At 41.4% G+C, this 72,089-nt stretch overlaps 1 protein-coding gene across 2 annotated transcripts; it reads right to left on the minus strand.

The window, feature by feature from the left end:
• Positions 1 to 8,693: 8,693 nt before the first annotated feature.
• LOC137299116 (uncharacterized) lies at positions 8,694 to 39,498 on the minus strand. Of its 2 annotated transcripts, none has more exons than XM_067831619.1 (2): positions 39,443 to 39,498; positions 8,694 to 10,955 (listed from the first exon to the last, which is right to left on the minus strand). In XM_067831619.1, the coding sequence occupies exon 2, from the start codon at positions 10,913 to 10,915 to the stop codon at positions 9,887 to 9,889; it is 1,029 nt and encodes a 342-aa protein (XP_067687720.1). In that variant the 5' UTR covers positions 10,916 to 10,955; positions 39,443 to 39,498; the 3' UTR covers positions 8,694 to 9,886. The 2 variants fall into 2 exon arrangements, with proteins under 2 accessions (XP_067687720.1, XP_067687719.1); XM_067831618.1 differs by lacking the exon at positions 8,694 to 10,955 and adding an exon at positions 18,419 to 19,899 and having other exon boundaries at positions 39,443 to 39,487.
• Between the last annotated feature and the right edge of the window lie 32,591 nt (positions 39,499 to 72,089).

Raw genomic sequence — 72,089 nt, forward strand, 5'->3', positions numbered from 1 at the left:
TTTACAAACTAAATACAAATATACACTAAAAAGGAAAATAAAAACAAAAACGTAGATGACGTTATCCCCTCACCTTCCCTAACCAGTGATTGGCAGGAAATTATCAGCGATCAAGAATACCAAAAATTCGTATCCAATATATGAGGGAATGAAGGGAGACAATGCGGGACGAACTGTGATACAGAAAGATTCTAAATCTTTTCATATGATTACATCGCGTGTACTGTTCAAAAGGAATGCTATAGGTGAGGTGATCCTAAGGTCTGTTTAAATATGCATACTAATGTGTTCATAATAGAGTTACACCCACATAGCAACTAGACAACAATGTCATGTAAAGGATGGTTTATGATACAAAGCAAATGGGTTACTCCCGCGACAACGTAGAGAGAGCACTTGCTAACAGTCTCAAAAGCCAAAACTTTCGGCTTTGGAGTTGCGCAGTGAGAAGGAACAATAAATGGTACAGCCCATGTTATTGTTTTATAAACATCTATACATATATTATTAAAGAGATCAGAGGCATATACTCAGTATTGTCGGAGGTAGAGATGCCCTGTGTGTACTCATAACACAATTACTGATAGCCCAATAGCTATTGAAGCCAGAGTAGACTACAGTTGGCTTAAGTAAAACATAAAGTGAAAAAATAGAAACAAGTCTTTTGGCTGAAAAATGTTGCACACATAGTTTCAACCACTTACATTGAGAGATTCGTTACTGACATTAGGTTTGTTGGTTGCCATCAACATTATGATTATCTATTCAGAGACTAAGCATTAGACTAGATCTGACACCTCACAGCAAGAGTCAACAAATGGACTTTCCATATCGACATTGTGAATAAAATATGAAACAGAAAGTATCGGACGTTAAATAACTAAATGTGTTCCTTTTTCATACCGTTTAGAAGGTTTGTAGAAAACAGTTGTATTTGTTTGAAGAAAAAACGAAGATTTTACATCTTTTAAGAATTATTGTTACAAATAACGTGGCCCTTCACTGATAACGCTTGCAGACTTAAGGGTGAATTTAGCCTTCCTTCAACACCGATACTGTGGCGGTTGGGTAGCCTGTTAGTTAAAGCGTCCGCTCTTCACGCCGAACACCCGGGTTCGATTTCCCATATGGGTAAAAGGTATGAGTGTCCCTTGACAGAACATTGCTGGAATATCGCTAAGGGCGGCGAAAAACTAAATTCACAATACCAGTATTGTTAATGCAAGACCACAAATCTGAAACTCGCATCAACAGAGATTATTATTATAGTCTTCAGAAATTACAGTTTATATGAGGCTGGGGCAGAGATACAAACTTGACAGATGAGTTGCGTTGAGGGTTGCAGTTGTGACGTTGATGAGGTTCAGAAAACTACAACAAAAATAGCTATCAATAAAATCCCGAGAATGTACAAATTGCACGGCACATAACATTCAATACTTCATTCGAATGATATGTGAATGCATTAGTCAAGAGCACAATGTTCAAAATTAACAACAAATTTGCAAAGAATTGTGGGAAATATAGTAACAAATTTTTGCACTAACCAATTAACATTTTGTCATATAAATAATTACATTGCCATTTAGACATAGTATACTCTAGCAATGAAAAGATAAAGTACTCAGATGTCTTTCTGTACATAGTTCAGTTTACAGTCAGCTGTGTGACAACCAGGCAGCATGGACGTCCAATACACACTGACAAGCATGTGCTCCCAATTGCATGAGCTTTGGAGAGGTCAAGTTGTGACCTTTGACTGATGTGACCTGTGAGCTTTGACATTAGACATGAAGAATAAGGCCACTGAGCAATGCAAATTTACTGGCCAAATGTAAACATTTACACTTTTGAATGATAACTTGAATGGAAATATACTTTAAATATTGACAAAGTATTTCAGTTATTGGATCACCATGGATAAATTGATTAAAATCAACTGTAACAATTTAGAAAACAACTTCATTTTAAACAGTTTGTACATTGACATTTATGTACAGAAATCTTGTATTTACAGGTATTGATGATACTAATGACGTGTAATTCCATTACTATATTTGGAACTTGAAATATCCCTGAATTAGTATTATGAAAATTATTCAGAGAATATCAAACTGGTACAAAAAGTACGAATTGTTCTCTTTCCACGTCTCACAAGATACACGGACTGATTGTATGTACTCCACGTTGTGGAAACCATCCCCGTCTTCATGTTTATCTGTGTGGTGACGTATTTCCGTCAAATGATATCAATGATCAATTTTCACACTTTGGCGAAACATCCATGTGTCTCTGGGGACTACCTTAAAGTACTATGGGTAGAGATTTTGTGTTTTTGCAGATGGGTAATGTCTTTTTTACCCTAAAGTTGGCTTGATATACAATGTCGTGCGTGTAAGCTTGATAAATATGGATTATTGTCTTTGTTTTTATCACGTGTATTGTCTCTATTTTCCAATCTCCGTGTTTCTGCTTACAGTGATTCACAACTTCATCATCCATAGAAGGGCAACATCCACACCTAATCCCCTCATTCATGTTGCTGAGGTTTAAACTGATCGAAAATATACTTTGTTACATCAAAACACCTACTTATTTCATATTCATTTTCGATAAACTTGAAGAATAAGTGTACAGAAATTTCGGACCATTGCATATTCCGATCACTGAATTATGTACTCCCGCGATCGCTTCACTGAATATGTTTTTTATATTGTACAAAAACGTCTTCAGTTTTAACCAGAATGACTTCCTCTTTTCACAGAGGGTACTACGGGTGATACCTATAAACAATGTATGTCATTCACAGGAAACATGGAAATATACCTGAAATAAACTCCGTATTGTATTTGTCTACGTGAAAAGATAATCGACTATTGCTTTCATCATGTTTAACTTAGCAACTTGAAACTCTATATATGTCACCAACAGAACCTGTACATTCGTGAAATGTTAACATCTAAACCATACCGTTCGTGTTTCGCAAATGAAGGTTAGTTTTTTAACATCGATCTTACATTCGCCACCAAAATATGCATGCGATCACTGGAAATGCTGGCTTACATGCAGTCTCCATATCACTGCACTTCTGCAGGACAGTGGTTGCAGGGGGTGATTTAAGATGTAAATGTATACCGTCAAAAATATTCACGAGGGCGTTCTGGTTTCCATGGAAACATATATAGTGTCCTTGATGAGATTGCAAAACTTACATCACAGGTGTTCGTAAAAACACTTATTTGTTTACGCCCAAACATTTCTCTACGTTTTAACAGATTGTAAATTTTACGTAATGGTTCGCAATATATGTTCTCCGATGACGTTTGATGAAAGGTCAGTGACAAATGTTACGAAACTGATCGCATATGTCGCTGAGGGTACATATTCTTTCTTGTTGTGTGCCACCTACCCAATTCTATAGGTAACTGGTCCCTTGAAGCTGTAAACAGGAGGCACTTTAGGACCATGGAGAAAGGGAAACGTATGAAACAGTTTTCAAGGACAAGTTCTGATTTGAATGAGAGAAGTAGTACCTTTACAAGGATAAAAAAATCGAAATCCCTGCACGCAATGCTTGGGCTGTTATATCGATCATGTAGTGAGTGAGTGCGTTTAGTTTTACGCCGCATTCAGCAATGTTCCAGTTATATGGTGGCGGTCTGTAAATAATCGAGTCTGGACCAGACAATCCAGTGTTCAACATGAGCATCGATCTGCGCAATTGGGAACCGATGACATGTGTCAACCAAGTCAGCGAGCCTGACCACCCGATCGCGTTAGTCGCCTCTTACGACAAGCACAGTTGCCTTTTATGTCGATCATGTAACCTTTAATTTGGGGGCAATAGATTTAGCGACATAGGGACTGACACAGCTATAGCCAGTTTCCTTAATAAAACTGAATGTATTGATGGCATATTACCGTTTTGTGGTCTTCCATCCTGCAATAAAACACCCCAAGAAGAATAAAAAGGTTTTACTTTGCAACTTTGTTTTCTAGGGCAGTGGGGTAGCCTAGTTGTTAATGCGTTCGCTCGCCACGGCCGAAGACCGGCTTCGATTCCCCACATGATCACAATTCGTGAAGCCCAAATCTGGTGATTTTGCTGGAATAGTGTGAAAAGCGGCGTCAAACCCAGCTCACTCACTCCCTCCCTCACTCACTCACTATTATTGCTTGATATCCAGGGCGCAGTAAGAGCATTAACACCAACAGATTCTTTATAGCTTAGTTTCTTGGTTTTCTTAAAGAAAATTGAATTGCAAATCCAGTGGGAGATTTTCAACTCCTGGTCTGCTTGGTTTTAACAGATCTAAAATTACAAGTCCAATGGCTCAAGGACTGTGATACAGACAACTGAGTGAGTGAGTTTAGTTTTACGCCGCACTCAGCAATATACCAGATATATGGCGGCGGTCTGTAAATAATCGAGTCTGGACCAGACAATCCAGTGATCAACAACATGATCATCGATCTGCGCAACTGGGAGTCAGCGAGCCTGACCACCCGATCGCGTTAGTCGCCTCTCACGACAAGCACAGTCGCCTTTTATGGCAAGCATGGGTTGCTGAAGGCCTATTCGGCTCAACAGACAACTGGTTTTGCTGTGTAACAAAAGATCGCTTCTGGGTCAAGGTGAAGGGGTCCTACCACCGTAAGCTGATCCGTAGGGAAAATAACAAGGCTATCGTTGTAAAGTGCCGAAGTGCTAGAATCTGTACTTTACGAGACTGTGTAATTCCTGATGTTACATATAATCACTTTTTGAAAGACTGAATGTTTGTATTCATTCTGACACAAATGGACCAGGTCTATTTACAGCTTCCCATTTGCTTTCATTCTCAATGTATGTGGTTGCCAGGTTACACCATATCTAGTCGTTTCTGCGAGTGTCTGATCAATGAGGTTTTATAACGAATCTTTGTTGCATAGCGACAGTCTCAGCAGTAAACATTTTGGCCTTAACCTTGCCATTGACTGCCCGTTATCTAGACCTAGGCGACCGTAACGACATACAACTGGTGGGCAGTGTGATAGGACATAACCTCTACCCGACATCAGGGGAGGGGTATAACCTGTGACCGGCGTGTCGAGTCCAGGGTTGGGAGACGCTAGCCTGGGCATTGTGAAGTGAGCTTAGTACTCGATATTTGCAGGTCTCCTTGGACACCTCTATGCATTTTATGTACTTATCAGGAAGGAGTTTGTGATTCAGAGACAACTGTGGTCGTGGAATTAAAACAGGAGATTAGGCTGTCCGAATGTACTTCGGCTCAGAGTCTACCTAACCCTAGTAGAAGGTCACATCAGCTAACACTTGAGCGGCCTATGACCTCATTCAAATGCCAGAAGACGGATCTAATAAATCACACAAAGGTTACACAACTCTGGAAATAATGGGCGATATTTTCGTCATCAAATTTGCTAAAATGAAGATGTTATCTATATTCACTCATTGTGGTCTTTCAGATCCATATGTTATGTACGATTTCGTTGTTACAGCGAGCTGACACGAAATATCTAAGCACACTTTGGTGATGAAAATATGGGTGTCTCATTGTTCACATACCGCCTATATAGCGATGATTTTCATGTCTCAAAACTGCTTAAATAACATTTTACAACACCGAAAGCAACGATGGCCGTTGTTCTGGTAACGTATACTTTTCCACAGTATCGATGAAAATGCTATGAAAAACGTCTAACCGCCCGTTCTCGGATTGTTGTATACATAGTAAATGTATGGCGCATCTCCCTGCAGTGAAGGCCGTCATTCCGTAGTGGTTGCCTGGGTCAGTGTCGGACCTTCAGCTCAGGCACAACAGACCCAGGGAACCAGGCTGCTCTTTACGTTCATTTCCCTGACGTCACAGGAATGGCGAGCTAAATGTTGCACACCGTGCAACAGTTTGGACGTAGCTCAGTGGTTTAGCAGTCGGACTGACGATCCGCAGGTCGTGGGTTCTTGTCCGACGGGTTCTCACAAAGTGGTTACCTGTCTCAGTAACATGTGACTTACGACTGAGAAAGTCTTCACGAGAAATTGTGCCGCTGAAGGTGCTCCTTGTGTTCATTCATCACTGTATTCATACACAATTCGCCATGACTTAATATGCTCTTTTTCAGAATTTTGCATCAAACTGGCATACATTGTTGCAATTTTATGCAATGGGCTCTTGTATTATTATATGTCAACTTCTAACTATTATTCTTCAATTGCGCCATAATATTACCGTTAAAATTACAGTCTACCGTTATTTATACATAAACCATGCATTGGGTTTGTTACCTAGGCTCCCATGTACGGGTGCGTTATCGTCAATAAACCACACATACGGTATTGCCCGGTTAATTTAGTGTATTGTGAGACATGATCCGGGCATTTTAGTAGTATCGGCGCCATTTTCCGAAAAACTCCTGACAGATTTAAGTGATGTTTTGAGCCGAATAAGGCACTGTCGTTCTTAAAGAGTGTGTACTTTGTAAGACGGTAAGGTAGTTTGTTGTTAAAAGGGTCTAAATTCATGCTGATGTACAATTACCTCTTTACATATGGTATATTTGTTGCTATCCCACCTGCACGTGTGCGGACTATGGCTGTTTTGATCAGTTGGCTGCGTATTGTTTTGATCTCTGCAGTTTCAGTTGTGGTAATCCTTTGAGACATGTATCTCAATACAAATTCCATCGCAATATCCCAAATGTGTTATTTCGCTATTGTCTTCAAACTTGCCAAAAATTGCTTGTCAAATATTCAGTTTTTAAGTCACGTTTCCCAAGCTGAGTTCCTCATTTAAAAAGGAATATCACAAATAATGAAAATGTTCAGTGTCCATTTGAATCATGTCAGAGGAAGCCACCATTTTTCTTCACCTTTCCAGAAAACATTTACATGATGTTTGGACACAGTTATAAGAAGAAATTAACCTGTCTCTTAATTATTAAAATGAAAGCACATACAATAATGGTTTTGGAGAACCAGACCACGCTGCAGATGTTAACCCAGGTGAGCATGGAGATACTGCTTTGCAAATGGGTGAAAGTAATCAAGACCAATTGAACGAATCTTTTGATACAGAAACTATTGGTGAATTTCAAGTAAATGGGAAAACTAATTATGATTTTCTTTACAAAATCTTGCTATGTTCTACCTCAAAGTGCAAGGAGAATATTTATTGCCACAATCAGAAATTCACTGAATTTCAAGAAATGCCTGAGATACGTCTTTCTATTCTGTTACAGAAGTTACAAGAACAAATCTAATCAGTGGGGTTATCAGCAGACATTATCAGCGAAGTTAAGTCAGAAATCATAAAGTCTGACTTGATGGCAACCTGCAACAGCGGACCACTGCAAAGTGCATAAAAAAGAAAAACGTTTTATAAGAATCACTTTGCATATATTTGGTCAACAGAAGTATTTCATGTTTATGACAGACAAAAACCTATCACAATGTGCCTATCTGTGAAACATTAGCCAAGCTTTTCAAAAACTTCAAATCGCATTTTAAATTCGGCACCTTTACAGGAAATGCATATGGCACACTATCAGATATTTGTGATGGAAAAGCATTTAAAAGCTTTTTTTTGCCAAGGAAGATAAACGTTTCCAGTTGATTCTATGTTAGGATGTGTTTGAAGTGGTCAATCCTCATGTGGTGTATATCTTACACTTGGCAACGTAGAGTCCTATGAAAGACCTAGTATTGATCATAGCAGTTTGTAGTGTTATGTAGAGATATGGACCTAAACGGATTGGAGAAAAACAGTTATTAGCAGACTTAAAGATACTTGAAACACAGGAATAACTGTGAATTCTGACTCGGGAAAAAGCTATGACGAGGAATCTGTTATTTGTATTGTTGGTGACAATCTGTGTTCTCATATGATAGGGGTTTTCAACAGATCTTTTCAGCTGAATACTTTTGTAGGTATAATCACATGACACAAGTTGATTTTAAGAGCCATGAACAGGCTGGGCAAAAAGGATGACCAAAACAGTCTTATAATAAATGTGTTCCACGCACAATTGATAATTCTGGAAAGTCATATCATGGTGTAGAACAGGTTTCAGTATTCAATTCTCTGAAAACTTTTCATGTGCAGCATACAGTACCAAGCTGGTGCAGCATACAGTACCAAGCTGGTGCAGCATACAGTACAAGCTGGTGCAGCATACAGTACCAAGCTGGTGCAGCATACAGTACAAGCTGGTGCAGCATACAGTACAAGCTGGTGCAGCATACAGTACCAAGCTGGTGCAGCAGCTGCTCTGGAGTTCTGGAGGTTTGTTCACTGTTATTGGTTCCAAGTATGGTGATCTACTTTCTGTTGTTGGCAATCAATAGCCGATTTTTATATTGTATGGTCGTCTTTAAATACACTGTTTTAGTTACACTGTGCTAGTTCTAAGTTCATGTCTGTGATAATCCAGTACTTCTACTGTCCTTCAAAGGCAGGATTTTACGTTCTCAATTTGTTAATTGTAATACTGATATAAATTAAAATGTTCTCGTCGCGATATGGCTGCAATATTGCCGATCTGACGCTAAATATTAACTCACTCACTTGTTCACTGTTATTAACAATGTAGACAAATTACTTAATAAATAAAAAAGGTTAAAATGATGTCACAACAATTATGCTACGAAAAAAATTTTATTTAGCTTTAATACATCAAATATACAATGGGGTGTTGTCATTACCAAGGAAATGCCTTGGACTTGCATTTCATGTTTTATTACCCAAGCAGATTAAATAGTTAGAACCTGACGCTGGCATTTTGCTATCTTCTCTGTATTGAGGGTGTTTCCTCGGAATCAACTAACAAAGGCTGTAAAGCAGACAGGAAAAGGAAGACAACTGGTGTTAATCCCAGGGTTGTTTGCATAATCAACAGTATTCCTGAATTTGAATGGACGCCCATTAACGAGTCTTGATCTATCATTGTACAATGTGAATTTGAATGACTGTGTTTTTAGTAAGAGTGCATTTCATAATATATCTTTCAGTAAACATGGTGATTTGTTATATCTTGCTTTATTTTTAATTTTCCGGGCAGTGAAAATGTAACTGTTCAGCTTGTTTTCAGGTTTGTGGAAGAGCAAGGTTAATTTTGAAAAGATTGTTTGTTGTCACCTTTGTCATTTGTGCATTTTGCTGAGAGCCATAAAAATTATATGTTTTAATCTGAAGGAAATGTGACTCTTTTTTCATTCAATAATATCAGGAATAGCAGCCAACATGGTTAGGCTGCACAGTACCTTGACTGCTAGATTTGTCTCTTATTTTGGGGGTATGCATGTATATGTGTATGTATATATGTACATGCAAGTCAGTTTTAAAGGTCACATGCTGTTTTCAGTGTGGTTTACCTGCTTTAACTTACTAACCAACAAAAGTGGTGCTGTGTGTTCTGAAAATGATAGAAGTGCCTATCTTAAGACAAATTACTCCTTTGCTAATGTTGAAAGTGGATTTTAGAAGGTATGTTAAGGCCTACAGTGGACTATGTTGCGTGTTATAATACAAGAGTCAAACGTGACTTAATCCTTGCTAACAGAAAGCCTTATGTTCGACAACACCTCTGTTTTCGACCCATCTTGTTCCTGCATGCATTACGAATGGTGCAAATTATCAACCCAAAAGATCAGAATATGTCATGTAGATTTTGTTCATATACACACATTCACTTCAATGGCAATCCAAACAATTATGTTGACCACATTCACCTAATTCTAACACACTTTTTGCACGTATGAGATTAAGCAATATCACAATTGCTTGAATATGGTGACAAAGTTAAGAAAATGATTCTATCCAGATGCCAGTGGGCATAACAATAAGCCATCTCCCGTATCTCCAGCAAACTATTACACCATCTAGTTTTATTTCTTCCATATTACATCATATGGCCAGGTTTTGTACTGACTTGGGTCCAGTTTGGCGCCGCCAATACTTGGAGCATATGCTGAGTACTTCATTCCCACTAACAGGTTTACAAGTTTTTCACCATTAACGTCTGTTTTCATAAGTACCCATTCCATCAGAATTGCAGGAACCTCTATCTCATGGAAAAACCTCTTTGCACCACTCAGAACATAATACTCAAACTCTTGGATGTCCATTTTCAAAACAGCTTTCTTGAAGGGCAAAAAGGGTAATGTATCGTCAAGGGTTATAGTATACGAGTCAGCGGATTCTTCGCAAGGGGATTTAGTTGAAGACCCAGAAGACGCCACAACGCTTGTCCCTCCAACATTGCCAAATTCGCGCTTGAAATTTACGAAGGAGTGATTTGACCCTAGTGGATTGAATAGTATAGTCATCCTGTCCGTGAAACCGCCTTTCTGAATGGACTTACACAATCTCTGGACATTCTCTATGAGCGGATCCACAGATACCACCTTCCTCCCAAACTTGGCCACAGACAGAGAGAAGGCGCCAACGTGAGACCCTAAATCCATGAAGCCAAGTTCAGGATCCTTTTTTAATTCTGTCAGAATGAGATTGACGTTTACAGGCTCCCACGACCCCGTCTGTTTTATGGTTTTAGAAACATACTTGTCAATCACGACGTCGTGTATATGGATTGGGGTCTCTCCAGATGTTGTCTTCAGCGGAACACAGTCAACGTGCACTGTCCATGTGCAGAACTCGTGAAGCTGCTGCATCTCCTTTCCGTTGAATCTGTACACCAACGTTTTACCAGGGTTGGGGGCTGATCTGAGCGACTTAGTGCCACTGTTATCGTTTACACTGCCTGCTGGAGTTCCCTGGGACATTGAAGCGACAGAGTCGCTGTTATCAACCACCTTGTATGAGAAGTAAGGCAGGACTATGTGTTCAAATGAGAGCATAGTGAACGCGCCAGCAACCACCAGCAGAAACACATACGAATGACGGATTGATGTCATGATGCTCCGTGATTACCTGTTGAATCTCTGCTGGTGAAAACTGAAATGTGACGAAAATGAATTAGTCACAAGCGTACATGTAATAGATGTAAAAGTATGTAAATTTTATAACTTCAAAACCCATCACATATCCACAGGAAACCTCGACTACATCATGAACTTGTGTTTAGGAATCACTATCGAATATCGAGGATAATGTGAGTGCGAAAACGTGAGCATGTCCTGCGTCACCAGTCACCGCTCTCTTAAACAAATGCCAATCAGTTACTGTCCTGATATGATGTGATGCACACACATGTAACAGGAAAAAAACAGAGCATTCCATCGATATAAATAAGGAAAATCTGAAATGGAATCACGTGTCTCCGACATTCAGTTTCTTGATAGGTAAATCGAGGGAAGGGGATTGGCGTTTTGGTAGTTATTGAACGATATATGAAAATAATGTAGCTTGAACATGAGTGAAACTTCTGAGCAAAATAGGATTGTACAAACAAGAGCTAAAATTCCGATTCACATGCCTAGAGGAATAGGGGAGGGGAGCATACCCGGTGCTAATGGGGATGCCTATTTCTTGTCTAAATTATGACAGGTACTAACATAAACGTTAAGAGGGTCTAGGCAAACACACAAATGTTATAAATATTACATTTAGAACATATAAGAAGCTGATTAGTTTCGTCCCTTTTCTGACAAAGGTATACCTTGAAGTTCAGTCTGAAATTATTTAGATAAAGTCTTCAAAGCCAGCTGTGTATGTGTGTATGTTATGTTCTATCAGACAGTTCTATCAGTGCACACATTGCTTTTGCAACACTTCGGTCGATTGTGGAACCCTATATCTTCACGAATGATTATCGGCATCCAACCATTGATTTCAAATCTCATGACAGTCAAATTCTACAACTTGGGACCTGCGGCAAGGATCACCTGATCCACAAAGAGTGTGTGTGGTCACGAGCAGCTGGGCGGAGAAAGATAAACTGTGGTGTGAAATGTTAAAGGTCACATGCTACCAAAAAATCAAACATAATTAAAAGTTAACACAATTATCACCTATTCATGACATATTATATGCATTGCTGTCCATGAAAAAGCAAATAAACCAAATTATAAGCTGTACAATTGATTTCAAATTGCAAGTGGTCAATGATTGAAGTTGTGCATGGCATATTGTCATTAGCAGACAAGCAGGCAGACATTTGGGTGTCAATAAATCAGGTATTGAAATTTGACAGAGTATTGAGAGAGGCTGCTTATCACAATCAACATACTTTTTTAGGTAACGAGTAGAATGATTATTCACTTGCTTCTGTACACAGCCCCGATTAGACTACTGCTCACGACCACATACTCCGGGCATACTCCGGGCAAGCACCATCGACCTATTCACTGCGTATGCGCAGCACAGATGTTGAAGCCATTTTCCCCCAGCGCCGGGGGAAACTTCGTGAATCGTTTGCACGCCCATTCAACGCGAATTTCGTCGAGGTATATTTTCGCGGTGACGTAACATTTGTAGCCAATAAAGCGGCAGCGTCGGATGTATGATTGAGCCCGGTTTATTTTTAACAGCTGATTAACTTCGCTTAGTGCTCTGACAACTGAAAACCTGTATGTTGAAGATAAGGTGACTATTTTGTCACTTCAGTTTAAGTCAAATATTTGTTATAAGTGTCAGTATTAGGACAGTGGATTTGTAGTAAAGTTTCAAGTCGGTATGTTATAGCTCACTGGCTTCCATTCTCGATTCACCGCGAACATAGATTAAGCATAACATACTCAATGATCTAAAACATTCTTTTACAGAATTTTTGTCCTAAAATAAGTTGTGTGACAAACTATCATTAAAATATTGACACAGTTCACTGTTCATTACGAGGGAGGAGTACAGAGAAAGGCACAGCCAGGTGTTCGAGAAGCACGTACACAAATGCTGAGAAAGCTATCTATAGCCTGTTGGCGATCTATAGCCTGTTGACGATCTATAGCCTGTTTTTATGTTGTACTGTATTAATAGTGAGGACGTTTTCGGTTTACAAACTAATTTTATATCCGTATCTGTGATCCAGTATGTTTTACTGTCCTTTGATGACAGGATTCTATAATCCAACTCTGTGGAGTGTTTAGAATTTGGTTTAGTCACGTTATGGTTGAGACATTGCCGATGTGACCGTTAGATCATACCGAGTGTTTCCAGAGACAGTTTGAGGGATTAATTCGCATAGATAGTCCGGTAATTGGTTTTTGTACATTTTAAAGAAAAAAGTTAGTTTCTTATAATGTCTTCTATCTTTCAGAGAGTGAAATTCAGTTTCATTATAAATCTTATGGTGACTTGTACCACGCACAGCACTACAGATCGTTCTGAAGGCTTCAAGATGTAAGCTTTCTAATATCTGTGATTGTTGAGATGTACAATTATCCCAGATATGCGAGCAGTAGTCAAATATGGGTAGAATGTAAGATTTGTACATAGTATGTAATGTCTTTCGGGATAAGCGATATTTAAAACTCCGCCAACAACTGATCATAGGACGAGTTTTACGAACAATATCTTTAATGTGATTATTCCATGAACCGTCGCTTTGGAGTGTTATTCCTAAATGTTTGTGGCTTCTTTCATACTCGTTCCGTCCATATGTATGTTTAATTTTATTGAGGGGTTTCTTTTACGACACAACTGAATAGATTCGGTTTTATTAGGGTTAAAAGTAACTTGCCATTCCTGAGCCCACCGGGAGATTATATCTAGATCATTGTTACGAGTAGCAGCTGAGACCAGCGGATCTTCAATAATCGCGTATAATGAGGTATCATCCGCTAAGAGGCGAATGTTAGTATCAATATCACATACAATATCGTTCATGTATATTAAGAATAAGAGAGGTCCGAGGACTGAACCCTGCGGTACTCCGGCCAAGGCACCTTTCTTGTTAGAAATGTACCCGTTAATTGCAACTCGCTGCGTTCTATTATTGAGATAACTTTCAGACCATTGTAGTAATTCATCTTGTATGCCATAGCTTCTGAGTTTATAGATAATTCCTTTGTGCCATACTTTGTCAAACATGGCTTTAGCTATGAAATTATACAGATACTTTAATTGCTTAGACGTTGAATCTCCGGGCATGAATCCTGACTGTAAATCCGTTAGAAAATTGTTGTCTCTAAGGAAATTAAATATTTATTTAAATACACATTTTTCAAAAACTTTAGATAAACAAGGGATTAATGCGACTGGACGGTAATTCGAGAACTCATGGACGCTGAGTATTTGACTTAAGACTTTTGGCAGTATATTTCATTACTTTGTTGCCTATTCCGTCTGGACCAGTCGCTTTTGATGTATCTAAAGACAACATGATATCTTTAACATCATTACAGGTTAGTGTAATTCTTGAAGTTAGTCAAACGACATGTGATATTTTCCTTTCGGAATAAGTAATTTCCCCCTCGTTGAAGATGACATGACACAGTTCCCTCACGGAGCTAATTTGCACATGTGTAAATATACCTGTGATCCTGGCCACACGTAAATTTACTCCTTGTGCATATTGGTACATTTTACACACGTGAGTAAATGCGTTCACATCACAGTTACATAGTTATGTAAAATTTGACCATGTGTGCTTTTTGGCACATAAGCTTGCAAACAGGTGCGTGTGAACGGAGTATCTCTGAGACAATTAACTTATAACAACAATCAACAGAGATCAAACTTACGTTATTACATCCCTTCAGCTCACCATTATCTAATTAAGGTCATTAAAGACTTAAAATCTAACCCTTCCTTCCCCTTTGTCTATCTGGCTTCATAGCTATTGTTTAAATTCACACCTATCATCAAAGTCATTACACTTCCTAAATTGTATAAACTGAACATCGCTTCATGTATACTACCCATCAAAAGTTTAAACTCGTTTTAGTGAGTGAGTGAGCGAGTTGATATTTAACGTCACATCGGCAATATTGCAGCTATATCGTGACGAGAACATTCTTGAGAAAGGGAAGTTATGTACACAATACAATACAAAATACAATACAATATAAAACAGGCTATAAATCACCAACAACTGAAGGTAGATCACCATACTAGAGGCCATGGGGACTTACAGTAGAGACTCTGTTAAAACACGCATTATTTGTTATGTATGTATATATGGTTACAACGAGGATTAATTACTCCAATGGCTTGATTGAAACAAAAGCAAACCTTATTCAGAGTAATTGCACGAGATCAAATTGCTGAAAAGCATGTGCAGGTATCGTGCATATTAACATATGTGTTTTGGTTGTAAAGTTGTGATAGTATTTCGCCATTTTTCACCGAGGTTCTTCATTTCTTGAACGCATGACAATAATCTTTTTAACTTTATGAATGAAACTGTTTTTACAATACATCAGTTCATGGATAAACAGTACATTTAAACAGTATGGAATAAGTTGCAAAATCTAGTTTTAGAACAGTTGACTGAATCAAGTGGGTAAATTACACTAGTGGGCCTATATTTGTGGTCGGTGGTATATTTGGATATCCTTGTGCACCATGCTCTGTATCATTTGCTTGATAACAGTGCTAGGATCTACTAAACCCAAACGTAACAGATACAGTGCTAGGATCTACTAAACCCAAACGTAACAGATACAGTGCTAGGATCTACTAAACCCAAACGTAACAGATACAGTGCTAGGATCTACTAAACCCAAACGTAACAGATACAGTGCTAGGATCTACTAAACCCAAACGTAACAGATACAGTGCTAGGATCTACTAAACCCAAACGTAACAGATACAGTGCTAGGATCTACTAAACCCAAACGTAACAGATACAGTGCTAGGATCTACTAAACCCAAACGTAACAGATACAGTGCTATAGGATCTACTAAACCCAAACGTAACAGATACTGCAATATAAGAGTTGTTGATCCATACCAAATGTCCCTATACAAAATGTCCCTATTCAAAATGTCCCTATTCAGTCGGTTAGTCGTTCGTCCGTAATCTATGAGCAAAGGCGAGGCACTGACACCTTCGAGATGAATGCCGAGGCACAAAAGCGTTAAGAGGTACTTCTACCGAACAACTAAACCCGACTTCACAGCTGTGAAACCATCATCATTCAGCGATCATCACAGAAAATGGTTGAACCCTTCTTTAAGTCCTGCTTTAAAGGTTGCAGTCGCCATTCACACAATGTGTCTAGACCATCGATTAGTTGCAGCTTCATCACATCTAGCAGAACGGGCGCCATGAAGCCTGGAAATACATCAGACATTCAGATGATCGATGAACCAGAAACTCCTGTGGATGATGTTCACTTACGACTACTGTGTAGCATCTTTTTGTTAAAAAAACATCAAAAGTCGGGGATGTTGGATTTACAAGACATAAAATGCAGTTGATGAAGCCAAGGAGGTGATGAAGGGAAATTAAGAGTAACTGTGACAACATATGTAAGAACATATATTACCTTTTCCCCATAGGCACTGACTAGTGGTATGCTCGCAAAATGGAATGTCCCCTCACTGTTTTTGAATGATATAGATGCATTTTACAAAGCAGAGTCGCGCTACAGCTCTGCTTATATAAAAACTGCATGATCAACAAATCTTGTAAACACATCACGCTTACATAATAATAATTAATTTATAATAATTATTTATTAATGTTGCGTATGTATCCATGCACAGTGCATTCTCAACGAATACAGGGCTGTGGAGAATACGCTTGTCAGGCGCTTCAGGTTCAATCTCAGAACACATACTAATTGAAGTGATCGGTGGAAAGATCCGAGATAGAATAGGTCTTTACCAACCCATGCTTGCTCCAAAAGGCGACTATGCTTGTCGTCAAAGACGACAAACGGGATCGGGCGTTCAGGCAAGCATACTTGGTTAACACATGTCACCGGTACAGATGGATGCTCATGCAACTGGGAACAAACCCGCTTGCCTCAAGTGTGACCACATGCATCACGTGCTGCTACCCTGTGGAGCAGGACTCCTAACCATGTCCTAAAACCTCCCTGTAGTCAAACTGTTTGAGTGGCATTCTAGAAGTTGTTAGTATAGAGATGATAAACTTTATGGATGATCAACTTCTTTATTTTCACACATCCAAGAATTCTTCGCGCCTCAACGTTACTTGAATTGATTGTGGCTCGATCTCTACACAAAAGACTACACATCACCAACTACTAGAACCATTCAATATTACTGCAGTGTTATCGTCATTAGTTCGTTACCAGAGCAACGTATTCAACACTGGTAGCACAAACTGTCTGGCAAACACCTGCTAACATCGACGCTTTCCAATTTTCCAATAATCGGCATTTCGCTCACAGCAAATAGAAGTCGTTCGTGGTCAGTCAAGGCTACTCCAGTGACGTTGAACACAGAGTGCACAGTATTGACTTCACTGTAGTTTGGTTGATGAAATATGAGCCTTTTTCTGCGAAAATAGAATTTAGCTCCTAAACATAAAATGTTGATTATAAACCCTGACCCGAGCAAAGGGTGGTTGCTCGACATGTCTATATTTTGTCCATTGTCAATGAGATATCATCTAGATGTTAATGTTATGTGGGTTGTTGAGTGAATTCTGTGTTATTTGAGGAACCGGAAGCATTATGCATATTCAAGCGATAGCAATACACGCATGTAGGCATGTTTAATTCTTTGTCTCGGGCATTAGGCGTGTGTTGTGACTGATATATTTTGGAGAAACCAAGCTGGTTATTCTTTACCCTCCACAACATTCACACCCAAATTATGTCGGAGTGTATTACTAAGGTAATTGTCTATAGTCATGCTTTATCTAAAGTGACATCGACTTTTGAAACAGTTAATAAGTGATAGTTAAATCAATCTTGAAATAAAGCAACAAATCTACACGATTTCTGACATGTACTAAGAAAAGTGGCAAAAAGACCACAATTAAATACAGCACGTGATGATGTAATATGAAACGTGCCGGACAAAGGATAGACTATTTACAGTGAATAGTGCCGAACTGCTACACACCGAAGACATCCATCACCAGGTGAACAAACTTTATACTGCCCAGTAATGAGTACACAAGTTGTTCAACTAAAGGTGTCAATGAAAATGGGTCTCTCCAAACAAGTATTGTCCGGCGTGATGAAACATGTTTCGATGTAGACACCACATCAGTTATTTTCTTGAAGATGTTTACTAACAAACAACGTCGTGTCTGGCAGGCCAAGCCACCTATGACATGGTATGTTGTAACGTTTCGTTATGTAAGGCCTTCGAATGACATTTAGAGGTAATACACATATTTTGAATGTTTAGGTGTCAGATATATGATGATGATTACTCTGATGATTTCCACAAACACACCCTTTTTTGTCTGCATAACGAAAGAGAATAGAATTGTTATGGATGTCAACATATTTATTATGAGAAAAACAACCTTTCGCAGTAAATCCTTACCCTTTCATTGGGTGAATTAATGGTATGATGCCGTATATGTTAGAACTCATACCATTTCAACTGCGAAACTTTGTGTTATTTATACCAGTCTATGTATCCATGATTAAGAGGGTGCAAATATTTTTACATGTACTTATTTTGCCTTCGACACATATTTTTAGTATCTCTGGCGCAATGGGATAATGGCTGAATTAGGTATTTCGAAGATGGCAATAGATGAACCCCTCATTTACACGTTTGAAATTGTTTTTCTTTTCATGAGAACTTAAACGTACAAAGAGGAACTCAGTCAACACTCATCGGCCTAAATGGTTGATGATACACAAATCTGGCAAATGCCGAGGTGGAACTGAGTATTTCAAATTATTGGTAGGACGCACTTCACACAGGTTATGTTGCATCGGAAGTTTACACTGGGTCTACTTCTTCCATATTACATCATATGGCCAGGTTTTGTACTGACTTGGGTCCAGTTTGGCGCCGCCAATACTTGGAGCATATGCTGAGTACTTCATTCCCACTAACAGGTTTACAAGTTTTTCACCATTAACGTCTGTTTTCATAAGTACCCATTCCATCAGAATTGCAGGAACCTCTATCTCATGGAAAAACCTCTTTGCACCACTCAGAACATAGTACTCAAACTCTTGCATGTCCATTTTCAAAACAGCTTTCTTGAAGGGCAAAAAGGGTAATGTATCGTCAAGGGTTATAGTATACGAGTCAGCGGATTCTTCGCAAGGGGATTTAGTTGAAGACCCAGAAGACGCCACAACGCTTGTCCCTCCAACATTGCCAAATTCGCGCTTGAAATTTACGAAGGAGTGATTGAACCCTAGTGGATTGAATAGGATGGTCATCCTGTCCGTGAAACCGCCTTTCTGAATGGACTTACACAATCTCTGGACATTCTCTATGAGCGGATCCACAGATACCACCTTCCTCCCAAACTTGGCCACAGACAGAGAGAAGGCGCCAACGTGAGACCCTAAATCCATGAAGCCAAGTTCAGGATCCTTTTTTAATTCTGTCAGAATGAGATTGACGTTTACAGGCTCCCACGACCCCGTCTGTTTTATGGTTTTAGAAACATACTTGTCAATCACGACGTCGTGTATATGGATTGGGGTCTCTCCAGATGTTGTCTTCAGCGGAACACAGTCAACGTGCACTGTCCATGTGCAGAACTCGTGAAGTTGCTGCATCTCCCTTCCGTTGAATCTGTACACTAAAGTTTTACCAGGGCTAGGCGCGGATCTAGTAGACGATCTATCGTTCGAACGCTTTTCGGACTGAAACGGTATGTTAGGATCTACATTTACGTTTACTTGTGTTCCCTCAGCACCGGCAGCCGACATTGAAACGACGGTCCTGCTGTCATGAACCACCCTATATGAGAATTGAGGCAGGAAAACGTGTTCCACGACCAGCATGCACAAAGCACCAGCACCCATGAGAAACACAACAGACGACTGACGAAAGGATGGCATTGTTGTTTTGGATCACAGTTGACGACAGGTTAAATCTGAAATTGGGATGAATAAAAGAAAATTCAGTCACATACTGTAAATGTTTCCAGTTTTGAAACGACCTGCAAAGATAACTTCTACAGGGTCAAAACACAAGATGAACCTGTTGACTGTCTTACAGATTTGGAAAGGTACAATGGACAAACTGAAAATGAGGAAACGGGAATGCATTCTCCTTGACCAATGTGTGTCTATTGCTGCCCGGACAATAAGGCATTTAACCTCTGATTGTCCATTGTCCAGGCACATTATATGACCTGTTCCTGGGTTTAAATGCAAGATGTCCCAGGAAGTCTGCCAAATCCAACAGTCAGTGCCATCAACTTTTGACTTGACTCATATTTAGTCTCATTTGAACAGGAATACAAAACGGTATGGAAGGACTTTCTTATTGCTCTTAGAGTGTAATGGAATAAAGTGAAATGGGTGCGATTTTGAGTCTCAAAACAATCCCAATCTCACATAAAAGAGCGAACTTTAATGTTGTCAAGACATTCATTCAACTTCGTCCTACATTTCAACGCTGCGACCCAAACGAAATGACAACATGGAGAATGTAGGCGTACCACTAGTTTATTTTCTGTCTTAAAAAATACAGCCAAAACTCAGTTGAAATTTGTGTCCTGTTTCTTGATGTATAAACGAAGCCGTGAACTGCTTCGATATTTATCTGGGTAAACGCATGAAAGTTCTCGAATATTCAGAATTGTTCGAAGGTTTCTGTCATTCATAGGTATGTTTGCTCGTTGTCTCCTTTTAGCACTTGCAGTCACTACTGGTAAAGAGTAACCCCGGCTTAGTAAACAAAGTGATCAGAGTCCAAGCTCTCAAGTGGATAGCGTAAGTACAGGTATCAGCCCATTGTCCAAATCCAAACGTATTAGGGTTTTTTACGAAAAATGAAATGTCTCTCAAACACATTTTTTCAAAAGTGATGAGGGTGTTAGGTATTTTTATATTTTTTATGACCCATAAAGGTCCCGGGGTAGAGTAGGCCTTCAGGAACCCATGCTTGCCATACAAGGCGACTATGCTTGTCGTAAGAGGCAACTAACGGGATCGGGTAGTCAGGCTCGCTGACTTGGTTGACACGTGGGTGTTAGGTATTTTTATATTTTTTACGACCCATAAAGGTCCCGGGGTAGAGTAGGCCTTCAGGAACCCATGCTTGCCATACAAGGCGATTATGCTTGTCGTAAGAGGCAACTAACGGGATCGGGTAGTCAGGCTCGCTGACTTGGTTGACACGTGTCATCGGTTCCCAATTGCGCAGATCGATGCTCATGTTGTTGATCACTGGATTGTCTGGTCCAGACTCGATTATTTACAGACCGCCGCCATATGACTAGAATATTGCTGAGTGCGGCGTAAAACTAAACACATCCATTATATTGTTATAGTGACGTGGGTGAACACATTTTTTTTTCTATCAGAAATACATCTTAGGATGTTTAGCACGTGTTAATGAGTTGTAGATTCAGTCACACTCGTTCTTACAGACACTCATTCTTAAAATGATCATTCCCAATGTTTTCATCTCATTAAATGAGTTGTTCACGACACGTTATGGCCACAGGCCTTCGTGCCATTGCGAGGATTAAAGATTTTTTTATTAAAATATAAAAAATTTGAGATGACCCCCGACCTGAAACGCCTCACAATACAATATATCTAGACAACGCCCTACACTTCGGTGTACCCCGACCCGCCTGTTTTGCCGACCGCTACCATCGCATGCAATCGATTAAAACTTCAATTAAATATAATCATAGGGGATTGGCCAATCTATCACCACTCATTACACATACCAGTTCTTTTTTGTTATTTCTACAAGTCGATTGAAAGTTAATTTTGACCCTCAACTAAACGATCTTGACACAAATGGCGGACGATAGCAAGTGTGGACCAATGAGAGGGCTTGCTTTGACCACACCCGCTTCATGTAGCCTTGTCGTCCCTGGTATCGCGTTCGCCATTTCGTCCGTCCGCCAAAACAGGCGGGTGGGTTACATCGCAGTGTCCGGCCTTGTCTAGATTTTACTCTGAAGCGTTTCACGTCGGGGGTCATCTCATTTTTTTAAAGGTCATTACTCTTCGCAATAACAGGAAGGCTTGTGGATACGGCTCCATGTGGTGGTAAAAATTAACTAACTCACTCTTATAGTGAACAACTGGATGATCGTGACGTGGTCAAATCACTTTTTTGCAAATGGCAATAAAAATGTTACGCGCACAAATAAAAGATGCCCTAGAAAGATTTCACCCTTTTTATTTAGCCTTAACAGTGGATAATATGTAAACCTGTAGAGTGCAATCCTCCTACCTTATCGTGGACGTCTGAATTTATATTTTCTGCTTGTTAAAATGATAATCCGTGGTATCAAATTCAGTGTTTGTTGAACAACTTGTCAACAGCCTTGGAAAGTCCCTCGTGGTGAACCGCCATGTAGCTGGAACATGGCTGACCGCGACGTAAAACTAAATCACCCATTTATCGTGGTGAAAGATTATATGTGAGAATAACCCAATGCCCAGGCTTTGTCCTTCTTCAAGTATAAAAACTGACGAAAGACGTGATTAGGTAAAGTGGACTGAGTAACTAGTCAATGTTTGGTTGATTCTGACAACGGTCTCCGAAAACATATAGACGTGAAAGACATAAATGATATAGAATTCCCAGACTTGACAACCATCAGAAACAAATACTTAATGTGCAAAAAAACATGTGAAAATATAAATTGATTACTGTAAATCAGTGATGAAAAGCACCCCATTCTCCTAATTTCCTCATGAGTGTAAGTATTTCAATCCCCATCCCTACCAACTGCCTCTGCCACCATACCCCAGCGTTATTGTAAGAAGACGTGAATCACCACCCTGTAGTACGCGAAACCCTCGACGATAAGTGACCTCCTCCTGCAACCGCACTACGTGTGAGATATTCAATTCAATGGTTTCAGTCGCAGCTTGAGCTCCCTCTTATGTCTGGGTAGGCGATGTCGTCGATAGCAAAGTGCTATTTAAGGACGTATTTTGTTTATGTGTAGTATGGCAAACAGCATGATGGGTATTATGGCTATGAACATCCGGGTATTGACAGTATCCCGTCAAACAACATCATAGAAGCCATGGTGATAAATACTGTTACAAAAATGTCGCCGGCATCCATATTTCTTCTTTCTTCAGGTCTGTGGCAGCCTCTCAACAATCGGGTCATAAAGAGATGTATGTGCTACCTGATGCACAGGTAAATCACGAGCATTTGCCTGTGACGTACGCACAATTTGAATTCACTTCTTATTGTCATCTGTCAGCCGAAGACGACAGCGTGCAGACAGATGTCAACTTTTCATATAGTTGTTATTATTACAGGCAATAAACAGCTTTTTATGGCAACTGCGTCTCATCATATTTGTGTCGGACAAGAAGTGACTCGAACCTGCGACATGAATTCTGAGGATAAAGTATCAACTCTGTCTTATACAAATAGTTGCTCTTTCTTAACGATGGCAATTTTATCAGGTGCCTAAAAATTGTAGCACGTTGGTTGTTAGTTTGTTTGTATGGGTAGTCGACGTAAATTGAGTGTCTTCGTAAATTATCGGTGTATTGGTACTAACACTGTTATCAAAAAAGAAAGTGACTATCCTTAGACCTTTGTTTTCCTTCAACTTTGTAACTTCTAACATGCCTCTCAAACAGGTTAACCTGTTTGCTGTTAGATATCACAGTTAAAAGTACCCTCATATTGTAGGATGGCTATTAACATGTTTCGCTGTAGGTTCTATGTCTCAGTGAACTTGTACGTGGGCACGCGATGATGAATGATGCAACACATATGCACATTTTATACACATGGGCACACATTCATCAGCCTGTTACAGCTGTCGCGCCTTATGTCATCGGGCATGTACATGTATGATCTAACATTGCCAGTGCACTGTTGAGCTATACAAAAGTCTATTCAGTGAGTGGTCCTTTGGATATATTGGAAGGTGTGCCACAACTCTACAATGTCGTGTAAACACAGCCAACGCTTATCAGACATGTGGAACTCGAATTACAGCTTGCGTTGCCAGACATAATGCACATGTACATTTTCCCAGGGCATGGGTATGGGTACTAATATTTCTAGTTATGCATCACGAAAATATATGAAGATATGCAATACAGTCAAACACCATGGGCAACAACCTCTTCATTTCGCCACGTTTCGATACCGAGTCTTGTGCAAATATCATGCAAGAGGAAATATCTGGAGTAATCTTACATACAGTTATTGCTTATACTCCTGAAGAAATCACTTAAAATATAAATGTAAATACTTCCCAGGGTCTAACATGGAACTCGAGGAAGCTGAACATAGGCCATCACAATGGTATCTCAAACAGAAAAACACGATATTTTTGTTTTATAAGGAACTTATGGATACGACACGCACATTGAAGTATGGTGCGAAGGTCGTGTCTCGGTCCAGACATTCACGCATGACCTAGTTTTGCCAGGGCTTTCTTTATGGTGGTAACTTAACCCGGACAAGATCGGTAGGGGTATTCTCGGTTTGTATCGACCCAGTCAAGCCAATGTGCGCAGTCAGTGTCTACAGCCATCGGTGAATACAGCTTTCTTTGTATAAAACCTACAATGTATATCACGCCTTGTGTTTTCACATTAGACTCGATGAAGGCTAAATAATTTAAATTCTCACAGAAGAGGACTGTTGGTTCAGACGACAACAGGGCCTTGACATGGTTACGACTACCCAGATCTGACATTCAAGGCCACATACGCATCATGTCTAAAATCTCCATTTTACTATAATAAACAGTATATCCTGAAGTCATTCGGTCACAGAGTTATACAATAGCATGTGCACACATGTACTTGTCCAATAGCTATGTTGCAAATTAGATGTCAATGCTTGTATAGGTTAGACTATAGGATTACACCATAAGGGCAACAAAGAGGCTTTACACTTCAACAAAACAGTTGTATATAACTATCATGACATTTATATATACCTTTATGTAAGCAGATATGTGACTGGTTAGATTCTTGCCTTCGATATCATTACAACACATCTAAAACTGCCAAACATCCAACTAAAATCGGATTAGATGAGATACAGAACCTAGATACTAGACTGGCTTACACTGACTTGGATGTTATGTACAAGAGAATGTTTTTGTACTCAATCCCCGCACCTTTCAAGGGGTGCACACTCACTTAGCCAAAACCAAGAGTCTAACCAAAAGGTCTTGTTAAAACAATCTGGCTATATTACAGGACACCTTTCATGATATATGATGTTCTTTTCCGTGTGATCTTGTATTTCCTACCGACAACAGTGTAACTATTAGTGAGTAACAGAGCAGTATCAAGTGACTAAAGCCGCTTTCAGTGAGGGCATAGTATATATACCTGACAAAATAATTTGGGGATATTGGTATTTTACTGATGGCTATTTCATCAGATAGTCAATGAATAAACTGGTCATTATTCATAACATAAAAATTTACATACACCCCCAACTATTAGTCCAGTATGTTTTTCTGTGTTTCTCTTCGCCCGACACGTCCACACGTCCACACACACCCACACACACACACCCACACACACACCCCACACACACCCCACACACAACCACACACACCCTCATTTTCCTCATTCAAACATCGCCGACACGAACCTAAAACGTACCTCCTCGTCACCGACCGATCCATGTTCAGAATTTGCAAGCTACGTGAGTGACATACAAAAATAGGGCCCTTAATTAGTAAAGGTTTTAATAACAATCTGCTTAAATATTTATATCTATGGAAGTGTGCTCACATGTCACTCGGAATGTTCAGTTAGCTTAATTTACAAAGACAACAAATCATGTTGCTACAATAAAACAATCGTCCTTACAATAGCATTGTCTTAAATTACCAAACTAGGAAATATGGAAGTAAGAAACATATATTGTCTAAAGATGCATTTTCAGGTGTAAATCTTTCACAGGCATTCAGCATTTATTCTTTCGAAGAACATGAAAACGTAACAGCAGTTTCATCGCAGCGCCATCACGGGCTGAATAAATATATTTGCATGAATAGATGATTACTGTGTCTACCTAATGGAGTAATGCCAGTGTCGTACAGATCCAGAAAAAGAGATACTCAGTACCACCGTTTCTGAAAATGAAAAACGTACCTGGGCCAGTTAATATATTTGTGAACATAACGTTGTAACCGTTTTACGTAACGTATTGTTCATTTCAGACACTAGATTTTAGTCTGTGGCAGTCTTCCACCTATGTAATAAGGTTTGGTAAACGATCACTGGTCTGCTTCCCAGGTGTGGCTCCTAATACGTAAATTGCAATAAAATGTAAATCGTAATACTTGCCGAAAATTGTAATATATAACGTAAATTGTAATAAGAACCTTAACTGTGATAAACATTGACGTAAGTTGTAATACGCAAGCAAATTGCTATACAAACTTTTTGTTTTTTGGTTGTGTGTGTGTTGTTGGTGGTGGTGGTATCAGAGTGTTGTGAAAACCTACAAAACCTAAAAAGTACATGCATCACAAACTTCAGAAAAGAAAACATTTGAGATCAATAGACTGCATTTCTAAGCAGAATTATTGTGACGATCGATTAGGGTTCAGTAAGTTTACCGTACGCGTCATGATAACCTAGCCAGTGGTTGCATCATTACGTTCGGCAATAAAAGATGGTCTTTCAAACGAAGCGTCTACAGACGTCATGCATGATAAGACCGGAACAGTTCAGCCTCATGAGAAACAAGCTTAAGGAAAGCGACAACAACATTAATGGTGTTAGTAAGTCCCCATGGTCCCTATTACGGCCAAAAAGCATTTCTCTAGGTTTAGAGATATTTCCTTGGTAGTTTTAACCCAGTTTGTGATAGTGTTATTATGTAATTAGTAGAGTTAGTTTAACTATAAATGACAATATCATATGAAAACAGGCTGTAAATTGTCAAAAGGGACATAGTAGTGACCTTGGGGACTATAACTGGCTTTACAGCATTCCTTCAGATGTGAGCAAGTTTGGGCAAGCAAGCAATAACTTAAAGTCATGTATATACTCTAAGGTGTAGGTTTTAATTTATTGTAAACGGTTTAGGACTTACGTGCCCTCACGGGAGGACAATATTATTACAGTACTTTAACCCCACCTTTGATGAGACAGCCCTGAACAATCCCAGTTGATAATTCAATAACATTTCTAGCAAACGTGGACGTCGAGAAGACCAATTATAATAGCGTAAAGGCAGGACAGAGGGTCAGAAAATATACATGCATTTCATATGTATATACTCTGTAAATATGGCATTTCGATCTCTGAATACTTCATTTAAATACAAAAAGCAATGTATAAAATCTACTTTTGATCACAACTTACCACCTACTACAAGCCTACTCAATCTGGTGGTTAATGGAGGATCTTGAACTTTTTGTTGAAAGTTTCTACTTCATCGGGACTCTTGTAGCTGATGATTCTGAGATAACTTCGGTTTTACAGATTTGGATAAACCCCAAACCTCACGTGAATATTTGGTATGTGTTTCAAATGTTAATGATGGCGGCAAAACTTTGCCACCTGTTAGCTATCAGTTGTGTATGTGGTCCTCAATCCCGACATTTTCTATTCATTTCGCCGTCCTATCTCAGGTGGGGTGGGGTACAATAAGCACCCTCTCGACCCACTGAGGACCGTCTAGACAATATTGATTATTCACTTCATGCACCACTATACGTTCTATAGTGTCTTGTGTCTCGTAGTCCATAAGGCCGGGAGTTATATTTTAGCAGCGTTTTTGACTATGTATGTATATTTTACATAGGTATAACATGTGACACATAAATAAACATTTTTTTCTCTCTCTCAGTGTTCGAATGAAGACTAAATCCTGTATTGATCAACGAACAAAACAAGTCTTGCGCGCCATATCACTCTTGTATTATCTAAAGTATCAATGCAGAGATTATCGCGATACGGGTTTTAAGACAGACCAGTAGCAAGAATAGCTGTATCAACGAGTGCTGTCGGACAGCGGGGAACAGGTAGGGGAAAAGGGAGGAAAAACGAGGGAGATCATGGCCACGCAGGAAGAATTAGCTCACCAGTATACCACACCAGAGAACCAGGTATCTTGAAATACAGGATAGTAAAGACTGCCGGCAAGAACAGTAGGGCGACCAGACACCAAGCACTCGTTAAAAAAGCCGGCTTCCCAGCCCAATTCAAATCGTGGACTGACGCGAAGGAGATCACTTAGAAGCCGGAGAGAGTGAGAAGAGGGTGGCGTTTAATATTAGTTCGAAACAAACAAAAACATGATAATAAAGTAAGCGATATTAGTTACCAACCAATCCCTATGAAAGACGGATGGATTGTCGCTAACAGTGATAACAGCGACAACAGCGCTCTACACATCCTAGACAACCAACCGGACAAGTTTTCCCTGTATTTACAACAACCGCTACGCCCTGTATTTACAACAACCGCTACTCCTCGACGGGCACTGGACCATTGCCTTGAGGGAATTCTATGCCAAACGGACTAGGAAAGTGGGAGAAAGAAATGCTCCAAGTAACAGACGACATGCTGTACATTTAGTGTTCTCATGCGAACCCATCATAGTAGCCAGCGAACAGTGACCTCTCCTATAGCGCGTGTAGTCAACAACAACGTCTGCGACTACTTATGCAGGGAACATTGTTACGGTTAAGAATTTACCGTGACAAACGATGTAAGAAATCCCCTTGTGAACCAGCAGAACAGAACAAAGACAAGTCATACACGTTCAGATTATGTATTATTATGCAACGAGAGCAAGGTATACAAAGTCACAAGTCAATAGTCAAAATGCTGGTTACAAATTCAATACAAATGAGACAAAATCTAAGGCAATGGGTCACAAGATATAATATATCAAACTCACCAAAGTCTCGAGCTCAGTGCGAGAGTTAATCTACTATGCAGAATGTAAACACAGCGATCAGTCTGACAGCAGATCAAGTAGATTCAGGCGTTGATGGGTTTTCATGATCAAGCGTTGGTAGTGATGTACGTATATCCTCCAGGTATGTGAATGTGTGTCCCCTCAACACGGCAACTAGCCCTTATATATATTCTCAGTCATTTCACGAAAGTTCGGGCACTTACGGCAATCATCAACACTGTAGAATGCCCTTGAATTAGTCTCCCGGAAGTAAACACATAGAAAACTAGGCGCAGATAAAAAAAACAGAATCCTAAAAGTGTTGACCATCTATTAAAACGAAATGTGACCCATCATAATTATTATTCAAAACACTAAGTGTTGTGACCCAATAATAATTATTACTTAATTAATAACAAAAATATACAGAAAATACACACTCGTAACAACATATAAATAGACGACCCATACAACATCGTTATTCTGCTCGTCAAAGATACCGTTCAACAAATCGACGTATTTATACCGGACGCAGCGGGCGCACGAGCCACGTCCGTAAGCGACGACCCGTTTTCGGTTTTGAATAAACACAGCGAATTCACCGTGCAATAAAGATCTCATTGTCCAAGTGCTCCCACATACCACAGCTGTGTGCCGGTTTACAAATCGACTTTCAAAACCTATGCAAATCGAATAATTGATATATTACGCTAACTTATAAACGTTTAGTCGATGAAACGCATTTAATGTAACGGCCAGACATCCACATTGATAGTGGTGCTGGTTTTACATTCTCCTTAACAATGCACACTGATGGTTGTAATTTTACATTCACCATATCTGAAGTCCATTTCTGGTGTTCCCACTTTGATTTTGCAGAAATATTGCTGAAGGCGGCGAAAAACTACGTTCACACACATCGACCCTATCAATACACACTGGTGGTGGTTTTAGATTTTACATTCACCCTCGCAGTGCACCGTTTGCAGTGTGTCATATATGAACTGAGTCTAAGTAAAAACTTAATTGATATGTGTGTATAAAAAATATGAATTGTTATAGTTGACAGTTTCAACACTTTCAACATGACAATATCAGTACTCATACAGAAAACTTGAGCAAGAGTTACCTGCAGCAAGCAAGAATCTGCGCACTCTGCCCACTATAAGGAACCAACCCCAGAATTTACAGGATCCTAGTGCTTCCACGAAGAGGCGTTGATGTAAACGGTTCCCTCCGAAAACGCAGATTATAATAGCCTGTCAACTAGCAGTGACACGCTGATCACATCTAACTGGGGAATGGACTTGCCCAATTAATTATGCCAGAGGAGCCAACAAGTTTGTGTGTGATTCAAGGTCAATGCAGTATGACAACATACTCCCACAGTAATACTTCCTCCTCATCATCCCATAGTATTTTGATTTGCCAAAGCTTAAATGTTTTCTTTTATTGCAAAGAGGCAAACAACTAATTCAGCGTGATAACATACTCTCAGGTGCCTACTCTCACAGTAACTATTCCTTCTCACGTTTGGTATATATGCTGCAAGTATGAAGTTCTACCACATCCTTTTCAGATATGGCTGGCTTAAGAAAGGTAGAGTATGTCATGTCCCAGAAAGGTGCTCAAGCTGAAGCGAAACGTTGTCTTTTTCACTTCTGCCAAGCCATATGGTGAAAGAACCAAGATCTTGGTCTTGCCGTCGCCTACATGGAAGACCCAGAGGCCAGGAAATGGATCCGCAGAGGTGCGAGTCTACCACTACTCCCTCTGTTCCAAGTCCAAAGATGCCTGGCTAGAAGCTATGAATCAGTGTCCTGACATACTCATGCAGACGCTATGAACGATTGTACTGTACATATTTGGATGACGAGGCTAGATTCTCTCCCCGACTTTAGAACCACTATGAAACAACAGGACCTAGGACCAACAACAATTTTGAAGGCTTCCATTCCCGGCTTAACAAGTCCACCCAACACAATCATCCCAACATCTACCGCTTCATTGAGCTGACCCTGAAGATCGAACATGCTGAGAGAGCGAAGCTGGCACAGATCAACTTTGGCGCTACACCTCCACCCAAAAAGGTCTGTTTACAAAGAAAAAGAGAACCGACTCATACGATCGAAGGAGTAACTTTGGCGACGAGAGATGACCCATATACAAGAGGTCTACTTATGACGGTTAAGGACTGATGAACATTGCCGAATGGTAGTGACGCTGAACACTGTTTGCTTTTATTCAGTATGTACTAGTATGTGAAAGTAGTGGTTAACATTGGTTAAAGACTGTGAATATCTATGAACATGTGTAAATGTACATATGAATGTAAATAGTGGTATACAAATACAAATTCATACATCTAAACGGAAAAGTCTATTAATTGGTTTGGAACATACCATTTAGAAGTCAAGGGTACTCAATAGGCATTCCTGATGCAATCAGCCGTGTCATGTGTTGTACTAACCGGTCTGCGATTTGGAAGGAAACCCTGTGAACGCGCGGGGTGGCCATACGCGTTTTCAACATCGAGTATAATTTCTAGATACTTCACACTTTGCTTACGCCCATTATTAATGAACCGATTTGGGGACTTGTTTTTCTGAGACCCTACAAATATATGACAACCTGTGTACCACATTCTTGTATACTTTAAATAACACGCACACACACGCACAGACACACACACATACATACACATATACATACACACACACACACATATGTATATCTGTGTCTGTGTGTGCGTGTGTGTGTAGTTTCTAGTTTGACTCAGTTACAATTTGTATGTGTTTCTAGTAATCAACTTACACCCTTGTAACCTAGGGACCTATAGTATTCAATGCTAGAGCAAGAGTTAAAGTATAAGTTGTTGGCTTTCTCTAGAAAAAAGGCCTCGGTTTGAAAGCCTTTACATCACTGTACATATTCTTTGTAAAGATTAATTTATTTCAAACCCACGCTGAGTATGAAAAGGTGCCACTGGTGGGCCAGACCTTCTGGGAGGCAAGACCGTTTATACGGGTGGAAATGGTTAAACAAGATGGCATTTCTGTCTCCTAAATGTGAAAAGGGAGCCCGCAGTGATGCCTCTGTGGAGTGGATCTAACTGAGGTATTGGATGCTGCAGGCTAACCAGACAAATGTCTTATATGATATAATTAATATAAATTGAGAAATTAATTGCTTTGTGCCATCAAGACAGTAGCTAGACAGGTTGGCTGATGCTCCAGTGAACAGTCACACTCATTGCTTCGGTTTCGTATTGCAACGTTTAAGCACCCCTGTCTATATGCCTTGTTGTCCTAGCGGGGTTTACATTGTATCGCAAATGTAACTGTTTACTGTCAGTACGCAGGTGTGGCGGTCAATATCGCACAAGAACGGGCGTGTCACTACGCCAGTTCCCGCCACTGTTGTGACTGAATGAATAAAGTCAATACCATCCGCTTTACGTATTTGAAAACGCCCGAGACTCTGAATACATATAGGTTAAGTTACAAATATCAGTGTGATAGATGTGATTGTGAGTTAACAGATGTTCACATAGAAGACATCAACATAACCGACTTGATAAAGTCACTCAAGGAAATCATGCTATCGGTTCAGACATCGTCCACCAATGCCTTCTGAGAGAGTGAGTTTTATGCTTCTTTAGGCAATATCACAGAAAAACGCGTCATGTATTGTGCCGATGTGGCTATACGTTAGGGTAGCCTAGGCTACCCAACCGGTTTATCCTCGTTTTCAGCCACCCCGAAAAGGATTAACAGCTACTGTGGTCACGTCACGGTGGTCATGTTACGGTGGTCATATTAAAATTACTGACAGCATCAAGTGAATGAACTAAACACAGGCTTGGTGAGCATCTCTGATAATGTTAACCTGTGAGTAAACACAGTGCACTCAGATTTAACAATGACTAATAATTTAAATATCACTAAGACACTTGCAGTGTGACAGGTGAGAACATAATCAGTGAGATGGTGTACATAGGTATCTGGGCACCAAACAGTTTCATTGCAAGACAGCAAATACAAGACAGCAATACAATTGTAAATGTGGGCAGTGGGGTAGCTTAGTGGTTAAAGCGTCCGCTTGTCACGCAGAAGACCTGGGTTCGATTCCACGCATTGGTACGTGGGCACCATCATGATGCCCGGGATATTTGCGAAATGCCAACAACTGACTGACTCACTTGTGAATGTCGGGTTCATTTTAATTCAGATTTACGACAGCCGCGAGGTGTCAGCATTCACTGGAAATGCTGTATTGATACAGGTGTAAATACACTAAAAACGTGTACAAACCTAGTGCAGTTTCATTAATAATACTTAAGACACAGTAATGTAAATATTGTGCAAATTTTAATATATTTTTATTTCTAATATATATGTTTGTCTTCCCGGGAGAACACCGTTAAAACACTGTTCTTCTTATCCGGCCTAGCAGTCATCATGTAGGACATGAAACCACTTCTTGTCACAGCGATACCCCTTGTATTGGCTGACACTATTTACCGATATACGTATTTTGTTTTGTAAACATATCATTCCTGAAATACCAAGGACAATGACTTATGTAAGTGCCGCTCCACTAAATATAATATGATGCAATTAATATTTAATACAGTATAAAAGCAATGAATTACTTCAGAAAACAGTAATTATAACAAAGGCATGAGATGCATAATAACTGGGAAAAAGTCTCAACAAATTATAATAAATGGTTAATAGTAATTGCATACATAAGAGTTTAGAATAATTTGAATCTATTTGAAAGTAGCATGTATTTATGAACAGGGTCGAGAATAAGCTGATTAATTCTGTTGCCTGAATATTGATTATCTTACAGAACTTTATTCAAACCGAAAACACTAGCGTAGAAATATTTATCTGATCTTATTAAGTCATAAGAAGGGCAAGAGAAGAAATAATGGGGAGAACCTTCCCATGGATATCCACAAGCACAATTTTTACTATCTGAAATGTGTCTATCAAAACAATTAGCGTTCAAGTCACCACAACCCACCCTGAGACGAGCATGGATTTTTTGACAAATCTGGATCTAAAGTTTTTATCAAAGAAAACATTTCCTTATATAGTCTGTAGTCGTGTTTTGAATGAATTTACTGATTGGATGTGAATTATTACGGGTGGTAAATTGTTCCATAAGTGTATGGTGTCTGGTGAGAAGGACCGGACTCTGTATGGCAACGAATTGTGCGAATACTATCAGTATTTCTCAGATTGCAGGAACTTATAATTGAAACATGTCCTGGAATCAAATCAGGTAAGTAGTTAGGAGTTAGTAAGTTTCCTGATTTTTCTACGCTTAGCTAATGGTATGGAATTGGTCTCATTGTAGATTATTCATGAGTAGTTCCTCTCACGACTCCACAAATAGTTCTTAGATTTTTCTAATTGTATATTTTCTATAATCATAGACTGTGGCAGCAACAGTCGAGGTGTGGAAATATATAACAGGTGTACATACATTCTAATGCAGGTCTAATTAATCTATATTTAATGCTTCTTAAATAGTTTACCCTAGGCCTTATTTACTATCTCTTCAATTTTTTCCCTATAACAATATTTTTGAGGATAAACGACTAAATGTTTATGAAAATATGCTTCATTTACTTGAGTTCCTTTCATTTCTACTGGTGAACATACGGAGGGGTTTACTTGCCACATATCGGTCCAATAAGAAAGTCGATTTTAGTCATTATTAAAAATTCTTGTTGCTTTGTCTGGATCTTCTACAACTGTATATACTGATTTGTCATCGGCAAATAGTCGAACATTGCTGTTGATGCCATCTACAATGTCATTTATGTGTACTAAGAACAGTAGAGGCCCTGAGACTGATCCCTGGAGGGGGCTGCCTGTATACGTTTTAAATCTGATGATCGGCCATCTGTAACTACTCTTTTCTAAGATAAAACCATTCAGTTAAACTATCACTTATCCCATATGCCTCTAATATAAACAATATACCCTTGTGTCATACTTTGTCCAAAGCTTTACTAATGTCACAGAAAACAGATACTACTTCTCTTCCATTATCTAAAGCATTTGCAATAAAGTCATATATAAATATGTCAGTTGATAAGCAGTACAATCTCCTGGCATAAACACTGTTTGCACACTTGTCGAGACATTATTACCCCCATAAAAGTTACTTTTTCACATTTCGTGTTCAGTACAGCTCGTAAGTGCAACGGGCCTGTAATTGTGACATCCATTTCCACTACCCTTCTTGTGCAACGGAAATATTGCAGCCTCTTTCCATATAGTTAAAATACAGTCATGCAATGACCGATATAAGTATAGGTGTATGCAAGTGAATATCGAATCTTGAATGCGACTTCATTGTCGATTTAACCTCACTGACAAAATGTTAATGACTGTTGTAAAACATAGGGACGATATTTCACAAGTGAGCAACTCCGACTGACAATGTCTCGACTCGTTCTGAGTTCTTCTTGACCGTGATCTCAGTTTGGATACCACGTCAGTCACATGTCTAATGCCTGCAGAAATATTTGTCACATAGATCGGATTGCTTTCACCATAAGTTTTGATTTCATTCACCAGAGAAGTATGAGATAAACAGATAAATGCAAAGCTACACAGTAAAATTATGAAGAGCCTCCACACCATCAAACCTCCCGAACTGACTGGCATATAGAAACGATTTAGTAAGGAAGGAGGTGGTGGGTTCATGCTCAGTTGGTGAGGAAGTGATCGGTTTCAGGTTTCCAAGCCCTTTACCACATACTCAAGTGAGTGATTTTATCAGTGCTAATTGATTTCATTTAAACACCCGTGCTTCAGTAATGTATTCCAGCTCTCGATTTGATTATAATTATTTTGACTTTAAGTTTCGAAGTGGATCACCCAGTTTATAACTTCCTCACAGTTTGTATATGAATTCCGCTACATTTCGGTTGTATTTACAAATATGTAAATTCGATGGAAATACGTTTACAAGAGCTTACCTATTGTGTTGCAATTAAACATTGAAGTGACTCTGTTGTTTCAGATAACCCTACTGGTTTGATATACCTCTACGTCTACAGCAGTCAGTATACGTGACATGTTTGGAAACTGTAGTATATCTGTATGCTGTAATTAGTACACAATATATAGCATTGTCCCTGTGTATAACAAACCTTCATGTCACCACCACAATCCCCCAATACATCGGACATGTAGACTGTTTTATCGGAGAGTGTGTTGAAGGGAGTATTGGGCAATGCTAAGGGTAACCCAAGCAGACCATCATTTTGCAGTCTGACGACAGCACACAATATATTCATCAGAAGCTTTTATGAAACTTTTGCGTAATTGTTTGATAATCAGCGTTTTTGACACACAGGAACAAAACTCTTCCGTGAGTGACATTTAGAAGTTGTATCGTGTCAGTGGGGCCGGACATTTGGGGTAAAAGGCATTGAATATTTATGGTAAAACATATTTTTATAAAAGTTTTTGAAATTAAGCAATCACACAATTATGGGACTTGGCGAGTATGGGGGATTCTCCGTGTCAAGAAGTGGTGTAGACTTCTTCAATTACCTGCCTGTTGTCTCATCAGTTACTATGGACGTAATTTGATTTCCCCACAGCCGAACAGAGTATTTGTCACTGATGATGTTTACGCCTACTGACGTCGATGGGACTGTCGTCTGTCACGTGACCAGCATCCTGACGCTCTCTCCTCGAATACTTTAAATTTAATCCAGTCAGTCGTGACGTCATTTCATGTCAACTCCGTTGGGTTCTGATTGCAATGGTGTGTTTGAACGAAATCAGACGCCTTCAATACACACATATTTTATCAGTCAACAAAGGCTTATATCAAATAGCACGCTCAGGACGTTTTTGCAGTGTTCATTCTATTTTATCTGGCCTCCAGATACAGATATCAACTTGCACACCTAACACAAGCAGAGTTTCTTAAACAACTGTTTCCAGCAGTGGATAAAACAATAACAAACAGAGACACTGTTCGGTAGGGGCTACTCTTTGTCGTGAAGCGTACTGACATTTCATAGAGTATTACCATATTTCAGTTTGCACTTCCTCTTTCTCATTCGCAAACCAAGGGAATATAGAAAACATTTCAGAACTAATATTGATATTGGGTCTCTGACCCCGAAATAACTGCATCAATAATAGTATGACGTCAGAATAATGTTGTATATGACAGGAAGTCGCTTATGGCCTCATGCTTGTCGTAAAAGGCGACTAGCGGTATCAGGTTATCGGGCTCGCTGACTTGGTGTACACATGGCATCGTGGAGATAGATGCTCATGACGTTGATCACTGGATTGCCTACTCCGGGCTTAATTAATTGATTACAGGACATGTTGCTATGAAGCAATGAAGTTAACTACAACTTCACGGCGTATTCATAATTATTCAATTATTCTCTAAATGTAAAATGTGGATAATTAAGTTTTCGCAGTATTGATGATCCTGTTACCCGAACATTGTTGTAATGACAGCCACTTTTCTTTATTTAGCGGTAGGCAGTGGAGTGGCTTAGTTTTGCACAGGGGTGTAACTGCGGGTGGCGTGTATGAGGCAAGAAAAGCGTGCAGTGTGGCGCGGTAGACGAATGTGTGCATCGCTGCGGGAGAGAAGATTATGCACGGTTGGTTGTTTGGGATGCACTGATTTTGCCACGAAATTTGTAAGTAACATATTTATTTGCATATGCATGCGTGGTATATGTACTTATGAAACATTATTTATATAAGTACACTTAGTAGCCAAAATATTGAAAGCTACCACCATTATGATGTGACACATGCATGTTTTTACCGCATCTTAAATGACAAGTAGTAATAAGCTAATAAGTAAGTTAGTAATGTAAAAAGGTATTACTTTATAGGGGTATCATCCAAATAAGCCTCTGTTTTGAATGGTTTCAGCTTGAACCTGCTACATGTGATTTATTGCACAACGCAACGCTACTAATGTGCACTACATAACTGTCACAGAATAAAGCAGTATTTTTGAGCTTGGCAGAATCGGCTATTGTTGACTTTTGAAACTGACAAATGTGTAAATTAAAATTAGTGAGTGACAGATTTTCATCGCGTTCATCACTTCATAATGCTTCATGCTTCAACTGATCCCACTTATGTAATTCCATGCGTGAGGTAAGAAATGATTCATTGATGTCATTGACGTTTCGTGCATATAAACAACCTGTAAATGATATCAAATTGTTGTAATCTGCTAATTGGTGGTACATCTCTGTAATGTACCTTTTGACGTTATTTACTGTAGGTTATTTGCACGTAACACAAAATACATGTAAACTAACCTATGACGACCACCCGATCTGTCTGTGGTGACACTGCACAGTCTCTACAGTCACAACCTGTCTGTGATGACATTACACAGTCTCTGTGTGAACGAACTGTATTAAAGAGTTTCTACAGTCACGAACTGTCTGAAATGTCATTATACTGTCTACAGTCACAACCTGTCTGTAATGACATAACACAGTCTTTACAGTCACAACCTGTCTGTAATGACTTTATACAATCTTTACAGTCACAACCTGTCTGTAACGACATTACACAATCTCTACAGTCACAACCTGTCTGTAACGACCTCAAACAGCCCATGGCGTGATCACAATCACAATCAGTGAGTAATGACATTAACCATTCTCTACATACATACCCTGTCTATAATGATATTATACAGTCTCTACAATCACAACCAGTCTGTAATGACATTACACAGTCCCTAGACTGTCTAAATCGGACTAGACGTCACACAATGGCCTGCGCCATGACGGGTGTGGTCATCCAGCTCGACTGAATGACCTCTGTACGGCTAGTAACACTCCATTATCATAAAATCGATGGTCGTGGGGACAGATGACATGACTGTACCGACAAGTCCGCGCAGTGTATGAGACTAAGGATTATGGGAATGGATGAGAAGATTCTGATTGGCGTTAATGAATATATGAGCGCAAACAGGAAATTCACGGCGTAGTTCGATGTACACCTTGAGGTCAAACACAGGCCTCTCCTTTTGGCTCTTCCTCACTATTGTATACTGATACCGCCATTACTATTTCATTATCATTATCAGTAATTTCAGTTTCATTATAAAGGTAGTTAACTTTAAATACATAAAGCATGGCAGATTTTCTAGATACTAATTGTGTCAACTATCTTTTCTTCACGTTAGTATGCTCGGTAGAAGCTCAACAACGAGTTTTCACAGTTTGTAAATATTTGAGATTATTTCCATAATCCCTTTTTCCTTTCATACTGAATATGCACAAAGGTGTAGCCCACGGTCCCGACATAGGGTAAACTCATTTGAAAACACGTATAGCAAACATGCAGTAGGACAGGCAAATGGTAGGTACCAGTTAGCAGGACGTGTATTGGCAGACAGGGTATAAACTTGGTAATCGTTACACATCAAACATTGAGGCAAGCTAGATCGGCATCGTGAATGTATTAGCGCTATAAGAGATATGCAAAGTGTATTCTGTGTACTAGTCATATACCAAAATTTGCTAAAGTACTTACGGTAGTGAAATAATGCTACATCCGCAGGTTAAGCGTGTTGTGTGCTGTAATATCTGGTTAGATCCAGATAACAATGTGTATCACACTCACGTGACCGGGTGGCAACTAGCCGATCGTCCAATCAGAGAGGCTGCTTTATTGACAAGAGAAGACATTTCAATAGGCTCTTCCATGGTAACAGTTATCGAAGCATATCCGCCCAAACAGGGTATTTCTGAATACATGTATTCTTGACACGCAGCAACACTTGGGCGAAAGTGAGCCGCGGGGAGTGTTACTCGTAGCAGATGTACCAACAAAAGGCTGTGGCTGGATGTGGCCATGTTGGCTTCGATAGCACACCCATAACACCACCATACTTGTAGCTACGTAACTTCATACGTACATTATTTAAGTAATCGGGATGGTGATTGATTCAATAAACTCCAGGACAGTGCTTGCGTGGATGAGCACTTTATGTCATGTGCAAAAAGACCATACCCTGTAACAATGCATTATTTGATAAATACACAGACATACATGTACCATACACATATACTTATAACATAAGTCATTACATATTTCACATACTATGGTCATTCAGATCCTAGACAAATTAAATACAGGTGTACTCAATGTGTGTCGTAACACACATTTACCTAACCACTTCTGTTCAGTTCCCAAGACATTGTGCAACTGCTTCAAGAATTATCAAGAGGATTTTACGACCGCTTGAACAAGTAGGCCACAGCACCGTGTCTCTAGCACGTTTAGAACTTACCGTGGTGGAACGTTGTGGTAGAAATGTTACAGATGTGATGAAAGATACATGTATATGTTCAACGTTATGGGACGTCTGAGTAACATAAGTCTAGTTTCAAAAGTTTCCAGCAAAAGACAGATTCTGATGGCCCATAACCTCGCGGGAGAATGCGACATGAGCGTTCGTGTTGTCACCCTTGTATGGTAAGTCATAATACTGGGTGGGAGACAAAGCCAGTATTAAAGTTAAACCATGTCTTTGTGACCTAAACACAACATAAGCGCGCAACACCGACTGCACAATGCGTCCGGTTTGGAGACCCGCTTCATTTTACGCACAGAGAAGAGTTTTTGATGACAAGGCAGGGACGGATGGGACACTTAATCTCAGCCAGGGGCATTAGACTGACAAAGGAAGCAAATCGCTTCTATCTTAGTTTCAAATATTCAAAAGACTTTTTTTCTCCACAGAGAGAATCCAGCCTTATAGTTAAAACGAGCGCTCGTCACGCGAAAGACCTGTGTTGAGACACTCCTAATCGGTACAGTCGTACTAATGTGCGAAGCCAATCACGTGATATTGCTTAAAGAGCATTGCTTAAATATTGCTAAACGCCGGCGTAAAACTAAATTCCTTTGCCATTTATTCTCTAGCAGGAGGTTGTGGAAGAAAGGGTTGAAATATTTGACTTTTCATAATTTTTTACTGAGAATATATTTCAGATTTTGTTAAGGTTGGTTAGTCCCGAAGCAGACCCGTTTGGTCTTGTTCTGGGCCTGACATCATTCCGCCTACACCCTTATCAAAACAAATTTACATCTGACTGCACATCAGTCAAGTAGTGTGTTACCTCTAAATTAATGAGCTGAACCAAGAGAACCTTAAATGCACAAGATAATCTTGAAGCGCCATACATTGTTTAATAGCTCACAATTACATCCCTTTAAGATGGTTGTTGGCTCGGGGACCGGTGGGGTTGTTGTGGTAGGAGAATCATGCGTCGTCGTCTACCCAAGTGCTGGTCGTGTAGTCATTGAAATCACCAATCTGTTGACCATCCGGCCCCTACTCCATCACCTCAACCCATACATCTTGTACCTGGTGAGGTGGGAGAAGTGGCAGGGTTGCGGCATGTCCATGAACTTCTCTATTGTTCGTGTAATCCCGTACGAGACCATCAACAACCAGACGCCACAATGCTTTCAAATAATGAAAGAGACAACCTCTCACTGAGCTATCACAGAAAGCTTTTGTGATGGGACCGATGACTGCTGAATCGTAAAACCCTGAAACACCTTTCAACAACATAGATAACCTAGCATATGTCTGTTTGGTCTTGTTAGGAAGCAAACAAAAACAGCAAAGTACATTTTACTATTTACAGGACAATGGACATTCTACCATGACTTCAGTAAATATTGGTTAATCAAAGCCAGAGGTTTATATATCTCCACGTTATATACCTCTGATTTCCCAACACAGTCAGTATTTTTTATTTAAATCTGAATAACGCGGTTATGGTAGATGGAGATAAACGTAATGTGTTGGAAAAAACAGAAGTATGTAACGAAATTACAACACCTCTGATTTTTTTTATATTTTAAACCTTGCACTAACTCTGATTTTCCAACATAGCATGTTTATCGCCTAATTATACACTTGTGTTCGAGCTCAGTTAACAGCTAGAGAAGGGCAATATAAAAGTTCATATAAAAGCGGTGATTTCATTTATTGTAGGCGATATGAGGTCTACGGAAAATGAGGCCTTGGCGAAATGCGGGCAGGCCCGGTCAGGGGTCCGTTTGTTGCTGACTGACATGCATGAATTCCAGTTTCATTGTCTTCAACCTAATCCCGTCTGTTTGGAGAGGACTTGTTTATCGCTGTTTAACAAGCAAATTCTTTGTTCGAGAGGTTTCAGAATACGCCACTTTATAAACAGAGGGGGGTGGCGAGGAAAGGACATGCGTCTTATCCAGTTGTACGGATTGTTTTTATACATTTCTGTGAACACCGACTTCCAGCCAAAAAGTTAAACTGTAAAGTACACAGGAAGGGATTCAGGCCTGTTGCAAAGCATATGGAGGGGACATGATTTCACGAATACAAATGCCCACTTTTAACAGATTACTCCTGAAATATACTTTCGCACTTTTGAAAGAACATACACAGTTAAAGAGCATGAGTACAATGTATGATTTCCCCTTCTGAGTGTGTGGCTTCAACCCCTTATGCAGTACACGAATTTCCACCATGTGTACACTGTAGGACTCCCATCATGAGTACAGTATATGACTTCCACCATGAGTACAGTATATGGCTTCCATCATAAGTACAGTGTGTGGCTTCCACCATGTGTACAGTATATGACTTCCATCATGAAAACGTTATATGACTTCCATCGTCAGTACGGTCTGTGGCTTCCATCATAAGTACAGTATGTGGCTTCCATCATAAGTACAGTATGTGACTTCCATCATGTGTAGAGCATGTGGCTTCCATCATGTGTAGAGTATGTGACCTTCATCATGTGTAGAGTATGTGACCTTCATCATGTGTAGAGTATGTGGCTTCCATCATGTGTAGAGCATGTGACATTCATCATGTGTAGAGTATGTGGCTTCCATCAAGTGTAGACAATGTGACCTTCATCTGGTGTAGAGCATGTGACTTCCATCATGTGTAGAGTTTGTGACTTCCATCATGTGTAGAGTATGTGACTTCCATCATGTGTAGAGTATGTGACTTCCATCATGTGTAGAGTATGTGACCTTCATCATGTGTAGAGCATGTGACCTTCATCATGTGTAGAGTATGTGACTTCCATCATGTGTAGTGTTTGTGACTTCCATCATGTGTAGAGTATGTGACTTCCATCATGTGTAGAGTATGTGACTTCCATCATGTGTAGAGTATGTGACCTTCATCATGTGTAGAGCATGTGACCTTCATCATGTGTAGAGTATGTGACTTCCATCATGTGTAGAGTATGTGACCTTCATCATGTGTAGAGCATGTGACCTTCATCATGTGTAGAGTATGTGGCTTCCATCATGTGTACAGCATGTGACATTCATCATGTGTAGAGTATGTGGCTTCCATCAAGTGTAGAGTATGTGACTTCCATCATGTGTAGAGTATGTGACTTCCATCATGTGTAGAGTATGTGACCTTCATCATGTGTAGAGCATGTGACCTTCATCATGTGTAGAGTATGTGGCTTCCATCATGTGTACAGCATGTGACATTCATCATGTGTAGAGTATGTGACTTCCATCATGTGTAGAGTTTGTGACTTCCATCATGTGTAGAGTATGTGACTTCCATCATGTGTAGAGTATGTGACCTTCATCATGTGTAGAGCATGTGACCTTCATCATGTGTAGAGTATTTGGCTTCCATCATGTGTAGAGTATGTGACTTCCATCATGTGTAGAGCATGTGACTTCCATCATGTGTAGAACATGTGACCTTCCATCATCTGTAGAGTATGTGAGTTCCATCATGTGTGGAGTATATGACTTCCATCATGTGTAGAGTATGTGACCTTCATCATGTGTAGAGTATGTGGCTTCCATCATGTGTACAGCATGTGACATTCATCATGTGTAGAGTATGTGGCCTTCATCATGTGTAGAGTATGTGACTTCCATCATGTGTGGAGTATATGACTTCCATCATGTGTAGAGTATGTGACCTTCATCATGTGTAGAGTATGTGGCTTCCATCATGTGTACAGCATGTGACCTTCATCATGTGTAGAGTATGTGGCCTTCATCATGTGTAGAGTATGTGACTTCCATCATGTGTAGAGTATGTGAGTTCCATCATGTGTAGAGTATGTGACTTCCATCATGTGTAGAGTATGTGACCTTCATCATGTGTAGAGTATGTGGCTTCCATCATGTGTACAGCATGTGACATTCATCATGTGTAGAGTATGTGGCTTCCATCAAGTGTAGACAATGTGACCTTCATCTGGTGTAGAGCATGTGACTTCCATCATGTGTAGAGTTTGTGACTTCCATCATGTGTAGAGTATGTGACTTCCATCATGTGTGGAGTATGTGACTTCCATCATGTGTGGAGTATGTGACTTCCATCATGTGTGGAGCATGTGACTTCCATCATGTGTGGAGCATGTGACCTCCATCATGTGTGGAGCATGTGACCTTCATCATGTGTGGAGTATGTGACCTTCATCATGTGTAGAGCATGTGACTTCCATCATGTGTAGAACATGTGACCTTCATCATGTGTAGAGTATGTGACCTTCATCACGTGTAGAGTATGTGACCTTCATCATGTGTAGAGCATGTGACTTCCATCATGTGTAGAACATGTGACCTTCCATCATGTGTGGAGCATGTGACCTTCATCATGTGTGGAGTATGTGACCTTCATCATGTGTAGAGCATGTGACTTCCATCATGTGTAGAACATGTGACCTTCATCATGTGTGGAGCATGTGACCTTCATCATGTGTGGAGTATGTGACTTACGTCATGTGTGGAGTATGTGACTTCCATCATGTGTAGAGCATGTGACTTCCATCATGTGTGGAGCATGTGACCTTCATCATGTGTGGAGCATGTGACCTTCATCATGTGTAGAGTATGTGACTTCCATCATGTGTAGAACATGTGACCTTCATCATGTGTAGAGCATGTGACCTTCATCATGTGTAGAACATGTGACCTTCATCATGTGTAGAGCATGTGACCTTCATCATGTGTAGAGTATGTGACTTCCATCATGTGCAGAGCATGTGACTTCCATCATGTGTAGAACATGTGACCTTCCATCATGTGTGGAGCATGTGACCTCCATCATGTGTGGAGTATGTGACTTCCATCACGTGTGGAGCATGTGACTTCCATCATGTGTGGAGCATGTGACCTTCATCATGTGTGGAGTATGTGACTTCCATCATGTGTGGAGTATGTGACTTCCATCATATGTGGAGTATGTGACTTCCATTATGTGTGGAGCATGTGACCTCCATCATGTGTGGAGTATGTGACTTCCATCATGTGTGGAGTATGTGACTTCCATCATATGTGGAGCATGTGACTTCCATCATGTGTAGAGCATGTGACTTCCATTATGTGTGGAGTATGTGACTTCCATCATGTGTGGAGTATGTGACTTCCATCATGTGTAGAGCATGTGACTTCCATTATGTGTGGAGTATGTGACTTCCATCATGTGTGGAGTATGTGACTTCCATCATGTGTAGATCATGTGACTTCCATCATGTGTGGAGTATGTGACTTCCATCATGTGTGGAGTATGTGACTTCCATCATGTGTAGAGTATGTGACTTCCATTATGTGTGGAGCATGTGACTTCCATCATGTGTGGAGCATGTGACCTCCATCATGTGTAGAGTATGTGACTTCTATTATGTGTGGAGCATGTGACTTCCATCATGTGTGGAGCATGTGACCTCCATCATGTGTAGAGTATGTGACTTCCATTATGTGTGGAGCATGTGACTTCCATCATGTGTAGAGTATGTGACTTCCATTATGTGTGGAGCATGTGACTTCCATCATGTGTGGAGTATGTGACTTCCATCATATGTGGAGTATGTGACTTCCATTATGTGTGGAGCATGTGACCTCCATCATGTGTAGAGTATGTGACTTCCATTATGTGTGGAGCATGTGACCTCCATCATGTGTAGAGTATGTGACTTCCATTATGTGTGGAGCATGTGACTTCCATCATGTGTGGAGTATGTGACTTCCATCATATGTGGAGTATGTGACTTCCATCATGTGTGGAGTATGTGACCTTCATCATATGTGGAGCATGTGACTTCCATCATATGTGGAGTATGTGACTTCCATCATGTGTGGAGCATGTGACTTCCATCATGTGTGGAGTTTGTGACTTCCATCATATGTGGAGAATGTGACTTCCATCATGTGTGGAGCATGTGACTTCCATTATGTGTGGAGTATGTGACTTCCATCATGTGTGGAGCATGTGACCTTCATCATGTGTGGAGTATGTGACTTCCATCATGTGTGGAGCATGTGACTTCCATCATATGTGGAGTGTGTGACTTCCATTATGTGTGGAGCATGTGACCTCCATCATGTGTGGAGTATGTGACTTCCATCATGTGTGGAGTATGTGACTTCCATCATGTGTGGAGTATGTGACTTCCATCATGTGTGGAGTATGTGACTTCCATTATGTGTGGAGTGTGTGACCTTCATCATGTGTGGAGCATGTGACCTCCATCATGTGTGGAGCATGTGACCTCCATCATGTGTGGAGTATGTGACTTCCATCATGTGTGGAGTATGTGACTTCCATTATGTGTAGAGTATGTGACTTCCATCATGTGTGGAGTGTGTGACAATCATCATGTGTAGAGTATGTGACTTCCATCATGTGTGGAGTATGTGACTTCCATCATATGTGGAGTGTGTGACTTCCATTATGTGTGGAGCATGTGACCTCCATCATGTGTGGAGTTTGTGACTTCCATCATATGTGGAGAATGTGACTTCCATCATGTGTAGAGTATGTGACTTCCATCATGTGTGGAGTTTGTGACCTTCATCATGTGTGGAGTATGTGACTTCCATCATGTGTGGAGTATGTGACTTCCATCATGTGTGGAGAATGTGACTTCCGTCATGTGTGGAGCATGTGACCTTCATCATGTGTGGAGCATGTGACTTCCATCATGTGTGGAGTATGTGACTTCCATCATGTGTGGAGAATGTGACTTCCGTCATGTGTGGAGCATGTGACCTTCATCATGTGTGGAGTATGTGACTTCCATCATGTGTAGAGTATGTGACTTCCATCATGTGTGGAGCATGTGACCTTCATCATGTGTGGAGCATGTGACTTCCATCATATGTGGAGAATGTGACTTCCATTATGTGTGGAGCATGTGACCTTCATCATGTGTGGAGCATGTGACTTCAATCATATGTGGAGCATGTGACTTCCATTATGTGTGGAGCACGTGACCTCCATCATGTGTGGAGTTTGTGACTTCCATCATATGTGGAGTATGTGACTTCCATCATGTGTGGAGCATGTGACCTCCATCATGTGTGGAGTATGTGACTTCCATCATGTGTGGAGTATGTGACTTCCATTATGTGTGGAGCATGTGACTTACGTCATATGTGGAGTGTGTGACTTCCATTATGTGTGGAGTATGTGACCTTCATCATGTGTGGAGTATGTGACTTCCATCATGTGTGGAGCATGTGACTTCCATCATATGTGGAGCATGTGACTTCCATTATGTGTGGAGCATGTGACCTCCATCATGTGTGGAGTTTGTGACTTCCATCATATGTGGAGCATGTGACTTCCATCATGTGTGGAGCATGTGACCTTCATCATGTGTGGAGTATGTGACTTCCATCATGTGTGGAGCATGTGACCTCCATCATATGTGGAGCATGTGACTTCCATCATGTGTGGAGTATGTGACTTCCATTATGTGTGGAACATGTGACTTACGTCATATGTGGAGTGTGTGACTTCCATTATGTGTGGAGCATGTGACCTCCATCATGTGTGGAGTATGTGACTTCCATCATGTGTGGAGCATGTGACTTCCATCATATGTGGAGCATGTGACTTCCATTATGTGTGGAGCATGTGACCTCCATCATGTGTGGAGTTTGTGACTTCCATCATATGTGGAGCATGTGACTTCCATTATGTGTGGAGCATGTGACCTCCATCATGTGTGGAGTATGTGACTTCCATCATGTGTGGAGTATGTGACTTCCATCATGTGTGGAGTATGTGACTTCCATCATGTGTGGAGTATGTGACTTCCATCATGTGTGGAGTGTGTGACCTTCATCATGTGTGGAGCATGTGACCTTCGTCATGTGTGGAGTATGTGACTTCCATCATATGTGGAGTGTGTGACTTCCATTATGTGTGGAGCATGTGACCTCCATCATGTGTGGAGTATGTGACTTCCATCATGTGTGGAGTATGTGACTTCCATCATGTGTGGAGTATGTGACTTCCATCATGTGTGGAGTATGTGACTTCCATCATGTGTGGAGTATGTGACTTCCATCATGTGTGGAGCATGTGACTTCCATCATGTGTGGAGTATGTGACTTCCATCATGTGTGGAGTGTGTGACCTTCATCATGTGTGGAGCATGTGACCTTCGTCATGTGTGGAGTATGTGACTTCCATCATATGTGGAGCATGTGACTTCCATCATGTGTGGAGTATGTGACCTTCATCATATCTGGACCATGTGACTTCAATCATGTGTGGAGTATGTGACTTCCATCATGTGTGGAGCATGTGACTTCCATCATGTGTGGAGCATGTGACCTTCATCATGTGTGGAGTATGTGACTTCCATCATGTGTGGAGTATGTGACTTCCATCATATGTGGAGTATGTGACTTCCATTATGTGTGGAGCATGTGACCTCCATCATGTGAGGAGTATGTGACTTCCATCATGTGTGGAGTATGTGACTTCCATCATGTGTGGAGCATGTGATTTCCATCATGTGTGGAGCATGTGACCTCCATCATGTAAGGAGTATGTGGCTTCCATCATGTGTAGAGTATGTGACTTCCATTATGTGTGGAGTATGTGACTTCCATCATGTGTGGAGCATGTGACCTTCATCATGTGTGGAGCATGTGACTTCCATCATGTGAGGAGTATGTGACTTCCATCATATGTGGAGTATGTGACTTCCATCATGTGTGGAGCATGTGACTTCCATCATGTGTGGAGCATGTGACCTTCATCATGTGTGGAGTATGTGACTTCCATCATGTGTGGAGTATGTGACTTCCATCATATGTGGAGTGTTTGACTTCCATTATGTGTGGAGCATGTGACCTCCATCATGTGTGGAGTATGTGACTTCCATCATATGTGGAGTATGTGACTTCCATCATATGTGGAGTGTGTGACTTCCATTATGTGTGGAGCATGTGACCTCAATCATATGTGGAGTATGTGACTTCCATCATATGTGGAGCATGTGACTTCCATCATGTGTGGAGCATGTGACCTTCATCATGTGTGGAGTATGTGACTTCCATCATGTGTGGAGTATGTGACTTCCATCATATGTGGAGTGTGTGACTTCCATTATGTGTGGAGCATGTGACTTCCATCATGTGTGGAGTATGTGACTTCCATCATGTGTGGAGCATGTGACTTCCATCATGTGTAGAGCATGTGACTTACATCATATGTGGAGTGTGTGACTTCCATTATGTGTGGAGTATGTGACTTCCATCATGTGTGGAGCATGTGACCTTCATCATGTGTGGAGTATGTGACTTCCATCATGTGTGGAGTATGTGACTTCCATCATATGTGGAGTGTGTGACTTCCATTATGTGTGGAGCATGTGACCTCCATCATGTGTGGAGTATGTGACTTCCATCATGTGTGGAGTATGTGACTTCCATTATGTGTGGAGCATGTGACCTCCATCATGTGTGGAGTATGTGACTTCCATCATGTGTGGAGTATGTGACTTCCATCATGTGTGGAGTATGTGACTTCCATCATGTGTGGAGTGTGTGACCTTCATCATGTGTGGAGCATGTGACCTTCATCATGTGTGGAGTATGTGACTTCCATCATATGTGGAGCATGTGACTTCCATCATGTGTGGAGTATGTGACCTTCATCATATGTGGAGCATGTGACTTCCATCATGTGTGGAGTATGTGACCTTCATCATGTGTGGAGTATGTGACTTCCATCATGTGTGGAGCATGTGACTTCCATCATGTGTGGAGTATGTGACTTCCATCATGTGTGGAGCATGTGACTTAGATCATGTGTGGAGCATGTGACCTTCATCATGTGTGGAGTATGTGACTTCCATCATGTGTGGAGTATGTGACTTCCATCATATGTGGAGTATGTGACTTCCATTATGTGTGGAGCATGTGACCTCCATCATGTGAGGAGTATGTGACTTCCATCATGTGTGGAGTATGTGACTTCCATCATGTGTGGAGCATGTGACTTCCATCATGTGTGGAGCATGTGACCTTCATCATGTGTGGAGTATGTGACTTCCATCATGTGTGGAGCATGTGACTTCCATCATGTGTAGAGCATGTGACTTCCATCATGTGTGGAGCATGTGACCTTCATCATGTGTGGAGTATGTGACTTCCATCATATGTGGAGTATGTGACTTCCATCATGTGTGGAGCATGTGACCTCCATCATGTGTGGAGTATGTGACTTCCATCATGTGTGGAGTATGTGACTTCCATTATGTGTGGAGCATGTGACTTACATCATGTGTGGAGTGTGTGACTTCCATTATGTGTGGAGTATGTGACTTCCATCATGTGTGGAGTATGTGACTTCCATCATGTGTGGAGAATGTGACTTCCATCATATGTGGAGTGTGTGACTTCCATTATGTGTGGAGCATGTGACCTCCATCATGTGTGGAGTATGTGACTTCCATCATGTGTGGAGTATGTGACTTCCATCATGTGTGGAGTATGTGACTTCCATCATGTGTGGAGTGTGTGACCTTCATCATGTGTGGAGCATGTGACCTTCATCATGTGTGGAGTATGTGACTTCCATCATATGTGGAGCATGTGACTTCCATCATGTGTGGAGTATATGACCTTCATCATATGTGGAGCATGTGACTTCCATCATGTGTGGAGTATGTGACCTTCATCATGTGTGGAGTATGTGACTTCCATCATGTGTGGAGTATGTGACCTTCATCATATGTGGAGCATGTGACTTCCATCATGTGTGGAGTATGTGACCTTCATCATGTGTGGAGTATGTGACTTCCATCATGTGTGGAGTATGTGACTTCCATCATGTGTGGAGTATGTGACCTTCATCATATGTGGAGCATGTGACTTCCATCATGTGTGGAGCATGTGAGCTCCATCATGTGAGGAGTATGTGACTTCCATCATGTGTGGAGTATGTGACTTCCATCATGTGTGGAGCATGTGACTTCCATCATGTGTGGAGCATGTGACCTTCATCATGTGTGGAGTATGTGACTTCCATCATGTGTGGAGTATGTGACTTCCATCATGTGTGGAGCATGTGACTTCCATCATGTGTGGAGTATGTGACCTTCATCATGTGTGGAGGATGTGACTTCCATCATGTGTGGAGTATGTGACTTCCATCATATGTGGAGCATGTGACTTCCATGATGTGTGGAGCATGTGACCTCCATCATGTGTGGAGTATGTGACTTCCATCATGTGTGGAGTATGTGACTTCCATCATATGTGAAGCATGTGACTTCCATCATGTGTGGAGTATGTGACCTTCATCATGTGTGGAGTATGTGACTTCCATCATGTGTGGAGTATGTGACTTCCATCATATGTGGAGCATGTGACTTCCATCATGTGTAGAGCATGTGACTTCCATCATGTGTAGAGCATGTGACCTTCATCATGTGTGGAGCATGTGACTTCCATCATGTGTGGAGCATGTGACTTCCATCATGTGTAGAGCATGTGACCTTCCATCATGTGTAGAGTATGTGGCTTCCATCATGTGTAGAGTATGTGACTTCCATCATGTGTGGAGCATGTGACCTCCATCATGTGTAGAGCATGTGACCTTCCATCATGTGTAGAGCATGTGACCTCCATCATGTGTGGAGCATGTGACTTCCATCATGTGTGGAGCATGTGACTTCCATCATGTGTAGAGCATGTGACCTTCCATCATGTGTAGAGTATGTGGCTTCCATCATGTGTAGAGTATGTGACTTCCATCATGTGTGGAGCATGTGACTTCCATCATGTGTGGAGCATGTGACCTTCATCATGTGTGGAGTATGTGACTTCCATCATGTGTAGAGTATGTGACTTCCATTATGTGTGGAGCATGTGACCTCCATCATGTGTGGAGTATGTGACTTCCATCATGTGTAGAGTATGTGACTTCCATCATGTGTGGAGCATGTGACTTCCATCATGTGTGGAGTATGTGACCTTCATCATGTGTGGAGCATGTGACCTTCATCATGTGTGGAGTATGTGACTTCCATCATATGTGGAGCATGTGACTTCCATCATGTGTGGAGCATGTGACCTTCATCATGTGTGGAGTATGTGACTTCCATCATGTGTGGAGCATGTGACTTCCATCATGTGTGGAGCATGTGACCTTCATCATGTGTGGAGTATGTGACTTCCATCACATGTGGAGTATGTGACTTCCATTATGTGTGGAGCATGTGACCTCCATCATGTGTGGAGTATCTGACTTCCATCATGTGTAGAGTATGTGACTTCCATCATGTGTGGAGTATGTGACTTCCATCATGTGTGGAGTATGTGACCTTCATCATGTGTGGAGCATGTGACCTTCATCATGTGTGGAGTATGTGACTTCCATCATATGTGGAGCATGTGACTTCCATCATGTGTGGAGAATGTGACCTTCATCATGTGTGGAGTATGTGACTTCCATCATGTGTGGAGTATGTGACTTCCATCATGTGTGGAGTATGTGACCTTCATCATATGTTGAGCATGTGACTTCCATCATGTGTAGAGCATGTGACCTTCATCATGTGTAGAGTATGTGACTTCCATCATGTGTGGAGTATGTGACTTCCATCATGTGTGGAGTATGTGACTTCCATCATGTGTAGAGCATGTGACCTTCATCATGTGTAGAGTATGTGACTTCCATCATGTGTGGAGTATGTGACTTCCATCATGTGTGGAGTATGTGACTTCCATCATGTGTGGAGTATGTGACTTCCATCATGTGTAGAGCATGTGACCTTCATCATGTGTGGAGTATGTGACCTTCATCATGTGTGGAGTATGTGAATTCCGTCATGTCTGGAGTATGTGACTTCCATCATGTGTGGAGTATGTGACCTTCATCATGTGTGGAGTATGTGACTTCCATCATGTGTGGAGTATGTGACTTCCATCATGTGTGGAGCATGTGACCTTCATCATGTGTGGAGTATGTGACTTCCATCATGTGTGGAGCATGTGACTTCCATCATGTGTGGAGCATGTGACCTTCATCATGTGTGGAGCATGTGACTTCCATCATGTGTGGAGCATGTGACTTCCATCATGTGTGGAGCATGTGACCTTCATCATGTGTGGAGTATGTGACTTCCATCATGTGTGGAGTATGTGACTTCCATCATGTGTGGAGCATGTGACCTTCATCATGTGTGGAGTATGTGACTTCCATCATGTGTGGAGCATGTGACTTCCATCATGTGTGGAGCATGTGACCTTCATCATGTGTGGAGTATGTGACTTCCATCATGTGTGGAGTATGTGACCTTCATCATGTGTGGAGTATGTGACCTTCATCATGTGTGGAGCATGTGACTTCCATCATGTGTGGAGCATGTGACCTTCATCATGTGTGGAGTATGTGACTTCCATCATGTGTGGAGCATGTGACCTTCATCATGTGTGGAGTATGTGACTTCCATCATGTGTGGAGTATGTGACCTTCATCATGTGTAGAGCATGTGACTTCCATCATCTGTGGAGTATGTGACCTTCATCATGTGAGGAGTATGTGACTTCCATCATGTGTGGAGTATGTGACCTTCCATCATATGTGGAGCATGTGACTTCCATCATGTGTGGAGCATGTGACCTTCATCATGTGTGGAGTATGTGACTTCCATCATGTGTGGAGTATGTGACTTCCACTATGTCTGGAGCATGTGACCTCCATCATGTGTGGAGTATGTGACTTCCATCATATGTGGAGCATGTGACTTCCACTATGTGTGGAGCATGTGACCTCCATCATGTGTGGAGTATGTGACTTCCATCATGTGTGGAGTATGTGACTTCCATCATATGTGGAGCATGTGACTTCCATCATATGTGGAGCATGTGACTTCCGTCATGTGTGGAACATGTGACCTTCATCATGTGTGGAACATGTGACCTTCATCATATGTGGAGCATGTGACCTTCATCATGTGTGGAGTATGTGACTTCCATCATGTGTGGAGTATGTGACTTCCATTATGTGTGGAGCATGTGACCTTCATCATGTGTGGAGTATGTGACTTCCATCATGTGTGGAGGATGTGACTTCCACTATGTGTGGAGCATGTGACCTCCATCATGTGTGGAGTATGTGACTTCCATCATATGTGGAGCATGTGACTTCCACTATGTGTGGAGCATGTGACCTCCATCATGTGTGGAGTATGTGACTTCCATCATGTGTGGAGTATGTGACTTCCATCATGTGTGGAGCATGTGACTTCCATCATATGTGGAGTATGTGACTTCCGTCATGTGTGGAGCATGTGACTTCCGTCATGTGTGGAGCATGTGACTTCCATCATATGTGGAGTATGTGACTTCCATCATATGTGGAGCATGTGACTTCCATCATATGTGGAGCATGTGACTTCCATCATATGTGGAGCATGTGACCTCCATCATGTGTGGAACATGTGACCTTCATCATGTGTGGAGTATGTGACTTCCATCATGTGTGGAGTATGTGACTTCCATCATATGTGGAGCATGTGACTTCCATCATATGTGGAGCATGTGACTTCCGTCATGTGTGGAACATGTGACCTTCATCATGTGTGGAGTATGTGACTTCCATCATGTGTGGAGTATGTGACTTCCATCATATGTGGAGCATGTGACTTCCATCATGTGTAGAGCATATGACTTCCATCATGTGTAGAGCATGTGACCTCCATCATGTGTGGAGCATGTGACTTCCATCATGTGTGGAGCATGTGACTTCCATCATGTGTAGAGCATGTGACCTTCCATCATGTGTAGAGTATGTGGCTTCCATCATGTGTAGAGTATGTGACTTCCATCATGTGTGGAGCATGTGACTTCCATCATGTGTAGAGCATGTGACCTTCCATCATGTGTAGAGTATGTGACTTCCATCATGTGTGGAGCATGTGACTTCCATCATGTGTAGAGCATGTGACCTTCCATCATGTGTAGAGTATGTGACTTCCATCATATGTGGAGCATGTGACTTCCATCATGTGTAGAGCATGTGACCTTCCATCATGTGTAGAGTATGTGACTTCCATCATGTGTAGAGTATATGACTTCCATCATGTGTAAAGCATGTGACTTCCATCATGTGTAGAGTATGTGGCTTCCATCATGAGTAAAGTATGTGACTTCCATCATGTGTGGAGTATGTGACTTTCATCAAGTGTAGAGCATGTGACTTCCATCATGTGTAGAGTATGTGACTTCCATCATGTGTAGAGCACGTGACTTCCATCATGTGTGGAGTATGTGACTTCCATCATGTGTGGAGCATGTGACTTCCATCATGTGTGGAGCATGTGACCTTCCATCATGTGTAGAGTATGTGGCTTCCATCATGTGTAGAGTATGTGACTTCCATCATGTGTAGAGCATGTGACTTCCATCATCTGTAGAGCATGTGACTTCCATCATGTGTTGAGTATGTGACTTCCATCATGTGTAGAGTATGTGACCTTCATCATGTGTAGAGTATGTGAAATCCATCATGTGTGGAGCATGTGACCTTCATCATCTGTGGAGGATGTGACTTCCATCATGTGTGGAGCATTTGACTTCCATCATGTGCAGAGCATGTGACTTCCATCATGTGTCGAGCATGTGACCATCATCATGTGTAGAGTATGTGGCTTCCATCATGTGTAGAGTGTGTGAATTCCATCATGTGTAGAGTATGTGACTTCCATCATGTGTAGAGCATGTGACCTTCATCATGTGTAGAGTATGTGGCTTCCATCATGTGCAGAATATGTGACTTCCATCATGTGTGGAGCATGTGACTTCCAACAGGTGTAGAGCATGTGACTTCCATCATGTGTAGAGCATGTGACCTTCATCATGTGTAGAGCATGTGACTTCCATCATGTGTAGAGCATGTGACCTTCATGTGTAGTGTATGTGGCTTCCATCATGTGTAGAGTATGTGACCTTCATCATGTGTAGAGCATGTGACTTCCATCATAAGTACAGTATGTGACTTCCGTCATGTGTGGAGGATGTGACTTCCATCATGTGTAGAGTATGTGACTTCCATCATAAGTACAGTATGTGACCTTCATCATGTGTAGAGCATGTGACTTCCATCATGTGTAGAGCATGTGACTTCCATCATGTGTGGAGTATATGACTCCCATCATGTGTGGAGTATGTGACTATCATCATGTGTGGAACATGTGACTTCCATCATGTGTGGAGCATGTGACCTCCATCATGTGTGGAGCATGTGACTTCCAGCATGTGTGGAGCATGTGACTTCCATCATGTGTAGAGCATGTGACCTTCCATCATGTGTAGAGTATGTGGCTTCCATAGTGTGTAGAGCATGTGACTTCCATCATGTGTGGAGCATGTGACTTTCATCATGTGTGGAGTATGTGACTTCCATCATGTGTGGAGCATGTGACTTCCATCATGTGTGGAGCATGTGGCCTTCATGTGTAGTGTATGTGACATCCATCATGTGTGGAGCATGTGACTTCCATCATGTGTAGAGTATGTGGCTTCCATCATGTGTAGAGTATGTGACTTCCATCATGTGTAGAGCATGTGACTTCCATCATGTGTAGAGCATGTGACATTCATCATGTGTAGAGCATGTGGCTTCCATCATGTGTAGAGTATGTGACTTCCATCATGTGTGGAGCATGTGACCTTCATGTGTAGTGTATGTGGCTTCCATCATGTGTAGAGTATGTGACTTCCATCATGTGTGGAGCATGTGACTTCCATCATGTGTAGAGCATGTGACCTTCCATCATGTGTAGAGTATGTGGCTTCCATCATGTGTAGAGTATGTGACTTCCATCATGTGTGGAGCATGTGACTTCCATCATGTGTAGAGCATGTGAACTTCCATCATGTGTAGAGTATGTGACTTCCATCATGTGTGGAGCATGTGACTTCCATCATGTGTAGAGCATGTGACCTTCCATCATGTGTAGAGTATGTGACTTCCATCATATGTGGAGCATGTGACTTCCATCATGTGTAGAGCATGTGACCTTCCATCATGTGTAGAGTATGTGACTTCCATCATGTGTAGAGTATATGACTTCCATCATGTGTAAAGCATGTGACTTCCATCATGTGTAGAGTATGTGGCTTCCATCATGAGTAAAGTATGTGACTTCCATCATGTGTGGAGTATGTGACTTTCATCAAGTGTAGAGCATGTGACTTCCATCATGTGTAGAGTATGTGACTTCCATCATGTGTAGAGCACGTGACTTCCATCATGTGTGGAGTATGTGACTTCCATCATGTGTGGAGCATGTGACTTCCATCATGTGTGGAGCATGTGACCTTCCATCATGTGTAGAGTATGTGGCTTCCATCATGTGTAGAGTATGTGACTTCCATCATGTGTAGAGCATGTGACTTCCATCATCTGTAGAGCATGTGACTTCCATCATGTGTTGAGTATGTGACTTCCATCATGTGTAGAGTATGTGACCTTCATCATGTGTAGAGTATGTGAAATCCATCATGTGTGGAGCATGTGACCTTCATCATCTGTGGAGGATGTGACTTCCATCATGTGTGGAGCATTTGACTTCCATCATGTGCAGAGCATGTGACTTCCATCATGTGTCGAGCATGTGACCATCATCATGTGTAGAGTATGTGGCTTCCATCATGTGTAGAGTGTGTGAATTCCATCATGTGTAGAGTATGTGACTTCCATCATGTGTAGAGCATGTGACCTTCATCATGTGTAGAGTATGTGGCTTCCATCATGTGCAGAATATGTGACTTCCATCATGTGTGGAGCATGTGACTTCCAACAGGTGTAGAGCATGTGACTTCCATCATGTGTAGAGCATGTGACCTTCATCATGTGTAGAGCATGTGACTTCCATCATGTGTAGAGCATGTGACCTTCATGTGTAGTGTATGTGGCTTCCATCATGTGTAGAGTATGTGACCTTCATCATGTGTAGAGCATGTGACTTCCATCATAAGTACAGTATGTGACTTCCGTCATGTGTGGAGGATGTGACTTCCATCATGTGTAGAGTATGTGACTTCCATCATAAGTACAGTATGTGACCTTCATCATGTGTAGAGCATGTGACTTCCATCATGTGTAGAGCATGTGACTTCCATCATGTGTGGAGTATATGACTCCCATCATGTGTGGAGTATGTGACTATCATCATGTGTGGAACATGTGACTTCCATCATGTGTGGAGCATGTGACCTCCATCATGTGTGGAGCATGTGACTTCCAGCATGTGTGGAGCATGTGACTTCCATCATGTGTAGAGCATGTGACCTTCCATCATGTGTAGAGTATGTGGCTTCCATAGTGTGTAGAGCATGTGACTTCCATCATGTGTGGAGCATGTGACTTTCATCATGTGTGGAGTATGTGACTTCCATCATGTGTGGAGCATGTGACTTCCATCATGTGTGGAGCATGTGGCCTTCATGTGTAGTGTATGTGACATCCATCATGTGTGGAGCATGTGACTTCCATCATGTGTAGAGTATGTGGCTTCCATCATGTGTAGAGTATGTGACTTCCATCATGTGTAGAGCATGTGACTTCCATCATGTGTAGAGCATGTGACATTCATCATGTGTAGAGCATGTGGCTTCCATCATGTGTAGAGTATGTGACTTCCATCATGTGTGGAGCATGTGACCTTCATGTGTAGTGTATGTGGCTTCCATCATGTGTAGAGTATGTGACTTCCATCATGTCTAGAGCATGTGACCTTCATCATGTGTAATGCATGTGAATTCCATCATAAGTACAGTATGTGACCTTCATCATGTGTAGAGCATGTGACTTCCATCATGTGTAGAGCATGTGACTTCCATTATGTGTAGAGTATGTGACTTCCATCATGTGTGGAGCATGTGACTTCCATCATGTGTAGGGTATGTGACTTCCATCATAAGTACAGCATGTGACTTCCATCATGTGTAGAGTGTGTGACTTCCATCATGTGTGGAGCATGTGACTTCCATAATGTGTAGAGTATGTGACTTCCATCATAAGTACAGTATTTGACTTCCATCATGTGTGTAGCATGTGACTTACATCATGTGTAGAGTATGTGACTTACATCATGTATAGAGCATGTGACCTTCATCATGTGTTCAGTATGTGACTTCCATCATGTGTAGAGCATGTGACCTTCATCATCTGTGGAGTATTTGACTTGCATCATCAGTACAGTATGTGACCTTCATCATGTGTAGAGCATGTGACTTCCATCATGTGTAGAGCATGTGACTTCCATCATGTGTAGAGTATGTGGCTTCCATCGTGTGTAGAGTATGTGACTTACATCATGTGTGGAGCATGTGACTTCCATCATGTGTGGAGATTTGTGACTTCCATCATGTGTGGAGCATGTGACTTCCATCATGTATAGAGCATGTGACCTTCATCATGTGTACACTATGTGACTTCCATCATGTGTAGAGCATGTGACTTCCATCATGTGTAGAACATGTGACTTCCATCATGTGTAGAGTATGTGACTTCCATCATAAGTACAGTATGTGACTTCCATCATGTGTGGAGCATGTGACTTCCATCATAAGTACAGTATGTGACCTTCATCATGTGTAGAGCATGTGACTTCCATCATGTGTAGTGTATGTGACTCCATCATGTGCAAAGCATGTGACTTCCATCATGTGTAGAGCATGTTACTTCCATCATGTGTAGAGCATGTGACTTCCATCATGTGTGGAGTATGTGACTTCCATCATGTGTGGAGTATGTGACTTCCATCATGTGTAGAGCATGTGACTTCCATCATGTGTAGAGCATGTGACTTCCATCATGTGTAGAGCATGTTACTTCCATCATGTGTAGAGCATGTTACTTCCATCATGTGTAGAGCATGTGACTTCCATCATGTGTGGAGTATGTGACTTCCATCATGTGTGGAGTATGTGACTTCCATCATGTGTAGAGTATGTGACTTCCATTATGTGTGGAGTATGTGACTTCCATCATGTGTAGAGTATGTGACTTCCATCATGTGTAGAGTATGTGACTTCCATCATGTGTGGAGTATGTGACCTTCATCATGTGTGGAGTATGTGACTTCCATCATGTGTGGAGTATGTGACTTCCATCATGTGTGGAGTATGTGACCTTCATCATATGTTGAGCATGTGACCTTCATCATGTGTGGAGTATGTGACCTTCATCATGTGTGGAGTATGTGACCTTCATCATGTGTGGAGTATGTGACTTCCATCATGTGTGGAGTATGTGACTTCCATCATGTGTGGAGTATGTGACCTTCATCATATGTTGAGCATGTGACCTTCATCATGTGTGGAGTATGTGACCTTCATTATGTGTGGAGTATGTGACCTTCATCATGTGTGGAGTATGTGACTTCCATCATGTGTGGAGTATGTGACTTCCATCATGTGTAGAGTATGTGACTTCCATTATGTGTGGAGTATGTGACTTCCATCATGTGTAGAGTATGTGACTTCCATCATGTGTAGAGTATGTGACTTCCATCATATGTGGAGCATGTGACTTCCATCATATGTGGAGCATGTGACTTCCATCATATGTGGAGCATGTGACCTCCATCATGTGTGGAACATGTGACCTTCATCATGTGTGGAGTATGTGACTTCCATCATGTGTGGAGTATGTGACTTCCATCATATGTGGAGCATGTGACTTCCATCATATGTGGAGCATGTGACTTCCGTCATGTGTGGAACATGTGACCTTCATCATGTGTGGAGTATGTGACTTCCATCATGTGTGGAGTATGTGACTTCCATCATATGTGGAGCATGTGACTTCCATCATGTGTAGAGCATATGACTTCCATCATGTGTAGAGCATGTGACCTCCATCATGTGTGGAGCATGTGACTTCCATCATGTGTGGAGCATGTGACTTCCATCATGTGTAGAGCATGTGACCTTCCATCATGTGTAGAGTATGTGGCTTCCATCATGTGTAGAGTATGTGACTTCCATCATGTGTGGAGCATGTGACTTCCATCATGTGTAGAGCATGTGACCTTCCATCATGTGTAGAGTATGTGACTTCCATCATGTGTGGAGCATGTGACTTCCATCATGTGTAGAGCATGTGACCTTCCATCATGTGTAGAGTATGTGACTTCCATCATATGTGGAGCATGTGACTTCCATCATGTGTAGAGCATGTGACCTTCCATCATGTGTAGAGTATGTGACTTCCATCATGTGTAGAGTATATGACTTCCATCATGTGTAAAGCATGTGACTTCCATCATGTGTAGAGTATGTGGCTTCCATCATGAGTAAAGTATGTGACTTCCATCATGTGTGGAGTATGTGACTTTCATCAAGTGTAGAGCATGTGACTTCCATCATGTGTAGAGTATGTGACTTCCATCATGTGTAGAGCACGTGACTTCCATCATGTGTGGAGTATGTGACTTCCATCATGTGTGGAGCATGTGACTTCCATCATGTGTGGAGCATGTGACCTTCCATCATGTGTAGAGTATGTGGCTTCCATCATGTGTAGAGTATGTGACTTCCATCATGTGTAGAGCATGTGACTTCCATCATCTGTAGAGCATGTGACTTCCATCATGTGTTGAGTATGTGACTTCCATCATGTGTAGAGTATGTGACCTTCATCATGTGTAGAGTATGTGAAATCCATCATGTGTGGAGCATGTGACCTTCATCATCTGTGGAGGATGTGACTTCCATCATGTGTGGAGCATTTGACTTCCATCATGTGCAGAGCATGTGACTTCCATCATGTGTCGAGCATGTGACCATCATCATGTGTAGAGTATGTGGCTTCCATCATGTGTAGAGTGTGTGAATTCCATCATGTGTAGAGTATGTGACTTCCATCATGTGTAGAGCATGTGACCTTCATCATGTGTAGAGTATGTGGCTTCCATCATGTGCAGAATATGTGACTTCCATCATGTGTGGAGCATGTGACTTCCAACAGGTGTAGAGCATGTGACTTCCATCATGTGTAGAGCATGTGACCTTCATCATGTGTAGAGCATGTGACTTCCATCATGTGTAGAGCATGTGACCTTCATGTGTAGTGTATGTGGCTTCCATCATGTGTAGAGTATGTGACCTTCATCATGTGTAGAGCATGTGACTTCCATCATAAGTACAGTATGTGACTTCCGTCATGTGTGGAGGATGTGACTTCCATCATGTGTAGAGTATGTGACTTCCATCATAAGTACAGTATGTGACCTTCATCATGTGTAGAGCATGTGACTTCCATCATGTGTAGAGCATGTGACTTCCATCATGTGTGGAGTATATGACTCCCATCATGTGTGGAGTATGTGACTATCATCATGTGTGGAACATGTGACTTCCATCATGTGTGGAGCATGTGACCTCCATCATGTGTGGAGCATGTGACTTCCAGCATGTGTGGAGCATGTGACTTCCATCATGTGTAGAGCATGTGACCTTCCATCATGTGTAGAGTATGTGGCTTCCATAGTGTGTAGAGCATGTGACTTCCATCATGTGTGGAGCATGTGACTTTCATCATGTGTGGAGTATGTGACTTCCATCATGTGTGGAGCATGTGACTTCCATCATGTGTGGAGCATGTCGCCTTCATGTGTAGTGTATGTGACATCCATCATGTGTGGAGCATGTGACTTCCATCATGTGTAGAGTATGTGGCTTCCATCATGTGTAGAGTATGTGACTTCCATCATGTGTAGAGCATGTGACTTCCATCATGTGTAGAGCATGTGACATTCATCATGTGTAGAGCATGTGGCTTCCATCATGTGTAGAGCATGTGACTTCCATCATGTGTGGAGTATATGACTCCCATCATGTGTGGAGTATGTGACTATCATCATGTGTGGAACATGTGACTTCCATCATGTGTGGAGCATGTGACCTCCATCATGTGTGGAGCATGTGACTTCCAGCATGTGTGGAGCATGTGACTTCCATCATGTGTAGAGCATGTGACCTTCCATCATGTGTAGAGTATGTGGCTTCCATAGTGTGTAGAGCATGTGACTTCCATCATGTGTGGAGCATGTGACTTTCATCATGTGTGGAGTATGTGACTTCCATCATGTGTGGAGCATGTGACTTCCATCATGTGTGGAGCATGTGGCCTTCATGTGTAGTGTATGTGACATCCATCATGTGTGGAGCATGTGACTTCCATCATGTGTAGAGTATGTGGCTTCCATCATGTGTAGAGTATGTGACTTCCATCATGTGTAGAGCATGTGACTTCCATCATGTGTAGAGCATGTGACATTCATCATGTGTAGAGCATGTGGCTTCCATCATGTGTAGAGTATGTGACTTCCATCATGTGTGGAGCATGTGACCTTCATGTGTAGTGTATGTGGCTTCCATCATGTGTAGAGTATGTGACTTCCATCATGTGTGGAGCATGTGACTTCCATCATGTGTAGAGCATGTGACCTTCCATCATGTGTAGAGTATGTGGCTTCCATCATGTGTAGAGTATGTGACTTCCATCATGTGTGGAGCATGTGACTTCCATCATGTGTAGAGCATGTGACCTTCCATCATGTGTAGAGTATGTGACTTCCATCATGTGTGGAGCATGTGACTTCCATCATGTGTGGAGCATGTGACCTTCCATCATGTGTAGAGTATGTGACTTCCATCATATGTGGAGCATGTGACTTCCATCATGTGTAGAGCATGTGACCTTCCATCATGTGTAGAGTATGTGACTTCCATCATGTGTAGAGTATATGACTTCCATCATGTGTAAAGCATGTGACTTCCATCATGTGTAGAGTATGTGGCTTCCATCATGAGTAAAGTATGTGACTTCCATCATGTGTGGAGTATGTGACTTTCATCAAGTGTAGAGCATGTGACTTCCATCATGTGTAGAGTATGTGACTTCCATCATGTGTAGAGCACGTGACTTCCATCATGTGTGGAGTATGTGACTTCCATCATGTGTGGAGCATGTGACTTCCATCATGTGTGGAGCATGTGACCTTCCATCATGTGTAGAGTATGTGGCTTCCATCATGTGTAGAGTATGTGACTTCCATCATGTGTAGAGCATGTGACTTCCATCATCTGTAGAGCATGTGACTTCCATCATGTGTTGAGTATGTGACTTCCATCATGTGTAGAGTATGTGACCTTCATCATGTGTAGAGTATGTGAAATCCATCATGTGTGGAGCATGTGACCTTCATCATCTGTGGAGGATGTGACTTCCATCATGTGTGGAGCATTTGACTTCCATCATGTGCAGAGCATGTGACTTCCATCATGTGTCGAGCATGTGACCATCATCATGTGTAGAGTATGTGGCTTCCATCATGTGTAGAGTGTGTGAATTCCATCATGTGTAGAGTATGTGACTTCCATCATGTGTAGAGCATGTGACCTTCATCATGTGTAGAGTATGTGGCTTCCATCATGTGCAGAATATGTGACTTCCATCATGTGTGGAGCATGTGACTTCCAACAGGTGTAGAGCATGTGACTTCCATCATGTGTAGAGCATGTGACCTTCATCATGTGTAGAGCATGTGACTTCCATCATGTGTAGAGCATGTGACCTTCATGTGTAGTGTATGTGGCTTCCATCATGTGTAGAGTATGTGACCTTCATCATGTGTAGAGCATGTGACTTCCATCATAAGTACAGTATGTGACTTCCGTCATGTGTGGAGGATGTGACTTCCATCATGTGTAGAGTATGTGACTTCCATCATAAGTACAGTATGTGACCTTCATCATGTGTAGAGCATGTGACTTCCATCATGTGTAGAGCATGTGACTTCCATCATGTGTGGAGTATATGACTCCCATCATGTGTGGAGTATGTGACTATCATCATGTGTGGAACATGTGACTTCCATCATGTGTGGAGCATGTGACCTCCATCATGTGTGGAGCATGTGACTTCCAGCATGTGTGGAGCATGTGACTTCCATCATGTGTAGAGCATGTGACCTTCCATCATGTGTAGAGTATGTGGCTTCCATAGTGTGTAGAGCATGTGACTTCCATCATGTGTGGAGCATGTGACTTTCATCATGTGTGGAGTATGTGACTTCCATCATGTGTGGAGCATGTGACTTCCATCATGTGTGGAGCATGTGGCCTTCATGTGTAGTGTATGTGACATCCATCATGTGTGGAGCATGTGACTTCCATCATGTGTAGAGTATGTGGCTTCCATCATGTGTAGAGTATGTGACTTCCATCATGTGTAGAGCATGTGACTTCCATCATGTGTAGAGCATGTGACATTCATCATGTGTAGAGCATGTGGCTTCCATCATGTGTAGAGTATGTGACTTCCATCATGTGTGGAGCATGTGACCTTCATGTGTAGTGTATGTGGCTTCCATCATGTGTAGAGTATGTGACATCCATCATGTCTAGAGCATGTGACCTTCATCATGTGTAATGCATGTGAATTCCATCATAAGTACAGTATGTGACCTTCATCATGTGTAGAGCATGTGACTTCCATCATGTGTAGAGCATGTGACTTCCATTATGTGTAGAGTATGTGACTTCCATCATGTGTGGAGCATGTGACTTCCATCATGTGTAGGGTATGTGACTTCCATCATAAGTACAGCATGTGACTTCCATCATGTGTAGAGTGTGTGACTTCCATCATGTGTGGAGCATGTGACTTCCATAATGTGTAGAGTATGTGACTTCCATCATAAGTACAGTATTTGACTTCCATCATGTGTGTAGCATGTGACTTACATCATGTGTAGAGTATGTGACTTACATCATGTATAGAGCATGTGAACTTCATCATGTGTTCAGTATGTGACTTCCATCATGTGTAGAGCATGTGACCTTCATCATCTGTGGAGTATTTGACTTGCATCATCAGTACAGTATGTGACCTTCATCATGTGTAGAGCATGTGACTTCCATCATGTGTAGAGCATGTGACTTCCATCATGTGTAGAGTATGTGGCTTCCATCGTGTGTAGAGTATGTGACTTCCATCATGTGTGGAGCATGTGACTTCCATCATGTGTGGAGTATGTGACTTCCATCATGTGTGGAGCATGTGACTTCCATCATGTATAGAGCATGTGACCTTCATCATGTGTACACTATGTGACTTCCATCATGTGTAGAGCATGTGACTTCCATCATGTGTAGAACATGTGACTTCCATCATGTGTAGAGTATGTGACTTCCATCATAAGTACAGTATGTGACTTCCATCATGTGTGGAGCATGTGACTTCCATCATAAGTACAGTATGTGACCTTCATCATGTGTAGAGCATGTGACTTCCATCATGTGTAGTGTATGTGACTCCATCATGTGCAAAGCATGTGACTTCCATCATGTGTAGAGCATGTTACTTCCATCATGTGTAGAGCATGTGACTTCCATCATGTGTGGAGTATGTGACTTCCATCATGTGTGGAGTATGTGACTTCCATCATGTGTAGAGCATGTGACTTCCATCATGTGTAGAGCATGTGACTTCCATCATGTGTAGAGCATGTTACTTCCATCATGTGTAGAGCATGTTACTTCCATCATGTGTAGAGCATGTGACTTCCATCATGTGTGGAGTATGTGACTTCCATCATGTGTGGAGTATGTGACTTCCATCATGTGTAGAGTATGTGACTTCCATTATGTGTGGAGTATGTGACTTCCATCATGTGTAGAGTATGTGACTTCCATCATGTGTAGAGTATGTGACTTCCATCATGTGTGGAGTATGTGACCTTCATCATGTGTGGAGTATGTGACTTCCATCATGTGTGGAGTATGTGACTTCCATCATGTGTGGAGTATGTGACCTTCATCATATGTTGAGCATGTGACCTTCATCATGTGTGGAGTATGTGACCTTCATCATGTGTGGAGTATGTGACCTTCATCATGTGTGGAGTATGTGACTTCCATCATGTGTGGAGTATGTGACTTCCATCATGTGTGGAGTATGTGACCTTCATCATATGTTGAGCATGTGACCTTCATCATGTGTGGAGTATGTGACCTTCATTATGTGTGGAGTATGTGACCTTCATCATGTGTGGAGTATGTGACTTCCATCATGTGTGGAGTATGTGACTTCCATCATGTGTAGAGTATGTGACTTCCATTATGTGTGGAGTATGTGACTTCCATCATGTGTAGAGTATGTGACTTCCATCATGTGTAGAGTATGTGACTTCCATCATGTGTGGAGCATGTGACCTTCATCATGTGTGGAGTATGTGACCTTCATCATGTGTGGAGCATGTGACTTCCATCATGTGTGGAGTATGTGACTTCCATCATGTGTGGAGTATGTGACTTCCATCATGTGTGGAGTATGTGACTTCCATCATGTGTGGAGCATGTGACTTCCATCATGTGTGGAGTATGTGACTTCCATCATGTGTGGAGTATGTGACTTCCATCATGTGTAGAGTATGTGACTTCCATTATGTGTGGAGTATGTGACTTCCATCATGTGTAGAGTATGTGACTTCCATCATGTGTAGAGTATGTGACTTCCATCATGTGTGGAGTATGTGACCTTCATCATGTGTGGAGTATGTGACTTCCATCATGTGTGGAGTATGTGACTTCCATCATGTGTGGAGTATGTGACCTTCATCATATGTTGAGCATGTGACCTTCATCATGTGTGGAGTATGTGACTTCCATTATGTGTAGAGTATGTGACTTCCATCATGTGTAGAGTATGTGACTTCCATCATGTGTAGAGTATGTGACTTCCATCATGTGTGGAGTATGTGACCTTCATCATGTGTGGAGTATGTGACTTCCATCATGTGTGGAGTATGTGACTTCCATCATGTGTGGAGTATGTGACCTTCATCATATGTTGAGCATGTGACCTTCATCATGTGTAGAGCATGTGACTTCCATCATGTGTAGAGCATGTGACCTTCATCATGTGTGGAGTATGTGACTTCCATCATGTGTGGAGTATGTGACCTCCATCATGTGTGGAGTATGTGACTTCCATTATGTGTAGAGCATGTGACCTTTATCATGTGTGGAGTATGTGACTTCCATCATGTGTGGAGTATGTGACCTTCATCATGTGTGGAGCATGTGACCTTCATCATGTGTGGAGCATGTGACCTTCATCATGTGTGGAGTATGTGACTTCCATCATGTGTGGAGTATGTGACCTCCATCATGTGTGGAGTATGTGACTTCCATTATGTGTAGAGCATGTGACCTTCATCATGTGTGGAGTATGTGACTTCCATCATGTGTGGAGTATGTGACCTTCATTATGTGTGGAGCATGTGACCTTCATCATATGTGGAGTATGTGACCTTCATCATATGTTGAGCATGTGACCTTCATCATGTGTGGAGTATGTGACTTCCATCATGTGTAGAGAATGTGACTTCCATCATGTGTTGAGTATGTGACTTCCATCATGTGTAGAGCATGTGACCTTCATCATGTGTGGAGTATGTGACTTCCATCATGTGTAGAGCATGTGACCTTCATCATGTGTGGAGTATGTGACTTCCATCATGTGTGGAGTATGTGACCTTCATCATATGTTGAGCATGTGACTTCCATCATGTGTAGAGCATGTGACCTTCATCATGTGTAGAGTATGTGACTTCCATCATGTGTGGAGTATGTGACTTCCATCATGTGTGGAGTATGTGACTTCCATCATGTGTAGAGCATGTGACCTTCATCATGTGTAGAGTATGTGACTTCCATCATGTGTGGAGTATGTGACTTCCATCATGTGTGGAGTATGTGACTTCCATCATGTGTGGAGTATGTGACTTCCATCATGTGTAGAGCATGTGACCTTCATCATGTGTGGATTATGTGACCTTCATCATGTGTGGAGTATGTGAATTCCGTCATGTGTGGAGTATGTGACTTCCATCATGTGTGGAGTATGTGACCTTCATCATGTGTGTAGTATGTGACTTCCATCATGTGTGGAGTATGTGACTTCCATCATGTGTGGAGCATGTGACCTTCATCATGTGTGGAGTATGTGACTTCCATCATGTGTGGAGCATGTGACTTCCATCATGTGTGGAGCATGTGACCTTCATCATGTGTGGAGTATGTGACTTCCATCATGTGTGGAGCATGTGACCTTCATCATGTGTGGAGTATGTGACTTCCATCATGTGTGGAGTATGTGACTTCCATCATGTGTGGAGCATGTGACCTTCATCATGTGTGGAGTATGTGACTTCCATCATGTGTGGAGCATGTGACTTCCATCATGTGTGGAGCATGTGACCTTCATCATGTGTGGAGTATGTGACTTCCATCATGTGTGGAGTATGTGACCTTCATCATGTGTGGAGTATGTGACCTTCATCATGTGTGGAGCATGTGACTTCCATCATGTGTGGAGCATGTGACCTTCATCATGTGTGGAGTATGTGACTTCCATCATGTGTGGAGTATGTGACCTTCATCATGTGTAGAGCATGTGACTTCCATCATCTGTGGAGTATGTGACCTTCATCATGTGTGGAGTATGTGACTTCCATCATGTGTGGAGTATGTGACTTCCATCATATGTGGAGCATGTGACTTCCATCATGTGTGGAGCATGTGACCTTCATCATGTGTGGAGTATGTGACTTCCATCATGTGTGGAGTATGTGACTTCCACTATGTGTGGAGCATGTGACCTCCATCATGTGTGGAGTATGTGACTTCCATCATATGTGGAGCATGTGACTTCCACTATGTGTGGAGCATGTGACCTCCATCATGTGTGGAGTATGTGACTTCCATCATGTGTGGAGTATGTGACTTCCATCATATGTGGAGCATGTGACTTCCATCATATGTGGAGCATGTGACTTCCGTCATGTGTGGAACATGTGACCTTCATCATGTGTGGAACATGTGACCTTCATCATATGTGGAGCATGTGACCTTCATCATGTGTGGAGTATGTGACTTCCATCATGTGTGGAGTATGTGACTTCCATTATGTGTGGAGCATGTGACCTCCATCATGTGTGGAGTATGTGACTTCCATCATATGTGGAGCATGTGACTTCCACTATGTGTGGAGCATGTGACCTCCATCATGTGTGGAGTATGTGACTTCCATCATGTGTGGAGTATGTGACTTCCATCATGTGTGGAGCATATGACTTCCATCATATGTGGAGTATGTGACTTCCGTCATGTGTGGAGCATGTGACTTCCATCATATGTGGAGTATGTGACTTCCATCATATGTGGAGCATGTGACTTCCATCATATGTGGAGCATGTGACTTCCATCATATGTGGAGCATGTGACCTCCATCATGTGTGGAACATGTGACCTTCATCATGTTGGAGTATGTGACTTCCATCATGTGTGGAGTATGTGACTTCCATCATATGTGGAGCATGTGACTTCCATCATATGTGGAGCATGTGACTTCCGTCATGTGTGGAACATGTGACCTTCATCATGTGTGGAGTATGTGACTTCCATCATGTGTGGAGTATGTGACTTCCGTCATATGTGGAGCATGTGACTTCCATCATGTGTAGAGCATATGACTTCCATCATGTGTAGAGCATGTGACCTCCATCATGTGTGGAGCATGTGACTTCCATCATGTGTGGAGCATGTGACTTCCATCATGTGTAGAGCATGTGACCTTCCATCATGTGTAGAGTATGTGACTTCCATCATGTGTAGAGTATGTGACTTCCATCATGTGTGGAGCATGTGACTTCCATCATGTGTAGAGCATGTGACCTTCCATCATGTGTAGAGTATGTGACTTCCACTATGTGTGGAGCATGTGACCTCCATCATGTGTGGAGTATGTGACTTCCATCATGTGTGGAGTATGTGACTTCCATCATATGTGGAGCATGTGACTTCCATCATATGTGGAGCATGTGACTTCCGTCATGTGTGGAACATGTGACCTTCATCATGTGTGGAACCTGTGACCTTCATCATATGTGGAGCATGTGACCTTCATCATGTGTGGAGTATGTGACTTCCATCATGTGTGGAGTATGTGACTTCCACTATGTGTGGAGCATGTGACCTCCATCATGTGTGGAGTATGTGACTTCCATCATATGTGGAGCATGTGACTTCCACTATGTGTGGAGCATGTGACCTCCATCATGTGTGGAGTATGTGACTTCCATCATGTGTGGAGGATGTGACTTCCATCATGTGTGGAGCATGTGACTTCCATCATATGTGGAGTATGTGACTTCCGTCATGTGTGGAGCATGTGACTTCCATCATATGTGGAGTATGTGACTTCCATCATATGTGGAGCATGTGACTTCCATCATATGTGGAGCATGTGACTTCCATCATATGTGGAGCATGTGACCTCCATCATGTGTGGAACATGTGACCTTCATCATGTGTGGAGTATGTGACTTCCATCATGTGTGGAGTATGTGACTTCCATCATATGTGGAGCATGTGACTTCCATCATATGTGGAGCATGTGACTTCCGTCATGTGTGGAACATGTGACCTTCATCATGTGTGGAGTATGTGACTTCCATCATGTGTGGAGTATGTGACTTCCATCATATGTGGAGCATGTGACTTCCATCATGTGTAGAGCATATGACTTCCATCATGTGTAGAGCATGTGACCTCCATCATGTGTGGAGCATGTGACTTCCATCATGTGTGGAGCATGTGACTTCCATCATGTGTAGAGCATGTGACCTTCCATCATGTGTAGAGTATGTGGCTTCCATCATGTGTAGAGTATGTGACTTCCATCATGTGTGGAGCATGTGACTTCCATCATGTGTAGAGCATGTGACCTTCCATCATGTGTAGAGTATGTGACTTCCATCATGTGTGGAGCATGTGACTTCCATCATGTGTA

Source organism: Haliotis asinina, chromosome 10 (assembly GCF_037392515.1).
Source record: "Haliotis asinina isolate JCU_RB_2024 chromosome 10, JCU_Hal_asi_v2, whole genome shotgun sequence".
Lineage (NCBI taxonomy): Eukaryota > Metazoa > Mollusca > Gastropoda > Lepetellida > Haliotidae > Haliotis > Haliotis asinina.

Bases quoted from the DNA above. Each gene is read 5' to 3' on its own strand.
- LOC137299116 (XM_067831618.1), bottom strand. From the start codon at position 19,864: ATGCCATCCTTTCGTCAGTCGTCTGTTGTGTTTCTCATGGGTGCTGGT.